Source organism: Mytilus galloprovincialis, chromosome 5 (genome assembly GCF_965363235.1).
Source record: "Mytilus galloprovincialis chromosome 5, xbMytGall1.hap1.1, whole genome shotgun sequence".
Lineage (NCBI taxonomy): Eukaryota > Metazoa > Mollusca > Bivalvia > Mytilida > Mytilidae > Mytilus > Mytilus galloprovincialis.
This window is the reverse complement of record NC_134842.1, coordinates 59,236,596-59,306,253: the sequence shown is the minus strand read 5'-3', so window position 1 is coordinate 59,306,253 and position 69,658 is coordinate 59,236,596. Positions and strand designations below refer to the sequence as shown.

Genomic DNA, 69,658 nt, shown 5'->3' with positions numbered 1-69,658 from the left:
CTTCTGTTTGTCTTCTCGTCGGCTTTTGTTTTTCGCTATGGCTGTGTGGGTTCGTTTTCGGCCTTTGAGTTTAATTGTTCCCTTGGTATCTTTGGTCTCTCTTTTAAAATTTTATAACTCCTCGCAAAAGTACAGGCGTGTACTGTACACGGAGGAATTTGTGTACAGTTAAAAACAAATAGTGACAATATATTTTTGCAGAAGCAAAGTTATGAGAGTTAATCAGAGTTGCACATTTTTTTAGAGAATCGTGGAGTAGTCATGTATACTCGTGTATGGACAAGTAGAGATTGAAGAGTGGTCGAATGTGGTTGCATAGAGATCGGGTATTAATCGAGTTGTTCTGGGATGCAAAAAATATAGAAGTCGCAGTGACCATAAAGAGTTCGGGCATTGGTCGAGTTAATCTGGAGCAGATATCGCACAGGTTGTCGTTGATCGAGAAAAGTTCAGATATTAGTCGAGCAAAGGTCGAGATTATCGCGTACTGATCGGTAAATTATTTGTATTCCGACCATACTCGATCGTTACACGATCGTTTCCCGATCAATTCGACCGGTACTCCTCTCGAGTGACTGGCTTCTCGATCCTTACTCGAATGTTTTTGACATGTCAAAAACTCTCGGGTAGAAAGTCAGATCGATGACGACTAAGGTAGACCACCCCGAATATTCTTGTCGATTGATTCAGACCAGTCTCCCGATCGCTTAATCCGCCTTCATCGGGATTGATCGAGTTGGTCTGATCGGCAGTGTGAACCTAGCTTAACCAAGGATCTGAACAATATTCGACCAGTCTGAACCATACTTAAATAACCTCTACTTTTTTTAACTGTTAAAATAATATTTTTCTTAACTGACATATTTAATAACAGCAAACAAAATCAATGAATTGTTTAACCTTATATTAGAAATATATCTATTATGATAATTTGGGATAAATTTTTATATTGAATATAATTTATACCAAAAAGGGATAAAATTAAAGAAATTAATAAAATTGTTCTTCTGATTAGTGGTGAATATAAAGTTACCTCTGCTTTGTGCAAACTCATTAATAAGATCACACATGGTCAGAGGTATTTAAAAAATTCTAAATAACATTTATTCAAAATTGCAACATCCTAATTAACTTAAATAACAAGGCCTTTCAAATAAACCAGAGTAATACACGAGAATAAGAAAATAGGGCTTTATTTTTACCTCTAAAACACACATGTACTGAGGTAATTAAACCATATTAAAGTGTTTTGTGTATGCCTTGTCTTTAATTTGACAAAAACTGCTAAAATTTAATTGAAATAAATTTTTACTGTTACTTTGAAACACATTTCCAAGGTTATCAAGGATTGCTATTGAAATTCTATTATCATGGTTATATTAAATTCTTGGTTTAACAAAACAAAACAAAGGTCTCATTTTTTAAAATAAAATTTATTAAGTTGCTTTATTTAATATTATATATTAATAAAAATATTTACTGCATTATTAACTAAACTCAACTGACACCATAAATCTATACTAGGCTTAAGTTAATGGGGATAATAGTCCAGCTACCATAAAATACTTCTGAAACATTAAAAAATCTGAGTAACATTGAAATATAAGTCACAATTCACTTTTCAGATTATTTAATCAGCTTGTTTTATTTTCATTTTAAAGTTGATATATATATATATATATATCTATGTAAGGGTTGATGAATATTGTGTTAAAGTTATATTATGATTGACAATCGTGAAATTTGAATTTCAATACTGTATTTAATACATTTTTAATTCCAAGTTGTTCAAATTTCATTTTTTTTTTAAACATTTCCTTAATTGACCAAATTCAGCTGATAGATACAAATAACAGGTCTAGGTTGGTTAAGACTTGGTCGAGTATTGTTCAGACTAGGTCGCGTATGGTTCAGACTAGGTCGAGTATTGTTCAGACTAGGTCAAGCATGATTCAGACTCGTATAAAATGGTTAAGTACTGGTCGAGTACAAGTTCAGACTGTTAAGTATGGTTCAGACTACAGTCGAGTATTATCAAGTAAATTTCAGACCAATTCAGACTGGTCGAGTAAAAATCAGTACAGTCAAGTAAAGATATAGGCCATTTCAACTTTTACTGGTTAGCAGTGAGATCCCCGTTAAAATGCGTAATAGGGCTAAACTGTGTAAGGAAAATGACAGATATTTAAAGATTATTTTGTTATTTATTTGTACTGTATTCCCGTCATGTAATGTTATCATTTCAGCGGTATAATCAACATTGCTAAAAAGCGCGAGTTTCGGCTAGCCACAAAAACAGGTTTAACCTACCATTTTTCTTAAAATGTCCTATACCAAGTCAGGAATATGGCCGTTGTTGTCTAATAGTTCGTTTCTGTGTATGTTGCATTGTCGTTTGTTTTTTAGTTTGAACATATTTAATTATAGTGGATTGGGAAACAAGTTTTGCAACTTATATTAATCCCTTTTCACTTTGCGGGTGCGAGTACTGCCATGTAGCGGCATTAGCCTGCTCTTTTTCGAAATCTACAAGGGTGTCTTTAACGTGCAAGAGATATGACTCTCTCTTAAACGGGTCAGCCATTTATCGTCCCCTTCCGACGGACTATCATCGTTTCCTCAAGACCATACTCGCAAATTGTGTCAAGGGAGCGCCGAAAATTCAGTCCCTGAAACTTTCATCCCAAACGGGAATCGAACCAGGAACCTTTGTGTTAGTAGTCCGATGCACTAACCACTACACCACGGCGGCTCTGTTTGTTTTTTGTTGCACTTCAGTGTTCTGTTGTTTTGTTGTTTTACTCTTATAATTAGTGTGTTTCCGTCGGTTTTTGTTTGTAACCCGATTTTCTTTTCTCTCAATCGATTGATGACTTTCGAACATCAATATACTGCTGTTGCCTTATTTTGCATATTCCTGAATATATTCAATAAACAATGTCATTGCTTTCTTGACCAAATTTGGTCAAACCTAGCACTGAGGAGAACTTGATTACATGAACGATTAAGTGGGAATTTTGTTGATTAATTTATTATATGGAATGTCGTTTGTATTGTTATATTTATATTGTCATACTGTTTGTCCACTTATTTTCGATTTTAATATTTTGTTTGGTAATTTCCTAATGTTTTCTAGAGGGAAGGAATTATCACAATGACTGCTTAAGGGTCTGTATGAAAAGGATACATTTGATTATTTAAAGTCATAAGAAACGAGTGACCGGTGAAAAATAATGTTCTTCCAATTCTTGAACCAATGCATACAAACATCATAAACTTAGTCTTCTGTGCACGTATTTATCATTTTTTTTCGTGTAAATTTTGTATAATCGTTAATTTTTTTTTTAATCGGTCAGTGTTGTTGTGAAAATATGGCAGGTAAATAAAGTTCGTGTTTTGAAGCCGAAGTTTAACGATTGTCACCTGTTTGTCAACAATCAAAAAAAAAAAAAAAAACAGCAAAAAAGCATGGAAATTGAGCACGTGTTTAACATGTAAATTCAGATAATAGTTTATTTTAAGGACATCCATGCGTACTGTGATCACCGGATTTTTACGAGATTGGTTACACTGAGGTAACTTTGCATACGGAAAATATGTCGGGAATTGCTTCCTGGGAGGAAGCAATTCAAATAAAGTAAACTTCTTCTAAAAATGAATAAATTAAAGAATTTTCTTCAGAAAAAAGTATATGTACATAAGTTTTACAATGAAAACTATCCATTGAGTTATAACGTATGCATTATTTTTTTTGATTTGATGTTTCTTATGACTTTAAACGTTTGATAAATGTAAGTCGATCTAAAATTTCATTCATTAGTCGATGACTCTTTTTCCAAGCACTTACAATTGGATCAATTGACATAAAATAAAAATCATATTGACAAAAATTAAAAACATGATGAAGTAATAGTAATTAATATATAAGGACAGACATATTATATGTGTGCTATGATTTAACAAATGACATTGAAAAAGTATATGTTATTTCTATATCTTTAACTGTCACCGAAGTGTTCTGTTCAAGAGGAAATAAATCTAACATATCTTCAAGTACTTTGGGGGCAGTATATGCATGTATTTGTCATCTTCATATCGGACTAAATATCCTGAAATAAAAGAAAGAAATGTATGTATTTGAACAAAACCTCTTCATAGAGATATTCAAAAACATCAGTATTTTGTTCGGAATCAGAGCATAGCTCAAATACACTATTTGTTTTTGACTTCCATCAATTCAAAATGACCGATGCCTTGTGTAAAGAGAGTGCCATGATCTTTGCACGTTAAGAACCCTTGCAACAACTCTTTGAGGGGTCCGTATGTGGCCTGTTGAAAGGCAAAATGTCTGTCCCTATCCAATATACCCTTATTTTCCAGTGGCAGTCCAAATATCCCAGACCATCATCCCAAATGGTCTTTATTATGACAAGACCTACCTATTGTATTTATTGTTAACTTGTTCTCGTCCTGAACCTGCATGAAATATTTGCCACTGGACGTTAAGCAACCAACAATCAATCAATGAATTCAAAATGAAAGAATTGGGAAAAACGTTTGTGTAGCATTCCACTATTGGATTCCGGAACATTCCATGCTATAAGTAGAATGTTTGTCTTCGTGAGAAATATAAAACGGTCCTTTTTTTATAAGTCATCCCTACAAAGTTTAGACATAGGGATGAATCTCTTTCTCATTTTAGTTATCATGTGTATCAATTTTATTGCATGACATCCATACAAGCTTTTATTTGCCCAACATATCCTAAAATAGCCAAATTTACTGAGAGAATTGTAAAAAAAAAATACGAAAAGATATTTTTAAAAACATGCTTTGAGAATATGAAAAGAAAAGATAGGGTTACTTTAAGTTTTTGTCGGTTTAAATACAAAATAGCAAACTTCCATGTAGATTCCTTCAGAAAATGCCATATTTCAGAGTTAACTTCCCTTACAATGCCAATTCAAAAACATTAATAATCAAGCAAAACTAATATATACTTGTAATACTGTTAAAATCTTATAATTTTTTTCTTTTACAGAAAAAAATATTAGCTGCATGTATTCCTCGGCGTTTTGCATTTGCGCCGATCTGCATTTCATTTGCGCCGATTTTTTTACAGGTAAATTACAGGTTAATAGACATAAGAATATGTGGTATGAGTGCAAATGAGACAACTCTCCATCCAAGATTTTTTTTCAAGATTTTATTCATAGTCATGTTATTTTTCATTTAACATTAGAACTCTTCCGTTAGCCAGTTGTACAATATATTCACATACTTTAAAATCAAAACGTAAAATCCTTAGATAAAAACACTCTGGTTTATACTAAAATGACGAATTGAAAATCTATTTACAGCATTCAAATCCATTAAAACGGAATACATTAAAACCATAAATCTGTTGTTGCTGGGTATTTATAGGCGACACATCTAATATATTCCTTTCTTGTGACTTCGACTCTTCTATATTTGTCTGGCTTACGTAATTATGTGTATAGCCGTCGATGGTTAAAGAATTGACTCCTCGGCTCGTTGCAATGTGCAATATGTCCATCGTGTTACAGCAAAGTTCAGAACAATATGAATCCAAAATTAACTAAAACCTATTTTTAAAACCAGAGTTTACCAATATACCTTAACTGTATAGTACATGTACACGTATTAACTTACCTGTAAATCCAATTAGGGGCAAATATAAAATCGGCGCAAATAAAAAAATGAAAGAATGAAAATTCAAAAAATCTGCGCAAATTTCATACGCCCGTATTCCTGTGTCAAATTTTACATATTTCTGATTGAAAATGAGGACCATATGTTCTCTGTTTTTTTACAATCCAATATGGCGAAAGACACCCATACCACACCATCTTCAGGTGAAAGAATAATTTTTATAAATATCATTAGTTGAAATGTTCTTTGGTGCATTTAATTAAGTTCGAAATAGTTGGACATGTGCATCAGTAATTCATAGACCAAATTTATTTTACTGTTTTCTGTATTGTCCAGTTAATTAGTATTGTTGTAAATGTATTAAAGTTTTAATACATCCTAGGATTTCTCGTTTCCGGGTTGATCGTTCCTACTGATGTTAATCCAGAAATGCGCCTTCGGACATATAAAATTTATAGAACGTTATTGTTAATTAACTAAAATTAATGTATTTGTACTTCAATAAAGCTTAATGTTCCTTCATGTTGAGATAACCTGAGATAGTTAATAGACTGTTTATCCGTTTGCTACGTATTCCTTTTGAAAAAAAGATCTTGTGCGCGCGTTAACTTCTATCAAGTGTTATTAATATTGTATTGTTAATGTGTAAAGATTTAAGAATATTTCAGTTTCACTGACAAACACTTTAAATACAGTATGAACTATTGACGAACCAAAAATAACTCATTTAAGAGGTAGCTCAAATAATTGTTTGCCATGCGGCTGACCGTTGTGGGGCTGTCGTACGCATGTGACAGAGACATTTAGACCAATTTGTTTATCCCGTGGAGGTACAATGTAATAATTTTTTGAACTATTAAGCATCCTTGTAATGTTTTTTAAATGCCTGTTTCAAATCAATATTGCAGTTGTTTTTTACTTCTTCCGTTGGGTAAAAGCGTTTGATGTTGTCAGTTTTATGGACTCCCCTGATGCTTTGGAGTTCGATATTTTCGTTGTACTGTTTTCCCATCGTCTCACCAAATGGTTTTTTGCCAATAACCTTTGCTGGATACCATTTCTTGTCATCTCTAAAGTAGGCAAGTATTTTGGTGCCAACTTTGATAATTTCCTTATGAAAAAATAAAACATTAAAATTGTGTTAACGAATATATTTATCAAAATATGAGGAGATAAAGTTAATTGTTTGCAATTTTCTTCAATATTAAAATCGAATTTTAGTCATTACTTTATATTAAGAATATTTTTGCCTGGGCAACACCAAAAAATAATGGGCACAGTAGTATACCGTTGTTCGAAACTCATAAATCGATAGAAAAAAACAAATCCGGGTTACCAACTAAAACTGAGGAACGCATTAAATATAAGAGGACAGATGCAGCATGTGGTATTTATGCCTTCCTTCCCTTTTAAGAACAAGTTATCTTTGTGATTGTAAGTATCCCTTAAGCAATATTTTATGTTTTTTAACCTTTCTATTTGTCCATGTGAAAGGGGAGTTTTGCAGAAAAAATTGTATGAATTTCTAAAAACATTATACCAAGTAAATATTATTTGGTACAGCGTTCTATTTCTTATGATCAGAAGTATATGCATGTCAATATGTTAGAAATACATTAGAAATGAATATTTACAAATACATCAGAATGGAAAATATTCTGATTTTTTGTTAAACGTATAGATTAATATAAAAACTAGCGTACAACAGCGTTCACAAGTTATACTTCCATCTACTTACTTCTTTATGTTCAAGACGTCGGTACGACTTTTCTTTTTCATCCTCAATTTGTACATGGTCCATTATCTTGAATACTTTTGCGGTTACATGTTCGACAATAGGATCTCTAGGAATATAACTTCCTTTATACATTTTTATGTTAATGGCGTCTAATGTAGTAGATGCTCCTCTTTCTGTTTGTGGCGGGTCCCTATGTTAAAAACGCAAAATGATTTGTAACTAGATTTCGCAATAATTTTACATTTAAATATTTTGTAAGCCCTATAATGCTCTGGTATTTTATATGATATAATAGATTATTGTGCTAATTTATTCATAAAATAATATTTCTTTCGTGTGTTTCACATGTGTTTGTTTTTTGTTTTTTTTTTTAAAGCGAATTTTGAAGCTATCAAAAACAGTTGAAAGAGTGGTGTATAACAAAACAGTTATAAACTTGATAAAGCAGGTGTTCACTTATAATGGAAATCTAGTGACAAAATATTATCTTCTCTATAGATACAGAAATGTTTGTCTCATGTTAGCAAAGACGTTATTTATCATAAATTCACAAAAACGTTCTGGTAAAAAGTAACAAGAACATAAATTAAAATAAATACAAATTTCCGATATAATGTTATCATTTTCCTTTTTAGAAGAGTACAGCTTTGTGCAATATTGGTTTAAATGTTGGTTTAAAATAGACTTGATAAAGTTAACAATTTTTGTGATGATTGGCAACTAACCTTAAATATCAAAAAGACAAACAACTATTGTTATCCAACAACACACTAAGATAATTCCCCCTTTTATAAAACTAAAAGATAACATAATACAGAATGATACCGAATATAAATTTTTAGGTTGTTATTAAAGTGTAATGGTAACCTCAAACATAGTCTCAAAGAGCTGACAAAGAAGGCCAGTAAAGCTTTATTTTTAACTTACAGAAAAGACAGTCTCTCTGGGATCTTTACCTATTTCGGTGTCAAAAAATCTTTTTGATAAGTTGGTCAAGTTCATTTTGACTTACAACTCTGAAATATTCTTTATAAATTATTTCCTTGTGTACCATAGGGCAAAACATAGAGTCGTCCAAAGAAATTGTGACATTGACCATCTCAACTTTATTGATAAAACACCTTTTGAAAAAATCCATCTATCATTTTGTAAATACCTTCTTGGAACCAAGAAAACTTCATGAAGTATAGGAGCTAGATTGGAACTAGGTAGACTTCCAGTTGAAAATTGTATTACAACTCAATCTATTTTATGCCTTGCTAGACTAAATATTGATAATTTAAACCCAATATTGAAAGAGGCCTTTGCACTTATAAAATCCCTTGATTTAAATGATGTATATTCTTGGTACACATATGTTTAAAATTTCTAACCAGTTAATAACCTCCAAGACAAAGTGGAAATAATTTTAAGAATATTACAGATGTAAGTCATTTAAAATAAGAAATTAGAAATAAGATAAATGACTATTATAAAGATTTATATAAAAGTCAAATAGAAAAAAAAATGAAGAAAGTAGCAAACTTTTTCTGTATAAAAACTTAACATCTTCACTTGAAGGAAATTTTTACTTATTGTCTAATAATGATTTTTCTATTAGAAATATTTTTACTTAACTTCGTATAAGTGACCATTGTCTTGAAATAGAAAATAGTCGTTATATTAAAATTCCCCGAGAACAAAGAATGTGTAAAACATGCAAAGTCATCGAAGATGAATTTCATTTTATTCTCCATTGCAAGGTAAACGAAAATATCAGACAATATACAATTAGATGAGGAATATTTTATTCATTTACCTGATAATAAAAAAATATTTTATATATTGAACCCCACTTCCTTTAGTAGACGGGTTAGAATTATTGGCTTCTTTATTCAAATCAAATCAAATATTTTATCGTCGTATAAACTTTACAGTTTGTGACCAACATATATTAACACAATAAACATATATACATATATATCAAACATACACAATAAAAACAGCATCGAAATTTATAACAACAAGCAAGCTGTTAAGTGTCCCCTGCCCTCAGTTCTTATGCTTTTTTCAAGAAGGATCCTAACTTATTTGTTTGTAAAGGCGATGATGGATGTAGTAAATAATGAGTTTTTTCTCCTTCATTTAAATTATTAAAGTTATTATTTTCAGTACATATTTGTTGAAAAAAAGTCATTTCTTAAAGTTTTATTATACTCACAATAGAGTAAAAAATGTTTCTCATCCTCTAGTATTTTACATTTATGGCAAAGTCGTTCCTCTCTTGGGATTTAAAATATCTCCCCTTTTCAATCACGAGGGAGTGATCACTTACTCTAAATTTAGTGATTAATCTCCTTATCTGAAAATTAGATGTATTTAGATAAGATTCTAGTTTGTAATCTTTTATAAGTTTTTTATAAAGATAAAATTTACTTTTATCATCAATGTTTTGAAATTTAGTTTGAATTAAATCTTCATATCTATTTTTCATTTTTAACTTTATATCGTTTTTTTTTATCTTATTTACATCTTCTATGTCCTTACAAGTAGAAAGAATATTAAGGTCAACATTAGTCTCTTCAACAATATTGTTTGCATATGTATACCATGAGTGAGTTCCTGTCAAATCTAGAGACTGTGCTAGAGAAAAAGCTTCCTTTATCAATGGATTACTATTAATATTATATAGTTTGGCTAAATATAAAAGGGTTTGTGTTTTAATAAAACATTCTATAGGCAATCTCCCTAATTCAACTCTTGCTCCTAAATTGGATGCATTTTTTCTTATTCCTAGAGTAGATTTACAAAATTTAAGATGCATATTTTCAATAGGGGTTTTGTCTATAAAATCAAGTTGATTAATTTTCCTGAAGATAAGGCTCTGTTTTTGGCTCGATGAAAAGAAATATATGTATCCAAATATGTTACTTCTGAATGATAGGCCATAATTGGTTTTACTAAAGAATCAAAAAGATTATTTCTACTTTTATAGGTAGATTATTCAATAATTTAGTATAGGATTTTATTGCAAAAAATACTTTTTTTGCCTTTTTTTGTCAGCTCTAAAGTACTTTTTGATAAATTTCAACTACATTTTATCAACATTCCCAAAAATGAATATTCTGTTACACTCTCTATGGCTCTATTCTCATAGTAAATATGTGATGTTTCACTATTATGTTTTGACTGACTAAAAATCAGGGATTTAGTTTTGTTTGTATTCAAAGAGAGTTGCCATTTGTTGCAATATAATTTGACATTATTTAAACTGTTTTGAAGACCCTCTTTTGATTGTGACAGGATTAAAAGATCATCCGCAAAAAGAAGGCCCACCTTACTATTTATAAGATTAAGAGGACTTGAATCATTTCCCTCAAAACAATTTACAATATCATTTATAAAGACATTAAATAAAGTGGGACTTTGTGTGTCTTCTTGTTTAACCCCTCTAGCAATATTAAATTATTCTGATACATAATCTTTATATTTTAAAGATGATTTAGTATTTAAGTATTGTTGTTTTATAACTATGTAAAAAGACCTGCCAACTCCCATTTTACATAATTTATAAAGGAAAGCAGTTCTCCATACTGAATCAAAAGCCTTTTTCATACCTATGAAGCAGGCATAAATCTTTTTTTTTTTTCTCTTTATGTAAATATTTATTAATCAAGGACTTTTATTAAAAGGTCATTAGAACTGAGGACAGAGGTCTTATTGTAACATGGATATTGAATATTGTAATATTATGAATTTATCGCTTATGGTTTTGTGTCTAATGGATTAACTTTCGTATATTATTTTGTTTTTTATTTTGTTGTTTATTGTTTGTTTAAATTTGTATTGCCACAAACATTGTAAAAGTTTAATGACAATTAATAAATCATATTATTAAAGTAAAAGTATAAAACTGCTGTGGAATGATAAACAATTTTGGAAAATTACCAACTTTGAAAAACAATTACCTTATATTATACACAGGTAAATGAAAATAATGTTGTTGTTAAGTATACTTCTGTCTATATATAATCTTCCGTTAAGGAATACCAAGAAAATTCTAGTATGTAAATGAAAGTAATTGAACTTGGTATATGTCGGGGGAATATCAACAATAAAACTATTCAACTTGTGCTCGATAAAACTTCGTTTCTTCATGCACAGGTGCTGGATCGTATTTAAGGAGAAAAGGAAATAATTTTGGTGTTCATAATACGAAGAAGTAACAGTTTATAGTTATTTCAAACAATCAAAGCTGGTACATAGACCAGAAACATGTTGTCATGAAATAACAAAAAAGCATTACAAAGATTATTAACAGATCAAATTTTACAAGAAAGTACGATTTGAGAGTACTCGCAGTTACTGACAGCTAGTTGAAAGCCAAAACTATTAATAATGATAATAGTTATCAAAGGTACCAGGATTATAATTTAATACGCCAGACGCGCCCTTCGTCTACATAAGACTCATCAGTGACGCTCAGATCAAAATAGTTGTAAAGCCAAAAAAGTACAAAGTTGAAGAGTATTGGAGGACCCAAAATTCCAAAAAGTTGTGCCAAATACGGCTAAGGTAATCTATTTCCGGGATAAGAAAATCCTTAGTTTTTCGAACAATTCAAAGTTTTGTAACAGGAAATTTGACCACATAATTGATATTCATGTCAACACCGAAGTGCTGACTACTGGGCTGGTGATATATAGGATAAATATGGTTACAATAAAGTCACGCTTTTTTAAGCTATTTTTATTTTGGCGTTGAATCTTCTGTTGTTGACCTGGGGCGATGTTCTCGAAGCTATCTTAGGATCTTATGAGAAGTCTTTGTCCTAAGTCGTGTTCTCGAAGCTCTCTTAACTTAGGATATATCACATTTTTCGTCCTAACTTTAGGACACCTAATTAGGTGTATTAAGATCATCCTATCTTCATCCTAACTTTGTGCATGATTTTTTCTCATTTTTTTTACGTGAAGATGAAGGTGAAAAGAGACGGACGATCGGTTATTAACTGGTATAAAGAAATTGTGCATGATTTTAAACTTTGAACTTCGTGTTTTTACGATACGATGACACTACGAATTCAATATTCATATTTCAAAACAAATTGTTTTACAGTTTATATAAAAATTCTATTTAGAAATAATTTTTAATTACATTTGAAATCATGAATTTCATTAAATACTTTGACATCAGACTCGGACTTCTCTTGAACTGAATTTTAATGTGCGTATTGTTATTCTTTTACTTTTCTACATTGGCTAGAGGTATAGGGGGAGGGTTGAGATCTCATAAACATGTTTAACCCCGCCGCAATTTTGCGCCTGTCCCAAGTCAGGAGCCTCTGGCCTTTGTTAGTCTTGTATGATTTTAATTTTTAGTTTCTTGTGTATAATTCGGAGTTTAGTATGACGTCCATTATCACTGTACTATTATGCATATTTTAGGGGCCAGCTGAAGGACACCTACGGGTGCGGGAATTCTCGCTACATTGAAGACCCATTGGTTGCCTTCGGCTGTTGTTTGCTCTATGGTCGGGTGGTTGTCGCTTTGACATATTCACCATTTCCTTTCTCAATTTTATTGTTATTACAAAATTTTGTAAACAATTTTATTAATTGGTTTCGTCTCTAATAAATGTTTTATCAAACAATTACTTTAACTATTTAGGATTTCGCACATATGATATGTTTAGGACGTCCTAACATAAGATGTGCCTGAGATAGCTTCGAGACGCAACTGAAGAATATCCTAAGTCGATCGTAAGTCCATCCTAAACTCGGTCTTATCTATGACTTACGACGAATCTTAGGAAACTATCTTTTGTCGATTTTCTTATTATTTTTTTTAATCTGAAGAACAGCTATGGCATTGTCAGTTTATTTTCGATCTATGAGTTTAAATGTCCCTGTGGTATCTTTCGCTCCTCTTTCGTCATATGTCTTATAACAAAAGAGGGCCGATTGTTATATTTTTCTTATCAGGAAAGTCTCGTGGATTGAAAAAATTATTTGATATGAATAGTTTTCTCCCACTAAAAACAAGATTTAAAAGGAACCCCCCTATAACTACATCCAAATATAATTAAAAATAATTATGCGTTTATATTCACATTCAATTTCTAATGCTGCCACTTAACATGTCGTCAACTTTCGACATAAAAAAACACAGTTTGGTGTTTCATGATACTTGTATATTCATGGAAGCACTGTACTGCAAGTTATTTTCTCCCGTGATATTGAAAAACACATGATCGATGTGTTATCTGAACAAAAAAAAAAAAACAAAAAAAACCAATGATCCCTATCTTAGGTCGTTTACTAAGCGTCTTTTGAAAAAAATATCACTCGCCTAGAATTGGCAACATACAATTTACCTGAGTTATTTAATCACATAACAAAACAAATATCTAAACCATAATCTTCAGCATCGAGTAAACTTATACAGTTCTTCGGACACCAAACGGGCTACGTGCATCCGATGCGCTTTTCTGGACTAAACTCTATCATGAACACTCAAACTTAACATGTAAAAGCCAGCTAAGGATGTGTAAATAAATAGAATGTTCGGAACAATATCGACAAAACGTTCATCAAAGTAATAGCCAAATTATCTAAGATCAACAGTTTTGCCTGAGAGTTCTGAATACTTAATAATTAAACAACGAGGAATTAAAAACAATAATGTTATAAACCATGTCGGTTTAAATTAACTGACTTCGCTGATGACACCATGGCGGAGAAGTTTCGACCCAGTGCTAGTAAATGGAAATAATTCTTAGTCAATTTCGTGCGTCCGAAGCCCTTTTATGAGCTTACCTTAACCAGGACACTCAAAGTCAAACATTTGAATGCTAGCGTTGTATACAGACGTAGAAAAGTGCGGAGCTATATAACCGAAAGATCGAATAATGAAGAAATTGAATGATGTATGTCATCTATGTAAAATGGCACCATGTAAAATCGGTTTTCCTATGACAGTGAAATTACGGGATTTCAATGCAAGCAATGTGGAAGCTTATTGTTCATAATTACCTGTGTGATCTGCACGACTCTTAGCTCAGGTGAAAAAATTATAATATGCAATCAAAAAATATGTAAAGCTCTTTGCACTTATGTCAGTGCGCCTTAATGATTTGATTATTTTATGTTTTAGGTCTCAATGATTTGATTATTTTATTTCTAAGTACGTGTACTATAAAAATACTCTTGATTCAAATCCTGAGCCAAGCATTTCACCAAACTGTACCAAGCATTTCACCAAGCATTTCACCAAACTGTACTTCTTTGATAAAAATACATTAGATTATACTATTCTTCAAACCGCAAGAATAAGATAGATATAAGAAGATATGGTATGAGTGCCAATGAGACAACTCTCCATCCCAGTCACAATTTTGTAAAAAATAAACTATTATTGGTCAAAGCACGGCGACTTACACTAATAGTTAAGGTACCAGGATTATAATTTAATACGCTAAGACTTAGCTCACACGGAACAGCAAGCTATAAAGGGACCCCAAAAGTAACTAGAGTAACACAATTTAAACAACGGTCTAATCTAAAAAATAAAAAAAATAATAGAAAAAGGCTTGTTTTTTGTCCCTTTTTTATCCTAATTCCTACATGTTTGGAGCAACTACCTCAAGCTCAATCCCAGCCTTCCCTTTGTGATATGGAACTTTGTTGTACAATGCCATACACTTACACACAAGTTATTGTCCGTAAACTACAAATATGCTTGTTTTCGACCCCTTTTTAATCCCTCGATCCTAAACTGTTTGTACCATAACCCCAAAATCAATCCCAACCACTCTTTTGTGGTATTGAACCTTCTTGTAAAAGATATAGGGCCAATTTCCCCTGAATTTTTTTCACAGAAGGGCCAATTTCAAAAAGTGTTGACAGAATAAAATTTACTATAAAAACAAAAAATAAAAAGGCTTTTTGATCAATATCTCGATTTTCATATATCATGATATGTGTTATTAATAGTCAATTTAACCCTCCAAAAAGGATGAAAGTCCAATATGCGGAATTTAGTGTGTGGGAAAATTGGGGAATCCCCCCAGAAGGACATTTCAAAGCAAAAAAAAAATATGTTTTTTGTTTTTGTTGTAATAAATACTACTTTTCCCCTCAAAAATGAAATTGGTTTAGTGCGTCCTTAATACATAAAAACCAACTTTTTAATGAAAAAAAGTGTAACATCGCTAAATTGTACCTATATAGCTTCTCATTAAGAAAATTATGGTAAAGCATCGCCGTTGCTCCATCAGTAGAGCATAAAATTTTATCAAGAAGAAAAAAAGAGCGTAGAACTACAAAGGAAAGATTGTTTTTAAAATAGGGTTCAAATCTCGCTGAGATTTTTTGCATTTTTTGTGTTAAAATATTAAATTTTAATGTTTCTATCATATTTTTCGGATGTTTGCTCAATTCATAGAGTCATTATGGGTCATTTTGACTATATATCATTTTATTAAAGAAAAAAATAATGTATCGCTTATTGTGTTCATTACGATGACTATCCATACTCTTGACTTACTTTCTATTCATGTGTTTACATTTATTACATATATGCAAGGAACAATTGCCATCAAACTGAAGTAGGTGCCTGCACATAACCAATAACACGAGAATTGAGTATATAGCAATGAAGCCCAAATGTTGCGTGTGTAATATACACATAAATAAATAAGGCCACTGTACAAAAGTTTAAAAACAACACAAACAGTTTTTCGAAACCTTTTTTGAACATGGAATTATATAATTTAACAAATGCAGTCAACAGAAATTTTGTCGCCAATTCACCAACTGTGTAGATACTATAGTACTAAAATGTTTACCACCGTCCCTACACCGGTACCTAAGTCATCCGAAAATAAAACAACACCACAAAACAAATCAATTACACTACAAATCATGATTGTAGGTAAAACTGCAAGAAGCTGTTGCATCTGTATCACAACGAAGGGTCCATTTGTTAAAATGCCAGAAAAAGACCATAGTACATGTGTTTGTAACACAAGGTGTTCTATGACCAAATGATGTAAGATGTCGTCCGGTTAAAATATATATTATCGTATCTTGTCTTATCTTATAGACAATAAAACCTTAAAGACCAGTATAAATACAGATATACATATATTCAGAATGAAAAAAAAAAACAGCATCCCATTTGAAATTGTTCGAAATTATTTGGCTTCTTGACCAGTAACGTGGTATGGTATCTTATGCGCATAAATGGTGTTAACAATTAAACAAAATCAATATAAAAAATCAATAGTCTTGACCTTGTTTTTTGTAGGAATACCAGTTCAAGGTATGAAAATAGATGATGTGACGTATTTTCATGTACTATCATTAGCATCTTTCGGGCTATTTAAAACATGATTCACCTATCTTATCGAATAAAAAGAACTCAGGGGAAAATGACCCTAGCTATTTCATAGACATCCATTCACCTTAACTAAAGTTCTTGTCCGGAAACCAGATGTGTCCTCGGACGACATAGCATTATACGAGCCCATTGCGATCGTATAAAAAAGATACCACCTGCTTTCAGTCATTGTCACAATGAAGTACATTTATTTTCCTTTAATGAAAAGTACAGAATATAAAATTCTTAGGCTTAGATCATCATACCGGTCTGTAGATAATAAGGAATCTTGTGAGGAATAAAGAATGCCTGGATTAGCATATCGTACAGGTACACACAGCCTATCCAAACTATCACGACTATTCTGATTGTCCATACTACGGCCTTCGTCGGACATTCCAGTGGAGTATCAGTTAATTCAACTGGAATTTCCTTGGATTTCAGTGAACCATTGGAATTCCACTGCTAAATCCAATAAAACAAAAAAATCCAGATTGATGATTCCACTGGAATATCATTGGAAAATTTTACCACTGTATTACCCATATTTTGACTATTTTATTTATTATGTCTGTTTAGTTCACACATCATTGTTAATATAACATAATTTGATGAGACTGTCGTACAAAGTGAGAGGTTTAGCGCTATAAACCCAGATTTAATCCACCATTTTCTACATTTGAAAATGCCTGTACCAAGTCAGGAATATGACAGTTGTTATCCATTCCTTTTGTATGTGTTTTGTCATTTGATTTTGCCATGTGATTATGGACTTTCCGATTTGATTTTTCTCTGAGTTCAGTATTTTTGTGATTTTACTTTCCACTAGAATATATTGTTATGATGTGAAATGAAAAAAAATATCCCAGTGGTTAAAATAAAATTCCTATTCTTTTATTAACCATAATATTGACACCAAAACAAACAAGACAAAGTGCTGCACTCCACTCTGAAATAACTGCATTATAACAAAGTCAATGTATGACTTTCTTTGAGACATTACTGTGTCTGGGAAACACAATGAATGCCTCCGCAGATACAAAGTGGTATTTTAAAATAAAATATTTTAACATTTAACTGCTTATACACCAAAATTTTCAACTATTTCCGAAAAGAGCAAATATTTATAAAAATCAAAGCCCTGACCACATGCACACCTTCAATTTATGTTCAAACAGCCAGCCAAGTGAAAACATACTAGCAATCAAACTTTAGGAAGAGTTATCAGAAAACGTTCCTCCTATGCAATTAAATACTAAGTTCAACTATCTCACAAAAGAGCAAATATCAATAAGTATCAAAACCCTGACCACATGCATCCATTCAAGATATGTTCAAACAGACAGCGAAAAATTCCTAGCCTTCAAACTGTAGGAGACGTTATGCGGAATAACTATATACCTTTAATGTGACGGACGGACGGAAGGGCGGACGTAAAGACGGACGATCGGACGGGCGGACAGGGGTTAAACAATATGCCTCCTAAAGTTTAGTTGGGGTGGTATAAAAACGAGAAACGAAAAACACTTATGAACCACATCTACAAACGACAACCACTGTACAACAGGATCCTGACACAGGACAGGTGTAAACAAATGCAGCGGGTTTAAACATTTTAACAGGCACCAACTTTCACCCTTACCTGAAATAGTAGTTTAGCATCACAACATAAAAAAAAAAAAAACTATAAAATATCAATTGCAAGAGCTCAACCCAATCAAAAGACAAGTAACAAAAACAAGTATAAGAGATAACTATAACCCTGGAAAAATGGCATCAAATAAAGAAACGTATTCAGATAAATATAAAAACTATGTTGTAAGGGGTACACACTTGATAAATTTCTTGTTAATAGTACGACATGATAAGTGAAGTTTGTAGGCAAACTAAATACTTATCAAAGGTGGCATATATTAAAAATAGTGAGACGAAATATCTAAAAAAATAATTAAACATTGAAAAAAAAAAAGTTTTACAAATTGTTCCAACAGCTGAAATTAACATGAATATATGATACGCTGCTATTGAAAGCTTGTATAAAGCCAAAAATAATTAATGATAAAAAAAAAATTGTGATGGTTCCGTGGAACCCTATGTCTCGCCTACTTTTGCTATTAGTCACAGGCTCCACAAAAATGAGGGAAAAAATAAAAATGTTCCTCTAGATACTATCTGTTGATTGTAAGAAGTTTCTGTCCAAGTTTGGTAAACATCCAGGATAGTTTATGAATCTAATGAATGTTTTAAAAACTTTTACTGCAGACTATATGTAATGTTAACTGAAAGAAAAAATAAGTCCATTTATCAGTAAAATATAGAAAAACAGGAACGAAATTTTAACGAAATTTTCTTCTAAATACTAGGTTTTGATCATTTACAAGCTGAACTATCAAAGTTTGGTACAAATGCAGGATATTTTAAGAAATCTATTAAAATTTTAGAAACTCTAACCACAGAGTGAATGTAATGTTTCCCGGCAATACAACTAAGTCCATTTATAGGTAAAATACAGAAAAACAGAACTTTTTTTTTTACAAAATTACTTCTGGATACTATCCTATGATCATAAACAAGCTTCTGTTCATGTTTAATAGAAATCCAGGATAGTTTAAGAAAGTTATTAAGATTTAAAAAACCTTAACCTAAGAGTGAATGTAATGTTTCATAGCAGAAAAACTAAGTCCATTTATAAGTGTAATACGAAAAAAATAGGAATTTTCTTTTACAAAATTTACTTCTGGATGTGATCATAAACCAGCGTCTGTCCAATTTTTGTAGAAATCAAGGATAGTTTAAGAAAGTTATTTAAATTATCAAAAACTTTAACCACAGAGTAAATTTTTATGGACACCGCCGCCACCGACAACGACGCCGACGACGGAATGTAGGATCGCTATGTCTCGCTTTTTTGACAAAAGTTGAAGGCTCGACAAAGACACGCATCATGTATAATATTACATAAAGATAGAGCAATCGGTCTATAGATAATGAACGTAGTAGTGTATATATAAATAAAATAAAATACATAAGAACAGAATACAAATAAGTACATATTGTAATTTTGTAAAATTCATGAATTTTTATATCTTTTATAATAAGTAGCTTTAAGTGAAAAATAATAGAAATAACAGAATATTAAATATATGATAAATTTATGGTATATGTACTTACATCAATCTTAAAAGCTTTGCAGGTACTATCTCCATATATTTGTCGACATGATATTGGATCAGATAACCTATAATATTAATATCTCATTACTATGTGATAAACATTCATTGTGTCGGATAAATAATATTCGTAAAGCTGGGTAGAAATGCAGGATTTGCCACGTATCCTTTGGCGTGCTAAACATACCCTTTTTTTAAAAGAGGGACGAAAGATACCAGAGGGACAGTCAAACTCATAGATTGATTATAAATTGATAATGCCATGGCTAAAAATAAATAGACAAACAAACAAATAATAGTACAGAAGACACAATATAGAAACTAAATACTAAGCAAGACGAACCACACTAAAACTGGGGGAGATCTGAGGTACTCCGGGAAGGTAAGCAGATCCTGATCTACATGTGGCACCTAAATGTATATCAGAAACAGCTTTAAGTTTTTCGACTGAGTTTACTTAAACTGCCACACGGACAAGTGTTTGTAGGTTATTTATGTTTTTTTTTTGTTTGAGGTAAGTAACATTAATATTTCATTAGTTTGTGCTTGAAAAGAACGAAATGTCTCGCCTTCCGTACTTTATGTTGAGAGTCTATAATATAAACGCGTACTACACGTAACACTTAACCTAATCCATTATCATCAATAATCCTTGTAAAGAGATCAAGGTCAGATGAACCATGCCAGACAAAGGTGTTCACCTTAAAATCATTCCATGGCTCATGTTTTTCGTAACTAAGATACATACCAAACAACCAAGACTGAACATTGAACAATGAACCACGAATATGAGGCCAAGCTCATATTAACATTGATCGACAAACATTTAAACACAACAACCATTTAATACACCAACTATGATACCCGTATTGTTAATAGTATCTGCAAATTAGAATAACAACAAAAAATAAACATGTTCCAATGAAACAAGAATAAGAGGTCAAGGTCATGTGAATTTTGCCAGACGGACACTCTTTCCAAACACAAAATGTAGTTTGCCTATTGATGAAAGTATCTTAAGAATCTTCTCCCTTTTTAATTGGATACAATAACTTTAAAAAAAATCTTTTTAATATTTTGTAATACCACAAAAACATGAAAAAATAATAAGTTAATGCTGTTGTTTTACTGCTAAAATTACTAACTAAACTTACTAAATTTAAAGATCTGTCAAATGAATGTATATTTATAAATGTAATATTAGGAATATAATTAAGAAACGACCTCATATTAAGAATAAATCACTTAATATGCATAAATTCCTGAGTTTACTTATTGCCTTAAATTATGTTCGGCAAAAGGATGAATAATCATCATAAGATTTCAGGAAATAAGATGAATGCCTGAAAATTTCAGGCAATAAGTTAAAGCCTAAGCGTTAGCTTATTGCCTAGGATTTAAGCTTAATGCTTAATTTCACTTATTGCCGCTAACATATACATCTTTTCCACTACAGAGAAATTTACCGGTCAGTTTTCTGGCTAAAACTTTTGCAGGATACCATGTAAGATCGTTTCTAAAAAAGGCCATGACATCTGAACCTATTTTGAATATATCCTGTAAAATAATAATGATAACTTCATCTGATTCCGATAAGGTTAATTTTATCAATGGAGATGTAATATTGAAATAAAAGGCCGATTACTTGTGTAGATAAACTCATCATAGAAACCAGGAATGAAATTTTGTATTTGCGCCAGATGCGCGTTTTATCTACAACAGACTCATCAGTGACGCTCGAATAAAAAAAAATATAACAAAGCCAAATTACGAAGTTGAAGGCATTGAGGACAAAATTCCTTAATGTTTTGCCAAATGCAGCTAAGGTAATTTATTCCCATGATAGCTTTTACTTTAAGACATCTTTGTCTGGTGTGTTCATAAACACAACTTAATAATTTACAGGTTGTTTGTATATGTTCCGGACCATATGAGTATTTTGACCATACGCGTATGGTCCGACCGTACGCGTATGGTCGGGGTAATAAAGATTCTGTTACAGATTACTTTGACTACTTCTAAACTCCTCATATAGGTATGACCGTTCCTTAAAGGGGCAATAGCTACGAGATATATAAAATATCAAAAGTATGATTTTTTTGTTCCGTGATTATTGAAAGTGAAATAGTGAAATAATAATTTGCTTTTATTAGCTAAATTGGTTCAATTTTGTTAAGCTAATAAACATTGAAAATTAGTTATTCACTTGCAAGTGGATAATTCAACCTCATTAAATCCGTATTCATGTAAACTCCAATTTAACCCCGCAGAAAGAGATAGAATAACGCATGCATTGTCCGTGAACGGGTATTTAAAGGAAAAGAATGTCAACATTGAAAGTGAAACAAAGGTAAATAATTTGTTTAACTGATTTGATCCCCAAACAATTATTCTTTTAAAGGTAAAAACGACGATAAACATAAATTTTTAATCTATAATACAAAATTTAATAGACCTATAAAAATCAAATTACACAAGTTGCTTAATCTATTTATATCCATGTTTATGTTTACATCGCTTATATGGTCATAGAAGGTCAACTCGATAGTTAATTAGATGGCGTCTTGGATAAAATTTAAACGAAACGAAGCTACATCTTATAGAAACCATGTCCTGTAAATTGTTTATTTTATACTTTTGATAGTTTGGAAAAATGTTTTACATTGTTATAAATAAAATATGAGAATTTGAGTCAAATCGGTGAACATGAATTTGGCAGCTAGTTTAAAAAATACGTTTTTATATAGGTCATTGTATTATATTCATCTTATAATAAAGAGATTAACTAAATAAAAATAAGTTCCACATAGTTAATTTTACTACCTAGTCAAGACTGTAATAAACATATTTTATACCGATGTCCATTACAGATTTGTTTTACGAGTGAATAGCAATATGTCGACTTGAAAAGATAACTTCCAAAAAATTTCTAAATTAAATGTTACACAAAAAGTCACTGACAAGGAACATATTTTATATAAGTTGCTTTATGAATATGGTGTACTGTAGTCATATTATATACGATATTTGAAATCTAGAGCTTCATTAACACCTTAGACACATCGGAATAACGACAAAACCTGCAAACTTGCAAACAAAAGGTGTAACTGAAAAGGATCGTGCACAACCATGACGTGCATATGCGAAAAAATTATGTTGCTGTGTGGAAGTAAATGTCACCATAAGCCTACATGCAAGAATGTAATAAGCGATGAAAATTAACTTTGGCTTGAATATTTAATTTTAACGTAGCCTTTAAATTAATACATTGTCATGTAACCATCATGTTTTTTTAGATAAAGTTTATAGTATTATTGAAACGTTTGTAATGCATATTTGAAAAAAAAACCTATATGGTCAAAATACTCATATGGTCCGGCCCGTTAATAACCATACGAGTATAATACTCATACGCGTATGGTCGGACCATATGAGTGTATGGTCCAAATACTCATATGGTCCGGAATATATATATTAAGTAAATTACACACAACTTGGTAAGAAATAAATATTTACTATTGGCAACAATAGCAGTAAATACCTATATACTTAAAAAAAAAACATTCCAAATGTGAAATATCATAATAATATCATAATATCATATGTCATAAACAGACATTCGCAGCCCAGGAATAACCAAAATAGTTTGGAAACCTGCATCACGGAGCAATGCAAAAACCGTTTCTTGGTATTGATGCCGGACTAAAGCCCCAGTCCCACTAGAACACGATTGCACCACGCTCACCGCGATCTTAAATAAATTCAGATCGTGGTGAGGTTGCGGTATGAGCGACATGAAAATGATAATTTTTGTTGCTTTCATGATGATACTACGTCGTCATTGCGCTTCTACAGCGATCGCGCCACGATTATTCCACGTTCTCACTACACCTTTTCTACGATTATCATGATCTTACTACGCTCATCACGTTCTATCTAAGACCTTTCCACGAGTTTTCCGATTGCAACACGCTTCTACTGCGATTATAGCACATTCTTATCACGATTACACTGCGTTCATACCGTGATCTTACTACATTCTCAGCAATAACGTCAACATCGTATTTCATATCTATACTGTATCATTCCTTCTACTTCTTATATACGTAGATTTCTCCGAACGAAACAACACAGTCATGTCACCACAATATATCATAACACATGGGCGAGGAGGTAGGGGTAAATGTAGAGGCAGAGTGAGCTCTGATAATAACGAATCCTGATCCAACAGAGATGTCGGACCGACCAATCAAACCTTAATCACAACCTATTGATGGTCCATCAAGCTCAAATGACGATGTTTAAGTGAACGATAGCAGGGATGACACAGACGTGTCAAGCATGATTGAGCCGTTGGGGAAAAAGGACAAGAGGTCCTAATAACATACAGACAAACAAAACCTGAAGAGCTGTTAAAATTTAATGTGAAAATGAAAATGAGCATGATAGTCGTAGTATGAATGTATTCAGGTCGTTAAAAGAGCGTTTTTCGACCTTTTGCATTTTTATATATAAAACCTCCCAAATTTATCATAAATCCATTACATGATAACATAATAATCACATTTTTTTTTACACAACAAGCTTAGAAACATGTAAACATCCGGTTTATAAGAACTTCCGGTTTCTATGCACTTAAAAAATCCCGAACTTTACAACAGTTCTTACTAATATGGCTATCTGTCGACCTAACCTGTAGCCCCGAGGAGCCCAGGGAACGAAGACTTAACACATCTTTGAGCTAACAGGTACTGTGTAAATTGTCCTTGTTCTTGATTTCTAGACACATGCACCCTTTATCTTTTTGCGAATTATAACTTAAAAGGAACTATATCTGACATTCAAAAGTAGTAGTCATGGCTTATGTATTAACACTCCACATAAATTGTACAACCAACCTGTACAAATGAACACACCAGCTGACTTAATAAATTATCTTGGCATAGCATATCATCAGTGTATTTTACAAACCAGAGACCTATTACAGATAAATCACATCAAAGGTACACCAAACAATCAAACACATATCTATGTTTACTAGTACTTGCACTATCAGGAGACACTGAAATAAACCCAGGCCCCAGAACACCTAGATGGCCCTGTGGAACATGTGGAGAAGGAAGCTGTCACATTGCAACAAAATCACTATGTTGCGATTCATGCAATGCTTGGTATCATGCAAACTGTCAAGGCATGTCATGTAATATATATCAATGTATGGGTTCATCAAATATATCTTGGGCGTGCATACAATGGGGTATGCCAAACTTCTCCTAATCCATTTTTGATCTTACCATACCTGAAACATCAAACTCATTCTCACCATTATCAGAACATTCAGTTTGAAGTCCTGGCTTACCTAAAGCAACATCGTCACCTATAAAACAAACTTATGTCAAGAAAGCTCAAAAGAAAGAAACACCATTGAAAATATTAACAATAATCTTTCAGTCTTGTACAACCAGAAATAATTTTGGGCACTTAAAACTGGCTCAGTAGCGATATTTTATCATCTAAATTCTTTCCAGCTAACGACTACACAGTGTATAGGAAAGACCGCCCTCCATCAAATAATAACCAAAGCTACGGTGGTGTCCTCATCGCCATATTAACACAATTACTATCAAATGAAATCAGAGAATTACAAACAGACTCTGAAAGCATATGGGCAGAAATAAACATGACAAATGCAAGAAAACTTATACTAGGCTGTTACTATAGACCATCTTCATACAATGGCATATCACTTGAAAATCTAAACATCTCACTCAATCGCATCAACAATAATACAAAAACACTGTGATGCTAGGTGGCGACTTCAATCTCGGCCACATTGACTGGGAAGTACCATGCATTATTCTAGGCAATTAAATTGCACACACAACTCTTAGACATCATAAATGACCACTCTTTAGAGCAAATTGTAAATAGACCTACTAGAGGTTACCGAATACTTGACCTCCTACTCACGAATACACCAAGCAGAGTTAAAAAGAACGAAACCATGCCCCCTATTGGGAATGCGGACCACGACATTGTCTATTCTAAATTTAATGTATCTTTAAAAAGAAACAAAAACAACCAAATAAAGTACTACAATACATCAAAGCTGACTGGAGTAAAATAAGAATAGATTTGGGAACACTCTTATGCAAATTAAAGAGCAATTTAAAGAATCAACCTCAAATACTCTATGGAATACATTCACAGAAGCTTTAACACAATCAGTAGAAGCAAATATCCCACACAAAATAGTTACCAACAAGAAAAAACTACCATGGCGTAATAACAAAGCTAAACGACTTCATAAAAAGAGCAGAAGAAATGAACAACTGAAGAAAAAGTACAAGCGTCTCAATAAATCAATTCAAACAGATATGAGAAGATCTTACTGGAATTACATCGAGAACATGATATTAGATCTCCCAGTAAACGAACCAGATAATAACATAATTAAAAGACAACATAAAAACTTATACAGTTACATCAAAAACATGAAAAATGACAGTTCAGGCATTGCAGCACTAAGAAAAAATGGCATACTTACTGATAACACCAAAGAAAAGGCCAATTTGCTAAACAACCAATTTCAGAAGGCATTATCAACAGAATCATCCAGTGAAAGAATACCTGACATGGGAATTTCTAACCATCCAAAATGAACACCATACAAATTTCAGAGAAAAGCATACTAAAACTATTAGAAAACATTAACCCACACAAGGCCACAGGGCGGATGGCATATATGGGAGTGTGCTGAAAAAATTAAGTACTGGTATTGCATCCATAATAATATAAATCTTTGAAAAATCTCTGAACACGGGAAAAATACCTAATGACTGGAAGCATGCCAACGTTTCCCCAGTATTTAAAAAGGGAGATAAACATAACCTTATCAACTACAGGCCTATTACCTAACATGCATCCTATGTAAGATCATGGACCACATATTAGCAAGCAACATCATGGCACATCTAGAAAATAACAACATTCTATACGATCTGCAAAATGGGTTTCGCTCCTCAAGATCTTGCGAAACCCAGTTAGTATCATTCATACAAGAACTGGTAAAATATAATAATGATAACATTCAAACAGACGTAATTATTATGGACTTTGCCAAAGCATTTGACAAAGTCCCTCACAAAAGACTACTTCATAAACTTAAATACTATGGTGTCGACGACAAAACATTAAACTGGATTAAAGACTTTCTCACACTTCGCACACACACGGTATTACTGGAAGGCACCAAATCTGAACAAATACATGTCACATCAGGAGTACCTCTGTGAACGGTACAAGGTCCTGTCCTAAGCCGTTCTTGGTGTACATAAACGATCTGAATTATTATATAAAACATGGCACTCTTAGACTTTTCGCAGATGACAGCATCATTTACAAAACCATAAGAATAAACATGACTCAGAAAAATTACAAGAAGACCTAACAGCAGAAGTAAAGTGTGAAGAGGACTGACTCATCCGGACAAGTGTTCAGTCCTCCAAGTAACAACAAATAAAACCCCTCTCTCATTAAATTACATCTTACATTGGCACACTTTGCAACACGAAACATCTACTAAATTTATTGGCTTAACAATACAAACTGATTTAAAATTTAACAAACACATAAATAACATCACAGCAAATGCAACTAAACAACTGAATTTTATCAAAAGAAACCTTAAATTCAGCTCACAGTTAGTTAAAGAAAAGGCCTATATCTCACTTGTGAGACCAAAGCTAGAGTATGGTAGCTGCGTCTGGGACAAACATACAAAATCTCAAAAATTACAAATAGAAAAGACGTGCAGGTATACATGTAATCGATACCATAACACCAACTCTGTGACAAACATGCTTAACCATCTTAACTGGCCAACACTTTAACTTAGAAGAATAAGAACAAGACTAATATTTTTATTTAAAATTATTCACCACCAACTAGCAATATACCCTACGAACTTGTTAATACCATCAGACAGTCGAACAAGACAATACACCCACATTCACTCATTCAGGCACATGTAGGCAAAAAAGACTCATATAAATTTTCATTCTATCCAAGGACAATCATTCAATGGAACCTTTTACCAATTACTGATGTCCGATACACCACAGTTGAAGCCTTTAAAGAACAGATTCCAACATCTGTTCTCAACCAATACTACACCATGTAATTGTAACACCTTGTAAATAGTTTTATCTTATATGTTCAGTGAAAATCAAAAACAAGTTATTATTTCTTTATTTAATTTTTGATGTAAAATTATACATGTAATTGTTAATTTTATCCACGCATGCACGGCACATAGTCATCAATAATATGATGGAGTGCGGAAACTGAAAGAAAAACGGCATAGGCGTGCTAGTATCGTACTATGGTCTTGAACAGCATTGTGTTTCACAGATCGTAGTGCGATTGTGGCCTAGTGGGACTGCGGTATTAATGATTATGACAATACAAAAATTTATACAAAAAAAGGAATGTAACTGTTCGATATCTACGGATACAATGATTACATAGAAATTTTTTTCTCGTATTCGCAATAAAAGTTAAGACACCTGACATTTCATAGTTTACATCATTGAATCATGCATAACATGATCGAAAATTCCAGACTATACTGCGAAATAGTCAACATGAAAAGTGCAAACCGGAGTACTCGAAAACTAAGATGTTATATTGCTCTGGATTTTCTCGATTAGTTTATAAGGAGAAATCAATACAATAGCCTTTTCTATAACTATTAAAGGTGTAATCAAGATATTGGTGGTTGTTTGGTTTAGTGTTAAACGTTCAGTCACAAATATTAAATACATTTCGGGTAGAATATGTTATTGTGATGTGACTATGGGTATAAAAAAGAAGATCTGGTATCATAGCCAATGGGGAAATTTTCAATCAGAGACTGAACAACGTAGAAGTTAGCAATTATGGTCACGGCCGACCTTGTTTTGTACTATCTATACTTGCTGAGCTGGATTATATAACATGTTAGTTCAGAAGTTAACAGTCCGTAGGAATACCTATTCCACCATTGTCAAACCAATTATGTTTACACCGAGTCGACCAGTGTTGTTAATACTTCCATATAACATGTGCTTAGCGGATCAAATTTCAAGTCATTTGCTACTGGGCTTTTCATCGAATCCATGACCTCCTCAACCCGAGGCGAGCACGTGACTGTGATACCACCGAGGTGTTTCTGTTTTTATTAAGACACATTACACCAAATAATTAAACATCTGATACAATATCGTAGCTTGAAATTTAACTTTTATCCCGTAGCAGATGTTGCCAAGAGGATAAGATATATTGAAAAAATGAAACTTACAACAAATAATGGTATAACTAGTTAATAGTAGGTGTAACGTAACTTGACTTGCCTACCTCAATTTCAGTTGATTCTCTTTGCTTTCTTAATATACTTGGAAATCGATGATTTCCCATTGGCCATAATGTACATGGAACATGCACACTATGATTTAAATATTGACACAGGTGTCTAGTAAAATGTATAATGTATCATTAAAATACATTTTCGAAGTCATTATATATTCCTCGTACTGTTCGTCATTTCCTTTTTTATTTTTCATATATATATATATATATATATATATATAAGTGTTATTGCTAAACTGTTTTGTTATTTAACTGAAAATAACATGTCAAGGCAGACCTGTACTTGTTCACATTTATATTGGTTTTTGTTTTGATTGACGTGCACTATAACCGTATCATATTTTGTTTTACCATGATACAATATGTAGCTTAAATATTTGCGATTAAAAATGTCACAAGAGTAAACTAGTTTCAAAAACTTTAACTACCAAAAAGTCTTAAAGGGGCACTAGCTGTCAAATTCATGGTCACCGATTTCATTCAAATTCTCATATTTTATTTATAACATTGTAAAAGTCTAAAATAAACAATTAACAAGACATCAGCTCGATAATATGTAACTTCGTTTCGTGTGTATTTTAGTCTATACAATATCTAATTAACTAGCGAGTTGAACACCCAAATGACCATATAAGCGATGTTTACATAAATATAGATATAAATAGATTAAGCAACTCGTGCAATTGGATTTTTATAGGTCTGTTTAATTTGATATTATAGATTTGAAATATATATTTCTCATCGTTTTTACCTGTATAAGAATGATTTGTTGTGGATCGAATCAGCCAATCAAATGATTTACCTTTGTTTCACTTTCAATGTTGACATGTTTTGTCCTTTTAATAACCAGTACACGGACAATGCATGCGTTATCCATCTTTAGCTCAGGGGTTAAATTGAAGTTCATGTGAATACGGATTTAATGAGGTCGAATTATTCACTTGCAAGTGAATAATTCATTATCAATGTTTCTTAGCTTAATTTGACAAAATTGAACAATTTTGACTGCTAAAAGCGAATTATTATTTCACTATTTCACTTTCATTAATGGCTGAACAAAAAAAAAACATACTTAGATTTTTTCTATTCCTCGTAGCTAGTGCCCCTTTAAGTATGAGGTAAATTATATGCTCTAAATGCGATTAAAAACTATCATAATATATCAAAGTTTTACATAAACCTTTTCAGGAACTTGTTTTCGGACTGAAAATCTACGCGGTTGTTGCTCCACCCAGTCTGATGAATGAATAGATGATACATCTGATGAACACCTTTGTCTTTTGGTTAGAGTGTTATATATAGTTCTACTAGCACTACGAGTTATACTGTCTTCTTCATCTCTTCTTCTTGGTTCAAATACAAAGACAAAAAGAAATATACTTCTGTTCGTTTTCAATTTTTTAGTGTAATGCTGAGAATTTTTAACCTACGTATGTACATTGATGTGTGATTCGAAGAGTCATACATAGATTTACAAGAGTCAGTTTCACTATTTAGTTTACATGTTTTTGTAATAGGAGAAGTCCACAGTTTTCTTTTCGCCCCTCCCTTAAGATGTCCAATTTTAGTAGGATATGAGAAGAAATATTTATTTCTTGTTTATTTCTTACTTGAATGCTATACCGTAACCCTGTCTGAAAAGGGAAATACCTCTAGTATCTGCAATAGTCTTCATAATTTCATGTTTAAACTGTTTGTCGTGAGTAATTTACATTTGAATTGAAAGCGACTTTGATAAATAAGTGAAGCCTGTTTATGGGATATACATTTCACAACTTATTCAAGAGCAAGCAGCAACTACTCAGACTTTGTAAAACGTCACAAGTGTATGAACAGAAAGGTGATGAACCAGGGGCATGCCAAAGAACGTCTTTTTCTAAAAAAAAGTTCATCGGAAGTTACCAAATATTGACAAATCTTCCGTATCAACTTCACAACTATAATAAACGATGTCATGAAGTATAGATTCTGAGTACTGACGTTGTTTCATAGTGTTATTAACTGACTGTTATCTGTATTAATACTGTTATAGATTCGAGGTTAGCTGTATTGGATCCGAGACTCGTATATTTTATCTAGCAAATATAAAGTAGCTTGGAAGAATATTTAAGACAGTTTATATCTTACATATATTACAAACAATTCTATTCGGTAAAACGTTATCACGTGACATGGGATAATTCAGTTAATTTTCATTTCATTGCAAGGAAGGACGAATAACCCTAACAATGTACACCAGCGATGAATTACCCTATTATTCACCGTCGAATAACCTTTCGAGTTTCTTGTCTTGTACTCGAGTTACCTCCCATTAACATGACGTCACAGGCTTGAATAAACATAATGTAAACGTTTACGGTACAGGAAGTCGTCGAGAGAAGAGGAAATAAAGCTTTAGACCATCTTCGGTAGCCAAGGGTTACGATCCACTCCCGTTCTCTTCTCTTCGCTAGCCAAGGGTTACGATCCACTCCCGTTCTCTTCTGAAGAGAACGGGAGGGGATTGTAACCCTTGGCTAGCGAAGATGGCTTTAGACATGCATCTGCCGACAATTATATGCAACTACTGACAATGATATATCTCTTATAAACGGTCCTTTTCAGGGCCAGTAATATATTGCAAAAAGATTCTAACTTTGTTGTACAAACAAAAATTTCTAAGACACAAATATATATTCGAACGTCAACTTGAACTTGAAATTGTGTTTGAGAAAGTAAGGTAGGTCTAAACATTTTTCAATGCTTCAAAAGGCCCTTCTACTGTTAGTTCGGTATAATAAAACAATTATGGCCCCTTAAAAGCGATGTAGATTCACAATTGTCATCCCTTAAATGTTGTTTCACAGTAAAATAGCCTTATCGTGATGACAATTTGGGATATTCGCATTTTTCGGGCCATAATTGTATATTGCTCTAGAATCGTTTTGATGATTGATTAACGGAAATGTAACAGTGAAAATAACCGGATGTCGTACTCGAAAAGGCTAGGAAATATGTCAGTTTTAAGACGATACAAAACACTGAACATATTTTAAGAGACCAATTGTGCCATGGTTAATGTTTGTTAACATATTTGTTTCTTTTTATCGTGATTAAGATAAAACACAATGACTGCTGTTCCCCTATTTTTGTCTTTTTTACATAATATGTTTTGTTCACACATCGTTGTCAATATAATGATTGTATGTGACTGGCATACAAGTGAGATATTTAGCTAGCTAAAAACCAGATTTTATCCACCAATTTTCTAAATAAGAAAATTCTATACCAAGTCAGGAATATCATTATTGTTGTCCTTTCGTTTGATGAGTTTGATTAGGGGCTTTCAATTTTCAATTTTCCTCGAAATTCAGTATTTTTATGATTTCAATTTTTACTCACATACGATATTATCCCTACCATCTCTTTAAGCACATGGACAAATTTTGCAGAACAAGGTTATGTGAAATTACAAACTGACACTTCCTTGGTTACTGGAACCCTTACAATGCAGGGAATTTAAATAATTCTAATGATACTGATAGTAATATGTTAGCATCAGCTTTACTTTTATAACCATGCTAAATAAAATATGAAAGTATTACCTTGATTTTAAATATTTTTTTGGTACAATCTGGATAAACTGGTCATCATCGAATTGAACGAGGTAACCTAAAAATAATGAATAGGATACTAGTATATGTGTTGTTACAGTAAGTTAAACGTTGTTACTGCTATTCTCATGACTGTTTCTGTATTATTTTCTGTACGATTTTATAATGCCAAATGTATATACTGTATTGAATACAGTTACTGCATTAAAAAGGAAATATTTTCCATTATCATGATCAGACGTTATCGTGTAACCAATTTTCAAATCTATTCATAGCTAATTAAAAAAATCTCAACAGTTAGTAAAATTGAGATATGGAAATGGGGAAGAGACAAAACTTGACCAAAGGGCAGAAAACAGCCAAAGGCCACCAACGAGATAAGCCTGTACCTTTGATAACTATTTACATCACATAATATAGATGGCACTGCTATTGGACGTTTTGTCCTCGATTGTATCACCAATAGTCATCACTTCGGTTTTGACATGAATATCAATTATATAGTCATTTTTATAAATTTCCTGTTTTACAAAATTAGGATTTTTTCGAACCATAAGGATTTTCTTATCCCAAGAATAGATTACCTTAGCCGTATTGGGCATCACTTTTTGGAATTTTGGGTCTTAAATGCTCTTCAACTTTGTGGCATTATAACTATTGTGATATGAACGTCACTGATGAGTCTTATGTAGACGAAACGCGCGTCAGGCGTATTAAATTATAACCCTAGTATCTTTGACATCACTATTTGTTGTAAAGTATTAGTTTTATTTATAGTTATATCAACAGGATAAATCTAGTGTACATAAAGAAGTCGTCATTATTGAGAGCCAAAATATCATCCAGATATCGAAATTATTATTACTTTTTTGTATCAGATGTTGTTTCGGTGGGTCTTTGCTGATTTAAATCACAACATGTAACTAATAACAATACAGGTCAGCAATAAGTTATGCACAGTCATAAAATCATAGTCGTTCCGATAACCTGTTGATAAACGGAATCTCCATTCCTATAGGAACGAACTGTACGTCTCTCCTTGCCGATCTCTTCTTATTTCTATATGAATCGTAGTTCCTTCAGACACTTGTCAAAATCAAGAACATCAAAGAAGTCAGATTATTTAATTTCAGTTTCAGATATATTGATGATGTTCTTTCCATTAACAATCCGAACTTTTCTGATTGGGTTCCATTAATAAATCCCCCAGACAACAGACACGGCTTCCTCCGCCTCATTTTTAGACTTACATCTCAAATTTGACATCCACAGTAATCTCAGTACCAGAATCTGTGACAAATGAGACGCTTTTTATTTTGAAATTATAAATTTTCCCCACCTAAGTAGCAATATACCAACTTCACCTGCATATGGGTTTTACATTTCCCAACTTATTCGATATTCAAGAGCTTGCAGCTCCTACACATACTTTGTCAAACGTCACTAGTGTCTGAGCAGAAATTGGATGAACCAGGGGTATGTAAAGTTCATCGGAAGGTACCAAGACCTTGTTGATAAATATTTCGTATCAACTTCACAAATAATACATGATGGTCTTGATGTATAGATTCTACGTACTGACGATGTTTATCACCTTAACTACGTGTTATATTGTTCTTTCATTTTTGGTGGTGTGTTTTGTATTTGCGACTTTTTGTGTTTCTTTGGTTCTTATAACGTGACTCTGTACTATTAAAGATCCCGTCATTGTGTTATTGTTCTATTATATGTCATTATGTTATTGTTTTATTATAGATTTGATAATACTTTGAACGTCAAACGTCAAAATTATTTTACTCGCGTAGTGGTATTAACCATATATGGATTCGTAAAAACAAAAGAACTTCTGGATAAGTTTAAATATCGGTCTGTTTCTGAAATTCATTCTAGCATAACTTTTGTTTTTTTAACAATGTACATCACCATTCCTCATGTGAAATTATAACTGTTTTGAATATAGTTACATTGAACGACAAAATTTCTTCCTATGTGACGTTTATATTTTCTGACGCCAAACACGCGAAACAATGAGTGTGTATTTTTAATTCTATAGACGCTTTTTGTGCTTTTTTGTAAATGTTTGTTTGTTTTGAGATTGTAACACAGTGATGACTGCTGTAACTATATTTTGATTATTTTACCGATTATGTCTCTTTTGTTCACGCATGGTTGTAAAAATAACAGAATTTGATGCGACTGTCATACAAGTGAGAGGTTTATCGCTATTAATCCAGGTTCCGTCCACCATTTTCTACATTTGAAAATGCCTGTTCCAAGTCAGGAATATGACAGTTGTCTATTCGTTTGATGTGTTTTGTCGTTTGATTTTGCCATTTGATTGCCGTTTTGAATTTTCCTCTGAGTTCAGTATTTTTGTGATTATACCTTTTTCCATAACGAACAAAAATGTTATCTAGTAAAAATTCAAGGGTAATTATAGTATCAAATCATGCCAATTGACATAGTTCTTTTGTTTGTTGTTACTAAAAAATGACCTAGAAGTGTTTGAACATGTATATTCGCACTCTCACTTTTTTAATGTCCATTTAATCAGGTGTGTGATTTTTTTCTTAATAATAATATGAGGCAAAGTGGTATAAAAGGGTAGGGTAGAAAAATCAAAGCTTTAAACAGATTCAAAATCATCAATACAAGAAAGCAATTTATCAAGTACTTCCAACGATATCTAATATTTTCAAAGACCTTATTTGAACAATTTATTATCAGGTTGTTCATTGTACAAAGTGCTCTGGTAAGTAGAACAGACAGTTTGGTTGTGGAACATTGGCTTAAAACCGAAATAAATCTATATTTGTAAGGTGTTTTAGTGAATACTTTCATTGTATTTGTTTCTGCTTGTAAAGAAGTAGCTTAAAGTTTATGTTTGTTACTAATGTCATTTTTTACACTCTGTTATTCAAAATACACTGTGTAAAAGTATAAAAAATGTGTATACTGTTGCTTCGTAGCCCACTTGAAAGCTTTTAATAGATTCACAATGGGTAAGGTTGTCATGCCAGAAAACGTTCTGTTCTGGTGATTTGTTCCTGACTGGTGCTGGTGATCATTGAAAATATGTAAATATGGACGAGCTCGAATAAAGAATGGACGGAAACAGTTGAGATGTTTATGTTTCTTATGGGTTATAAGCAAACAATTAAAAATGTGACCCTCTAAACTGTTTCAGGAAGCGTAATAAAAAAGTGCCCGTTTAAAAAAAAATCTAGGAATGAAAAAATAAAACAGAAAAAACACCTGGAGTCTGCTTTTTATACCAAAATCCACACAACAAAATTACTTGTGAATTGCATTAAATCGGATTTGTGATTCTTATTTTTCTCTTCTGTGTATCCATTTGGCTATTTAATAAAGGTTTTCAAATAACCAATATTACATAAAAGGTCAAATATTCCGTCCAATATCAGATGAAAATATATCTAGATAGAATAATTTTATTGAGGCCCTTAAATTGGTGAATCTCGACATAATATGTAACCTGAAACAGTTTGAAAAGGTGCAAAAAGTAAAGCAACACTTATAACGACAATAAACGTTTGACTTGTTTATTTCAGTAAAATAATCGAGGTTTGATGATCTTACTACTAGTGCCTCTAGTTTCTTCCTTACTATATACATTGTCTCAAATACATTTCGACTGGATAAAAAATTGACTTAGACTTGTTTTCCATACATGACTAATAAAAACTTACTGGAATGTAACTAGATGTGAACAACTGCAAGTTAAAGTATGACCTTCAACATTGAGCAAAAACCGTAACAAATACTAACTATAAAAATGAAAACGCCTAAAAATGAAGACATTCAGCCTGATTTAAAATACAAATTTCAACAAAAACAAATATGTCAAATAGCCACCAAGGACAATCACTGGTGTCAAGCACTCGTGACAGGGCTTAACATGTTTGTTTGAGCTCTTACTTCCCCTTCTACATTCCGCAAAATTTGAGTTCCAATTTAAATTTTTGGTTAAGCAGAATTATAAAACTGTGCAGTGAATCTTGTGCTCACAACAGTTATTGTCATAAATATATGTATACATCATACATTATAAAGTCATGTGGAAGAAACTAAAAAGAATGTTACATTTCTATAGGTAGGGAGATTACATGGATTTTAACATAGGATAAGAAGAAATTTATAGTATTTTTTGGCGAAATTCTGTAAACTGTTTTGAATTAAATTCTAAATGTTTTCTAGTTGCAGTAAGTGATAAAATCCTCAACAAAATCTCAATAACTATGTTAGAATAAATAAAGGTTTAAAATAAAATTTTCATAGACTTTGGTCAACTTATTAGCGTCCAATCTGACTAGCCATGTAAACTGTTGGTATCCTGTTGCAACTATCGCCCTTGTTCATACTCAACTTGTAGTATGATGCTACGAGACAACTGTAAAATGTTAAATAAAAGATACGTTTAACAAAACAGCCGATTTTGGTAGGTGCAAATACTTCTGGATCTTTAAAATTCATAACCATAAATTCAACAGAAAAAAAATACACGGAAAGATAATATATTGATCTTTGAAAGCATGAATTTGCATCTCTGACTCCTGAAAACGTACGTATAACATAAACAAGAATGTGTCCAAAGTACACGGATGCCCCACTCGCACTATCTTTTCCATGTTCAATGGACCGTAAAATTGGGTAAAAAATCTAATTTGGCATTAAAATTAGAAATATCATATAGGGAACATTTGTACTAAGTTTCAAGTTGATTATATTTCAACTTCATCAAAAACTACCTTGACCAAAATCTGTAACCTGAAAACTCGCACTTTTATTTTCTATGTTCAGGGGACTGTGAAATTGGGGTCGAATGTCTAATTTGGCTTTAAACTTAGAAAGATTATATCATAAGGAACATGTGTACTAAGTTTCAAGTTGATTGGACTTCAGCTTCATCAAAAACTACCTTGACCAAAAACTTTAACCTGAAGCGGGACAGACGGACAAACGAACAGACAAACGAACTGACGAACGAACGAACGGACGCACAGACCAGAAAACTAGTGCCCCTCTAATATCGTAGGTGGAGCATAAAAATGTATGAAATATCTGGCTTTATATTTGATTTTTTTACATAACATATCAAGGTTACATGTTAATATTATAATATTGAGAACTCGCAGTTAAAAAAATGAAATAAATGGGTGAAGTTAATACCTTTGTAATGAGTAATTGACTCATTACTACAGAGAAGGTGTGTTTGAAACACAAGAAGCTTCGTGCTATAACAGATATTTAACTAAAGGTGTATTTCTTACTGTTTTATTTTTATTTTCGTTCACTCATTTTCAAATGAAAAAGGAGAGTAGGACACTTAATCTACCTTGAAGGTTCACTAGCTACAAGATACATAAAAAAATCTAATAATGATTTTTTTTTGTTCAATCATAAAAAAACATGATTAATGAAATTGAAATAATAATTCGCTTTTAGCAGCCAGTATGGTTCAATTTTGTCAAACTAAGCTAAGCAACATCGATGATGAATTATTTTCTTGCAAGTTAATAATTCGACCTCATTGAATTCGTATACGTGTGAACTTCCACTTAATCCCTTAGCTAGAGATGGATTATGTATGATAAGTGCATGTTACACTATTAAATGAAAGATATGTCAACATTGAAAGTGAAACACAGGTAAATCATTTAATTGACTGATAATTATTTGTTTAACCTTGTAATTGAAATCAAACAGACATAGAAAAATTAATTTGCACGCGGTCAATATATCTATCTATATTAATGCTTATGTTTATATCGTATTATGTTACCGTCGGTTGTATGGCGTCTAGAATAAAATACACACGAAACGAAGTTCATGCCCTGTAAATAGTTTATTTTAGACTTTTTTATAATTTCGATAAATGTTATACATTGTTATAAATCTTATATGAGATAAATCGGTGAACATGAATTTGACAGCTAGTGTCCCTTCAATTCTTTATCCGAAATCTTTGAAAACAGACTGTATTTATGAATCTTAAAAAATGCATAACTTAAACTTTTTGTGTGTGTTATCTAGGTTATAATCTAGCCTTCATTCTCTGACAAAATTTCTAGTCTTACCTTGCATGAAATATTTAAATATTTTCTTTGAGTGTTTTATTGAACTTTCGATTACTCACTCTTACAATGATTTCATTTTGACACAAGGTGGAAAGGTATAGCAAATGATGCTTAATAGCTAATAGATACAATTTACTTTTATAGAGTACAAGTTTAATATCTTACGGGATCCCGCCTTCTCCCCTTGAAAAATGTTTTCAAGGTTAAAATTATTATCTGCTGTAATAAAATCGTTCTTGATCATCTGCATCGAATTATTTTTTTTTATCAATAATTTTTAGAATATCAAAACAATTCCAACCTTAGCAACTTTCATCGTGACCTCCCTCTCCCTTTCCCTCCCCCCCCAAAAAAAAAACAAAGCCACACTATTATTGTCATTCTTTTAATAAACACTTCATTGGCACAAAGGATCTAACTTTAACTGCTCTTGACACATGATTTCTAACGTGCAGAAACAAATTAAGGCTGAGATTCAGTTGGCTAAATAAAAAAGAAAAGTATTTACATTATCGTACAAATTTATCACAGAAAAAATATCCAGAATGCTTAGGTTACACTGAATTTGTTTTCTAAACTCAACTTAGAAGTATTCAGACTCACCTGATTGTTTGTGGTGATTAGAACGTTGTAAAAAAAGTCCTTTATTCTATATTTATGCTCTCCATTTTTATGCAAAACCTTTGACATTTTGATATATCGGGCCATCGTTGAAAGTCGTACGGTGACGTATAGTTGATAACACCTACTTCATTTGGTTTCCGATAGAAATTTGTTTTTTGGCAAGCATTCCACATAATCTTTTTTATATCGGTATTTGATATTTTACACCGTATGTTGATGGTTATGCAAAAGGATCGTAATCCCTCAAATCATTTTTATGTTTTCTTATCTCAAAAGGGGAATAAGAGAGGTTCCATTAACAGGGCAATAATCTGAAGTTTTATTTAGCTCAAAACAGATACCAGTAACTTTAAAATATTAATAACCGATAACAGCAATTCTAATATTGATCTTAAATGAGAAAAAAAGAAAATAGTGAATTCAAAAATAAAAAATCGAAAAAAAAAGTTAAAAGGGTTAATTTTTTCATAATAACAGTTCACAACAATGTCAATTTTTAGAAAAAAAAGGTACCAGCTAATTATTCAATGAAAGTTAACGTCACTTATATCTTCAAAATAACAGTTTCAAAACACAAGTTTAAAAGTGCCTAAAATATCTTCACAGAAAAGATCTTCCCCTATCAAAAATCATATTTAAACAAAATAAACTCAAATTTGCTCATATGGAATATCCACCAAATATATGCTAGGTATATTTTCTATCAATTACACTATTTTGTGCATCAATAATCTAGAATATTCGCCACTTTTAAGTTTTGACATGAATATCAATAAATAAATGTGGTCATTTTTATAAATTTCCTGTTTACAAAACTGAACTTTTCAAAAACTAAGGATTTTCTTATCACAGGCATAGATTACCTTAGCCGTATTTGGCACAACTTTTGGAATTTTGAATCCTCAATGCTCTTCAACTTTGTACTTGTTTGGCTTTATAAATATTTTGATATGAGCGTCACTGATGAGTCTTATGTAGACGAAGCGCGCGTCTAGCGTACTAAATTATAATCCTGGTACTTTTGATAGCTATTAAGTAAAGTATAAAGGCATTGAAGCAGGACATAAGTGCACAGAACTAGGACCGTTTTTCTAATCACCAATCACGTGGCGTCAGAACAATTTGGTTTAGCAAATTTGCACGACTTACTTAATATAATAGAATAGTTATCAAAATAACTAACTTAAATGCAATGGTCTTCTTTGAATTAGGTAGGAGTCTATTCCAATATGAGCGTAATTTTATAATATTTAACTTTTTGTTAAAAAATTTAGTTAGAGGTAATGCTCGTGATTAGTTGTTTAAAATGCCTGTATAAACAGGCAGCATATGTTGAATATATTCTTAAGAATATCATATTTCATCATATTCCTGGCTATCTATTAGGCAGATGACATCGAAGACACTGGTAAAATAATGACCAATATATTCTAAGCTTGTGCTACACAAATTGAAATATATATCAATGAGATGTTGAGCGTTCACTTGTTTAAAAGGAAAACTTTGATCTCTTTAATGATTTTATTTTTTATATGAAAAAAGGCGTTTAGATAAAATATTCCATTTTTTCGTGGTTATAAAAAGTCATCTGTTTCTTAAAGATTGCACCTTAATCTTTTCATATTATAACCAAATTAAAGTACCCGAAAATGTATACTATGATGGCAGACAAAAGAAAAAAAATGGCTATTCGTCCAGCTAGCCGGACGAATAGAATAATGTCTATTCGTCCAGTCATCCGAAAAAATAGCTTTTTGATATTATGTTTTTATTCTGGCCATACTGTATAACATGACCATGAATAATGAATATGCGTTGGGTAATTGATTATTGTAGCATCCAATGGAGAATGCAGTGGCAAATAATTTCCTTCAATGTAAACATTTATGAAAATATAACTCATAAACATTGGAACTATAATTCATTTGTTGCAAATTCATCGCGCCCACGTTACTGATCATAAACTCAAATAAACATTAAGGAAAATAGTTATAATGAACAAACGAAGAAAAAAAACCAGAATCATTATGGGAATAAATATACCAGGATTAAAATTTTATATTTACGACAGACGCGCGTTTCGTCTACAAAAGACCCATCAGTGACACTCGAATAAAAAAAATTAAAAGGTCAAATAAAGTACGAAGTTGAACAACATTAAGGGCCAAAAATTCCTAAACATTTTTCTAAATACAGCTAAGATTACTCATCAAGTATCAACTTTAAATTTTGATTTTCTACTGACTGTTCTATGTAACACGCCGATTCCCCGTTAGTATAATAAGCTTGTCAAATGAGACCAAAAGAAGAATATCAACATCGATTGATATGCAACAAATACACTTATTAATCAAAGTCATTTTGCTATTTGCAATTAATTGGAAAAAAAAGTTTCCATTCAATTAAAAAAATAAAAATGCAAATACACTTTCATCAAAGTGATTTAATTGTCATTTAAAGGGAGAAAGGGACAACAATGACTCAACTCTTTTAATATTCTACCTTTTTTGGTGCAGAGTTAGGAGTCCACTGAATTATGGTTTCAATGGCCATCGGGTATGTATAATTCCTAAAGAAGATTCTGAATTCATCATTTCCTTGACGTTTGGTTCCACTGAATGAAGTCGTCAAATGATTTTGCAAGATTTTTTATTCAACATGTTTGATGTTTTTTAACACGTAGAAATAAGAGAAAGGGGTAGGCACATGTTAAATTGTCCCCAAAGAAAGGCTGGTTTGATGATAGTAAAAAAAAAATATTGAGAAAAAAAATAAATCATAATGAGGTAAAAAGGGGGTTTAAACCCCAAACCTGGTATACTATACCGAGTTCAGGCATATCGTATCATGTTCATATATCTCTGTTGTAGTGGAACTTAGAAATAATGCATACAAGTATATTCGTTTTAGTCGTTTTTCTGTGAATTGATTTTATTCGTATTACCTTCATTGTTACAAGTACATGCTGATAGGGGTAAATCATCAATTTCGGAAAATGAGTTTGATTCCACGATTCGTTCCTCTCGTTTTACGTGCACACGCTATTTTTCTTGGGTCTGCCCTTAAGAAGTTTGTTTTTTAATCAATCACATTCTCTGTAACTTTCTTTAGGACATCATAATATTATGTTCCGATCATCAACTATCAAAATTTCCATTGCACTCTCGTTAGCAATCTGACACCTCACCCGGGTCTATTTCTATATCACACGACACTTCTGTTGATACCGGTATTGAATGTTTGCGCATGCTCAAATAGGTATGTTTAAATATTCTTCCGGCTAGCCGGACAAATAGACATTCCGAAGAAACAATGTTCAATATAAAGATAGATATATGTATATAACTTGCCTAGTGGTTTTTTTGCCAGAATTCTTGCCGGATACCATGCCTTATCATCTTTAAAGTAAGCCATTATTTCAGCACCGATTTTTATTATGTCCTACAACAGAAAATGAATGAGATTATTCAAACGATCTGTAAGTTTACGCGTATAGTATCTAAATTTTCGGGTCTGTAAAAATTAGGATGTGTTACCGCATTTGTAAAATTAGTTTTCTACATGAACAGCAAAACTTCCAATCCAATCTTTGTATCTATGAAGGAACTCAGTAAAGGTTTTAAGTAATTTGATGTAACGAGATCCTTTTTTCAATAAAGTACCAGTAATACATATTTAAAATATAATACTTAATACTTTTATTGCAAACCAAAACGTCACAACAGACTAAAAATAAAATGATCATTTGAATGAAATCAGTGAACATGAATTTGACACCTAATGACACTTTAATGCCTTTCGATTGAACATTTAAAGAAGAGTTTTTGGATTTTATTGCTGTGCATGTACTGATTTTCTGTCATCGGTGGATACACCATACCCTTTGTGTACCTATTTAATGATTTTTGCTAACAATAAAAGTAATTGTACCCTTTTTGTACATCTTTGTAAGAATTTGTTTATAACAAACAGGACGAATTTTCCTTTCCTCAATCGTAATATTCAGTTTACTAACACTTACCCGATCATCAGTAGAAGTTTTCTTTTCATCAAAGAATCTTGAAAAATCCTGTTTATGTTAAAAAAAAAAAAAAAAAAAAAAAAAAAAAAAACACATATATAAATTTATTCAATTAAAATGGATAGTGATAAAACAAGTATGTTTAATATTCTAAGTAAGTCTTTCTTTCAGAAGGATAATATATTGAAAATTAATTTGGTTCAAATAATATGATCAAGGAGGTGTCTTAACTTAGAAAACAACACTGCCAGCGTCACGTGTATTTTCATTTTCGATTTCTAAATATTCTTGCAGTTAAAAGTAAACAAATTAAATAAATTCAACAGGAACTTCTGTATAAGCGTTACTTTGCCCATCGCTGATTGGAGGGAAGCAAGTCAATGCAAAATTAAATGTATGAGTATTGAAATTAGAAAACGGACAATAGAGACAAATGAATCGGACAATGGAAACAGTAAGTCGGAAAAAATAACACCATGAACAAAAAGACGAAAAGACAAAAACAAGTCAATAACCAATCACCTAGAAAACTAAAGATAGAGCAACACGAACACCGCAAAAAAGTAGATTTTTTTTGTTGAAAAGAGCCCAAGCCGTTCCTCTTTAACTAGTAAATACCGTCTTTAAACTCCTGTTAAAAGTCGTTGGTGAAATAAATTCAATTATGAAGACACCAATAAATAAACTCATCATAGATACCAGGATTAAATTTTGAAATTACGCCAGACGTGCTTTTCGTCTACAAAAGACTCATCATTGACGCTCGAATCGAAAAAAAATTAAAAGGTCAAATAAAGTACGAAGTTGAAGAGCATAGTGGACCAAAGTTCCTACAAGTTGTGCCAAATACAGATAAGGTAATATATTCCTAAGGTAGAAAAGCCTTAATATTTCAAAAAGTCAAAAGTTTTGTTAACAGTTAATTTATAAATATGACTATATCAATGATAATTCATGTGAAAAAGAAGTGCTGACTACTCGGCTGGTGATTAAATTGTGTAATTACGCCAGACGCGCGTTTCGTCTACATAAGACTCATCAGTGACGCTCCGATCAAAATAGTTTTAAAGTCAAACATATACACCGTTGAAGAGCATTGAAGGCCCAGCCGTGTGCCAAATTCGGCTAAGGTAATATATTCCTGAGATAAGAAAATCCTTAGTTTTTGAAAATTCAAGATTTTTTTTAGAAAATCAAATGGTACTTCGGGAGTATCAGAGAAAAATTAAGCGACAGAACGGTTGTTTTTATTGCTGTTCTGATACAATTGAAACAAAAACAACAGCACCAGTCAGGACCAAATCACCAGCACAGAAAGTTCTCTTGCAGGACAACCTTACCAACCCTAAGATTGCTCGTTTATAGTATAAACTTGTTTAAACCGGTAAAAGGTAAATCTTATTACTCTTTTAGAGTATTCTTCTAAACTGCGGTAACTTCTTTGGTTTAATGCAAGGAAACGGACTGATCATCTGTTATTTTCTTCTCATGCAAATGATTTTGAAAATAAATGTATTGCTTAAATTTGGAAGGATTTTATTCAAAATGTTTTAATACACTTAAAGGGGCACTAGCTACGAGATACATAAAAAAAATATATTTAATTTTATGTAACTCGTAGCTAGTGCCCCTTTAAGTGTATACAAACATTTTGAATAAAATAATTTTTTTTTGTTCAATCATCAATGAATGTGTAAAAGTAAAATAATAATTCGCTTTTAGCAGCCAATATGGTCCAATTTTGTCAAAATAAGCTAAGAACATCGATGATGAATTATTAACTTGTAGATGACTAATTCGACCTCATTAAATCCGAATTCATGTGAACTTCAATTTTTATAATAAAAAAAACCTCAGCTGGAGTTGGATACCGCATGCATTGTGTGCACAGGTAAAAACGACGATAAACATACATTTTTAATCTATAATATGAAACTAAACAGACCTAGAAAAATTCAAATGAACGAGTCTGGTATCTATTTATATCTATATTTATGTTTATATCGCTTAAATGGCATTCGGAGGATTTCGAAGGTCAATACAACAGTTAATTAGATGACGTCTAGAGTAAAATAAACATGAAACGAATGTTTGTTTATTTTAGACTTTTTATAATTTGGATACATGTTTTACATTGTTTTAAATCAACTATGAGAATTTGAGTCAATTCGGTGAACATGAGTCTAACACTGTTGTTTAGCGACAATTATTTTTATAGTTAAATCTTTAAATTTCAAGGTTTAGAAGTTTCCATTATAATTTGAGTGATACTAAGTAAAATATTATTAAACCAAAAACCAAAAAAGTATATTTGCAACATGTCCAGAAAAAATGCTTAGAAAAGGCCGCCCCGCCCGATCAACTGTAAGCGGTGTATTATTTTATACTATTTATTTCATCAATTTCTTACTATACAGAAGCATCGTGCATAATACAGTTTATAAGATAAGTTCAATATGAGAAGACCTGTTGCATCAATTTGTTAATAATTATCTAATACGCCAGACGCGCGTTTCGTCTGCATAAGACTCATCAGTGACGCTCGAATCCCAAAAAGTTCAAATAAAGTACGAAGTTGAAGAGCATTGCTAATGTTATCTATTCCTGAGGTAGAACAGCCTTAGTATTTCAAAAATTCAAAAGTTTTGTTAACAGTTAATTTATAAATTTGACTATATCAATGATAATTCATGTCAGCACAGAAGTGCTGACTACTTGGCTGGTGAAATCCTCGGGGAATTAAAACTCCACCAGCAGACAGAATATGAATGTCTCTAAAAATCAAATGTATGCAGGATTTGTTTGATCTCTTTCGAAACCAAAAAGCGAAAGCTGTTGTGCAACTGAATTTCCGTTCACATTAAATGAACAAGAGTAATGTAATGTCTCGCCTTCTTTACTAACCATTTCTGATTTCATGTTGATCATCTATAACAAGGTCAGATAGATAGACATGTAGATCTTACAAACACTTCATACACAAGTTATTGGTGACCTTTTGATTATAGTATACTAGAAACAGGACAAACCTTTAACACTTAATATTGACAAAGGAACCATGAAAATGAGGTCAAGATTAGACGAAAAAAAAAGCTTGATATTAACCGATGAGCCATGAACATGAGGTCAAGGTAAGATTATCCCTGCCAGATAGATATTTACAACTTCAAATCACTCTATATCCCTAATATAGTTCAACTATCGCTTATGGTATCTTTGAAGAAGATATAACAACTGCAAAAAAACTAAACATTGACAAAAAAAGCTATGACAGGTCGAGGACATATGATACCTGCTAAACAGACAAAAGCACCTGATAATCAAACATAGTTTGCCTATTGCTTAATGTACAATGAAACACTTGATACTCAAACATAGTTTGCCTATTGCTTAACGTACAATGAAAACAGACAAAACCGCAAAAACCAATGAGCCATGAAAAAATTAATACAAAGTCAAATAGAACTTCCAAACCAATGTGTACATATCAACAACCATTCCATACACTAAACATTGTTGATTTATTGCTTTATATTATTAGTAACAAACCAAAAACATAAAAAATGGCATATTTGATTGTTGAAGAGAAAAAAAGCAGTTATAAAAGTATATACGTATCAACCTGAGAAAATTTCTCTATTTACATGCCTTAGCTTTTCTTCATATTTAAATTTGAAGGACAACGTATGAATCAAAGAGCTGATGGCTCTGCGTGGAAGAAGATACAGGAAAGGGTAACATGAATTATAATAAAAACAAACCCAAACAACCCAAATTTCTGTCGAAGATAGTTATTTACTTTATGTATTCCTGCTTCTTTTGTCAATGATGATTGTGAAGTGTGTTAAAAGTGGGGTTGAACACTAACATCAATAATGAGTTGGTATCGTTGTTCACAGTTACTTCATTTTTTATCGTTTTAAACATTTTGAAAAACTGCAGATATATCCAATGCAGATTTTGAAAGCTGACAGGTCCCATTCGAAAGTAAAATTTTATCAACAATAAGACCAAACTTAATCGTGAACTGTTATAATTGTTATATTTTAAACGATTCAAAATCCTTCATAAACTTATTTTTTTATTTTTATTCTTATGTTGTGCTGTTAAACAGTTGTTAATGTTTTGAGCACTTTATAATATTTTAAACCCAATCATTTTCTGCCTTTTCTTGTTCCAAGTCGGGAACCTGTGATAATTATATTACAAATATCATCTAATTGTGTCATACATGTACAGATGGTAGGTGTTTTTTTGTCATGGTGCACGCTTTTAGCGTTGTTTGTTCTAGTCTAGCTATAGAACTATGAGTTCGACGATTATAATGTGAATTTTCATTCGTAATGAAATTCGTTTTGAACAACGTCTGATGGCACTTTACTATTATATAATGATCGTTGGTTATTGGAATACGTTTTGAAGGAGGTGGTATTAAAAGGGGTTCTTGAAAATGCACACAGGAAACTGATGTTCAGAAGTTGTCATTTGTTGATGTGGTTCATAAGTGTTTCTCGTTTTTTATTTAGATTAGACCTTTGGTTTTCCCGTTTGAATGGTTTTATTTAGCTGTATTTAGCAAAACTTTTAGGAATTTTGGTTCTCAATGCTATTCAACTTCGTATTTTATTTGGCCTTTTTAACATTTTTTGGATTCGAGCGTCACTGATAAGTCTTCCGTAGAAGAAACGCGCGTCTGGCGTATATACAAATTTTAATCCTGGTATATATGATGAGTTTATTTACACTTGTTATTTTGGGGCCTTTCATAGCTTATTTTTTTGGCTCCGTGTTGAAGACCGCACTTTGATTTATAATGGTTTTTCTTTTGCAAATGTGACTTGGATGGAGAGTTGTCTCATTGACACTCATACCATATCTTCTAATATATATACAACCAAAGTAAACCTTTTCAAGCCTCTCACTATTGCTTTTATTTAATTGATACATGAACTAGTTGATTTAATCTTGAAACTTTAGTGCAGAGAGGTACTTAAGATGTCAATAGAAGTCATAAACGTTATCGGAAATTACGAATTTGACATAAAATAGCCTTTTCACGCATTGTTTGCTGTCAAAATATATATTTTTTAGCAAGAGATTAACCCAAAAATGTATTGTTCATTTCGCTTCTACGTTTGGTTTCTAAAACAACAAATTTTTAGAGATAATGAAGTAAGGAAAAATCTATGTTGTCAGTTTTCAGAAGACCAATTATTGCCAAATTAATTTCTTTAATATATATATATAAAGTACGTCTGAGTCAGTGACAACTCTACAACAGATTTATCCATCGGATCACCAGCAATGATGGTGATACATGGCTGTGTACATTATGTACATACAACTCGTTTAAACATAAACCCAACAATGTTAGATCTGTACATTTGCTTTCGCTCGCCGGTATTCGAACCCATGCTTCTGAGATATCGTGACACCTAATCGCCTGCACTGTAGCCGTCCCGCTAGACCACACGACCACCTGGGCTTCACAAAAATAAAGCTTTCGGTGGTCGTGTGTTACCTTTCCTCGTTAGTTTTAATCTAGCGTCGTACTGCAGTACATGATATATAAGGCATGGAGATGTTTAGGCGAGTTGTATATATATATAATATATATATATACACGAGTCTAAATTGAAAACTACGTTCAAACCTATGATTGCGTTGGATAAAAACCGCAATTTTTATACGTGTGCGTGTAAAACAAATTTCGTTGTAGAAGGGTCTAAAAACAGCACAAAAAACATTTTCTAAAAGACCAAAAAAGTGAAAAAGTACATTTAAACAAAACGCATTTGACTAACAGGTCGAACAACTGATGTTCTTTAACCCTGCTGACTACATTATGTATATACAACTCGTTTAAACATAAACCCAACAATGTTAGATCTGTACATTTGCTTTCGCTCGCCGGTATTCAAACCCATGCTACTGAGATATCGTGACACCTAATCGCCTGCACTGTAGCCGTCCCGCTAGACCACACAACCACCTGGGCTTCACAAAAATAAAGCTTTCGGTGGTCGTGTGTTACCTTTCCTCGTTAGTTTTAATCTAGCGTCGTACTGCAGTACATGATATATAAGGCATGGAGATGTTTAGGCGAGTTGTATATATATATAATATATATATACACGAGTCTAAATTGAAAACTACGTTCAAACCTATGATTGCGTTGGATAAAAACCGCAATTTTTATACGTGTGCATGTAAAACAAATTTCGTTGTAGAAGGGTCTAAAAACAGCACAAAAAAACATTTTCTAAAAGACCAAAAAAGTGAAAAAGTACATTTAAACAAAACGCATTTGACTAACAGGTCGAACAACTGATGTTCTTTAACCCTGCTGACTGCCATTGGCGATTGCCAAATAAAATTGATCACAAGATGTAACAAAATGGATCTTAATTTAAATTTAATACTAAACAGAAAACAATTAACATGTGGCCACGATGTTATGCCACAAACTTAAGGTGTCAATACTTTTTTTGTACACTAGATCCGGATTTCGACAATAAATGTCTCTTCAGTGATGTTAGGGATCGAAACGGTATTTGGAAGGCCATATAAAAAGTACCCTCATTTTTAGAAAAAGTATCCTCATTTTTAGATAAACTCTTGAATTTTAAGAGTCAATATAGGATGAACGGATCATATAAACCGGAGGGAAAATATGATACAAGCCCAAACAAAAAATATAAACGAGTCTAAATTGAAAACTACGTTCAAACCTATGATTGCGTTGGATAAAAACCGCAATTTTTATACGTGTGTATGTAAAACGAATTTCGTTGTAGAAGGGTCTAAAAACAGCACAAACAACATTTTCCAAAAGACCAAAAAGTGAAAAAGTACATTTAAACAAAACGTATTTGACTAACAGGTCGAACAACTGATGTTCTTTAACCCTGCTGACTGCCATTGGCGATTGCCAAATAAAATTGATCACAAGATGTAACAAAATGGATCTTAATATAAATTTAATACTAAATAGAAAACAATTAACATGTGGCCACTATGTTATGCCACAAAATTAAGGTGTCGATACATATTTTGTACACCAGCTCCGGATTTCGACAATAAATGTCTCGTCAGTGATGTTAGGGATCGAAACGGAATTTGGAAGGCCATATAAAAAGTACCCTCATTTTTAGATAAACTCTTGAATTTTAAGAGTCAATATAGGATGAACGGATCATATAAACCGGAGGGAAAATATGATACAAGCCCAAACAAAAAAATATAAACGAGTCTAAATTGAAAACTACGTTCAAACCTATGATTGCGTTGGATAAAAACCGCAATTTTTATACGTGTGCATGTAAAACAAATTTCGTTGTAGAAGGGTCTAAAAACAGCACAAAAAACTTTTTCCAAAAGACCAAAAAAGTGAAAAAGTACATTTAAACAAAACGCATTTGACTAACAGGTCGAACAACTGATGTTCTTTAACCCTGCTGACTGCCATTGGCGATTGCCAAATAAAATTGATCACAAGATGTAACAAAATGGATCTTAATTTAAATTTAATACTAAACAGAAAACAATTAACATGTGGCCACGATGTTATGCCACAAACTTAAGGTGTCAAAACTTTTTTTGTACACCAGATCCGGATTTCGACAATAAATGTCTCTTCAGTGATGTTAGGGATCGAAACGGAATTTGGAAGGCCATATAAAAAGTACCCTCATTTTTAGATAAACTCTTGAATTTTAAGAGTCAATATAGGATGAACGGATCATATAAACCGGAGGGAAAATATGATACAAGCCCAAACAAAAAAATATAAACGAGTCTAAATTGAAAACTACGTTCAAACCTATGATTGCGTTGGATAAAAACCGCAATTTTTATACGTGTGCATGTAAAACAAATTTCGTTGTAGAAGGGTCTAAAAACAGCACAAAAAACTTTTTCCAAAAGACCAAAAAAGTGAAAAAGTACATTTAAACAAAACGCATTTGACTAACAGGTCGAACAACTGATGTTCTTTAACCCTGCTGACTGCCATTGGCGATTGCCAAATAAAATTGATCACAAGATGTAACAAAATGGATCTTAATTTAAATTTAATACTAAACAGAAAACAATTAACATGTGGCCACGATGTTATGCCACAAACTTAAGGTGTCAATACTTTTTTTGTACACCAGATCCGGATTTCGACAATAAATGTCTCTTCAGTGATGTTAGGGATCGAAACGGTATTTGGAAGGCCATATTAAAAGTACCCTCATTTTTAGATAAACTCTGGAATTTTAAGAGTCAATATAGGATGAACGGATCATATAAACCAGGGGGAAAATATGATACAAGCCCAAACAAAAAAATATAAACGAGTCTAAATTGAAAACTACGTTGAAACCTATGATTGCGTTGGATAAATTATATATATAATGACTGAATAAATAGTCAACGATCAATCTTACAGGGCGATGGATCATGTAATATGATTCTGTACACTACAAAATATAATATATAACAAGTCAAAAAGGGTACATCACCATTAAATAACTATAAAATGAACAAATATTAGATATTTCGGATAACAGATATCCTTCTTCAATAATAGCACGATGACAAATGAATCATGTAAATATATTCAAACTGAGAAACCTTTTCTAAATCTTGAAATTTATACAATTTAAGCGAACACCACAGACGCTGATACAATTTTAAAATTTCCAAACACGGCGCAAAGATAACAAAGATATGCCAAATGAAAAAAGTTATTTTCGATGTGAACTGGCACAACTCTAAATTTCCAAAGGTTGTGGCAGTTTAGATGTTATAATTGAATTGAGGGCAGTCCTCAAACAAAAAAATCAAAAATGTCCTAACCGATCCAAGTTGGTATAATATTTCAAATTTGACAACGGTAGGGAAATTGCAACAGAAACTATATACACTACAAACCATTAAAGTCTGAAATGGCCTATATCTGTACTAGACTGTACTGATTTTTACTCGACCAGTCTGAATTGGTCTGACTTTTTCTTGACATTACTCGACCCCAGTCTGAACCATACTCGACTGTACTGAATCGTACTTGACCCTTTTCTTTGCTATATAAAATAGTCTGAACTACTACTCGACCAGTCTGAAACAGTCTTGACCCATTCTCGACCTGAACTCGACCTATTTTTCAAGTCTAAACCATACTTAACCAACGGTCTGAACAGTACTCGACCAGTCTGAACCATACTAGACCAAATAACCTCTACTTTTTAACTGACATATATAACAACAGCGAAAACAAATTATAAATTGTTTAACCTTATATAAGAAATAAATTTATTATTATATTTAGGATAAAAAATATCATATTATATATAACTTATATCAAAAAGGGATAAAATTAAATAAATAAATAAAATAATTTTTCTGATAAGTGGTGAAACAACTGATGTAAAACAAATTTCGTTGTAGAAGGGTCTAAAAACAGCACAAAAAACTTTTTCCAATACTGAGCGGAACCACGCAACAGCGTCCAATACTGTGCGGACAAAACCACGCATCAGTATCCAATACTGAGCGGAACCACGCAACAGCGTCCAATACTGTGCGGACAAACATAAAGTATTACCTCTGCTTGGGGCAAACTCATAAACAAGATGACACCTGGTCAGAGGTATTAAATTCTAAATAACATTTATTCAAAATTGCAACATCCTGTTTAACTTAAATAACAAGGCCTTTCAAATATACTAAATAAGTAATATACGAATTTAAGAAAATAGGACTTTCTTTTTACCTGTAAAACACACATGTACTAAGGTAATTAGACCATATTAAAGTGCTTTATTTATGCCATGTCTCTAATTTGACAAAAATTTAATTCCTTAAATTAATTGATTTAAATTTTAACTGTTACTTTGGAACACATTTCCTTTTTTAAAAAGGTTATCAAGGATAGCTATGGAAATTATATTATCATGATTATATTAAATTCTTGGTTTGATATAACAAAACAACTAAGGTCTCATTTTTAAAAATCTTTTAAATTGTTTGATATACTATTTTATATATATATATATTAATAAAAAAAAAAATATTCACTGCATTATTAACTGAACTCAACTGACACCAGAAATCGATACTAGGGTTAAGTCAATAGTGCAACTAGTCTAGTTACCATAAAAAATACTTCCGAAATATTCATAAAATTTTAAATAATATTAAAAATATTAGTCACATTTCATTTGTTAGATTATCATGATTATTTGATCAGCGTGTTTTATTTATATTTTAAAGTTGATGTATATTATCATGTAAATGTTGATTAATATTGTGTTGAAGTTAAATTATGATTGATTATTGTGAAATTTTAATTCCAATACTATATTGAATACATTTTAACTTCATTTTTATTAAAGATATTTCCTTAATTGATAAAATTCAGTTGATAGATACAAAGAATAGGTCTAGGTTGGTTAAGACTTGGTCGAGTATGGTTCAGACTAGGTCGAGTACGGTTCAGACTAGGTCGAGCATGGTTCAGACTCGTATAAAATGGTTACTACTGGTCAAGTACAAATTCAGACTGTTAAGTATGGTTCAGACTACAGTCGAGTATTACCAAGTAAATTTCAGACCATTTCAGACTGGTCGAGTAAAAATCAGTACAGTCGAGTACAGATATAGGCCATTTCAGACTTTTACTGGTTTGTAGTGATATTTAAGCCTCCCAAACGAATAGCAGTCTAATAATGATTAGAAAAATAAGTTTTATCTAATGAGGTAAAATAATTGAACGTGGCTACGTACTTATACATCCACCCTGAATGAATGGAGCCCTGTAATTTAAACTGGTATTTAGAAAAAAATTCGAACTGTAAAGACAGTACTAAAGCCGGAGTTACTGGAAACAAGTGGTGATAGGAAAATGAGGGACTCATTCTATGTTTTTTCATTTATGCCCTCTGGCGAAACTGTCCGTAACTTTCTTATCCAAAATCTTTCCCGAGCGACTCTGGCGACCTTCGACCAACCCTCGTTGTGGTCTATGATTGTGATGGTAATGTTTTTGAGATCAGCTTGTGTGTGTCCAGGTGATCTCAAATGACGACTTACGGGTAGGTCGGGCTTGCAAGTGTAGTCACTTCGATGACCATTCATGCGTTTGTTGAATGGCTGCTCTGTCTCGCCAACATACTGCATGCCACATCGACACTGAAGGAGGTATACAACATTCTGGGTTTTGCAAGTTACATTGCAAAATATAGTGTACACAGACCCAGTCGAGTGGCAAGTAAATGTTTGAGTATTTAGTATTTGTAGACAAGTCATACAACGTCTGTTACCACATGACTTGCACCATCCTGCAATTGAACAGCTTTTATTTGAGTTCTAAAATGGTGCGCGAGTCCCATATTTCCCTACAAGATTGTATGAGGACGGCATACAATCTTGTAGGGAAATATGGGACTCGCGCAACATTTTAGAACCACCTACTGAATGTTTAGTCCTCATACAATCTTGTAGGGAAATATGGGACTCGCGCAACATTTTAGAACCACCTACTGAATGTTTAGTCCAGCTGCTTACTCTGGTCCTGAAATGCAACAATTTCACCTTTAATGGTGATCATTATCTTCAAATAAACGGGACAGCGATGGGGACGAAAATGGCACCGTCTTACGCCAATATTTTCATTGGCAAATTAGAAAAACAAATTATTGCAGCATCTTTATCCAAACCTTTGTCTTGGTTCCGTTTCATTGATGATGTTGACATGAAATGGATTCAATCCCAACAAAAACTGGATGATTTCTTCAGAAATGCAAACAATGCCCACCATTCAATTAAATTTACGTATGAAATTTCCGACTCTAAGATATCTTTCTTAGACACAACCACATCTATAAAGAACGGTGTCATATCAACAGACCTCTACTGTAAACCCACAGATAAACATCAGTACCTTTCTCCCCAAAGCTGTCACCCCAAACACTGTACAAAAAGTATCCCGTACAGTCAAGCTCTCAGAGTCAAGCGGATTTGCTCCTCTGAGGAGGCTGTCACGAAACGGTTACAGGAACTTCGCGGATTTTTGACAAAACGAGGTTATAAGAAATTGGACATAAATAAGGGGTTTGCGAGCGCTAACAATAACAGCCGCAATGACCTCTTACAGTACAAACGGAAGAGGCGCAGCAAATAGTCCCGTTTGTTCTAACATACAATCCAGCCTCTACTAACCTTTCACGTTTGATCCGTGCCAATTGGCAAACTATTGCCATACACCCTAAATTATCCAAGATCTTTCCCAATCCTCCTGTCTTAGCTTTTCAGAGACCAGCAAGTCTCAAAGACTTATTTGTTAGAGCTGACGTCTCCTCAAATAAAAGCTGTTCAATTGCAGGATGGTGCAAGTCATGTGGTAACAGACGTTGTCTGACTTGTCAACAAATACTAAATACTCAAACATTTACTTGCCGCTCGACTGGGTCTGTGTACACTATATTTTGCAATGTAACTTGCAAAACCCAGAATGTTGTATACCTCCTTCAGTGTCGATGTGGCATGCAGTATGTTGGCGAGACAGAGTAGCCATTCAACAAACGCATGAATGGTCATCGAAGTGACTACACTTGCAAGCCCGACCTACCCGTAAGTCGTCATTTGAGTTCACCTGGGCTCATTTGTTCATTTTATAGTTTTTTAATGGTGATGTTGTACCCTTTATGACTTGTTGTATATATATATTTCCCGAATTTGATTAAAAAATAACAATACCTGCAATTTTCTGGTGCGTAGTGGACTGATACTGGAAAGTATGGTCGCTGATTTTGATAATTTATCACTTGTTCTACATTTGAAAGAAATACAGAGAACATATAATTAAGTCTAGTATTGGTAAAATCCATTTTATACATCCCGACATTGTGTTATTGTGCTATGGTAAATTTTTGTATTCTTGTCTTTCATTATTGCTAATGTGCTTGGTCTATATGTATTTTTGTGGGTATTTTTGCTGACATGTTTGTTTGTTTTACAGTGATTCAAATTATAGCACATTGTTGACTGCTGTGTCCGTATTTTTTACATTTCAACCTGTTATGTCTGGTTGGTTTTTTCACACATCGTTGTCAATAAAATGGAAACATATCGTATAATCGTCATGTTTTTTTTCTCTCTGTCTGTTATGATTGTGAAAATATGGCAGCTCATATAGTACCGTGTTTTGAAGACGTAGTTTACCGATTGCCACCTTATAGTAAACAATCAACATAGAAGCATGGTTATTGGGCACGTGTATAACATATACAATTAGATAAAAGATTATTTCAGTGACAGATCCATGCGTATTACGATCACCGGAATTTTACGAGAAGGGTTACGGTAAGGTCCCTTGCATACGTAAAATATGTCGGCGAGCTGCTTCCTGAAAACAAGCAATTAATAAAAAGTAAACTTCTTCTAAATGTGGACAAATTAAAGAATTTTCTTCAGAAAAAAGTATATGTACATAAGTTTAATAATAAAAACCATTTTGTTATAAAAAAAACATGCATATTTTTTTTAATTTAAAGTTTCATATGACTTTAATGGTGACATTATACATAACATACATGTATATAAAGGTCGAGACTGAGCACAGAACGGTTACATTTTAGACAAAAACATCTGAAAGCGACGTTTCATTGCATATTTGATAGATATTTCATATTCAAGCTTGAATTTGAGCGTCTTAAATGACCAAATAAGTTCAAACCTTTAATAAAACATGAGTTTTAAAAATGTCAAAACTCTTTCAAATTGAGGGCCACAATTATACTTTACTGGACACGCAAACGTGGATTGTTTTCTTATGCAAAATTCGCGCAAACGTAACGTGCTGTTTATCTATAACTGTCGAATTAAATTGACAGGTGAAATATTATGTACAAGCACGAGATTTATTGTTCAAATTCAACTGTAAACTTGAAACAGCCCAACAAAGTTAAAGTAATTATCAATATAATATGTGATTTCAGGCGTGCATCACCTTCACTAGTGATCAAATGATTATTTTTGTGACTGTATCTTACGATCCTTTTAGACAGATCTGCAATCAATTCCATCTTCATGCCAAATATAACATTAACTGTGTTACAATTCTAGATTCTACTGACGAGGAAAGGTAACAATAGGCCATAGAAAACTGAATTATTAGCCTTCATCAGTTTCAATAATTATAAAAATTCGAATTGCATGTGAAATTAGCTCAAAAGTTAAGGAAAGTTTTGGTCTATTGATTTTTTCCAAAATCTTGAATATCATAATATAAAACAAAAATCAATACTCAATGGACGTGACTGAATATGTTAGCGGCAATAAGTGAAATTAGGCATTAAGCTTAACTCCTCGGCAACTCTGCGATTTAAACTGGTATAATTCTTGAATTTTAGAGTTGAAAAATGTACAGCAAGATGTCTGTAGCAACAGAGACTGTGTAGTAAAATGAAATACAACCCAATAGAAAAGCACGGCGCCGTAAATCGAACTTTTCATTGATCCCATTTGCTGACAACATTTTTAATTTTCTTAACCAGGGTCTTTCTCGAGAGAGTCTATCCTCTTCCCTAGACCAAACAGTGTTGTGGTCTATGATTGTAATGGTCAGTCGTTTAATATTAGCTTTAGTGGGGCCAGTGATCTCAAATGCCGGGATTCGAACTCATGCTACTGAGATGTCGTGGCACCAAATCGCCTTGCACTACGCCCGTCGCGCTAAACTTCTCGACCACCTAGGCTCGAAAAAAATCAGCTTTCGGAGGCTAATTGTATATATTAGGGAAGTCGACGAGTACTCTAATATTCGAGTATCGCCCTGTAGTATCGATTATCGAATACCAAAACAATACTCGATTCATCGGTTTCATGTTAGAATATTGATGCCTTCTTTATGTAAAACTGATCATCTTGATAACTTCTTTCGGAAATTTAAATACACATGTGTCTGACGCTTGTGCTAAATGGTCATTTTTAAAAATTGCCTCCAAAAACACTTGGGCTATACCTATGCTCACAAATGTCTTAGCTATCCCGTCACATCGTCACTGTCAGAGCAAATACTTAGTATGTAAGACAGTCACTTACAAAATTGCAAAACCGTCAGTCCCCAATGATAGTTGAGAAGAAAATGTTTCCAAATAAAATAATTTCGAAGCAACCTATGATCCCCACGGAGAATAGTGAAAACTTCTAATTCTGAAGGCTTTGTAAGCATTAAATGATTTTTCCTGATTCATGACCAAATACTATTGTTTCATTTTTAGCTCACCTGGTTAAATTTTGAGATCTGTCTGCCCATAAACTTCAGACGGATTAGACAAACCGTTGTTGGGTTGCTACCCCTGCCTTGGAAATTTTAAGACATTTTTTTAGATTTTTTTTATTATCCTGAAAAGAAATCTCTCTTTCCAAAATACTAAAAATAGTTGATTCCCAGGTCCTTCATATTTCCAAAGTTTCGACAAAGTTGGGAGAATATTTTGAAATTGCATAAACAGGATACTTCCTAAATCCTTTCTAAAATAGGACTAAATATTTTTTTATGAATAAGCAGCATTGGAATAAGGATACTTTATGCAAATTGTTAACAGGATAGCACAAAAACTAGTATGAGCAACCCAGTTAACTGATATAGACTACTTTGAGTACAAGTCCGTGGGAACGGTGCTTACTATTTAAAACTATAAGTCCAACAGTCCTTTTATCCAAAAAAATATATAAAGTTTTTTTATTAAAAAACATAAAACATTTTATTATTTTTTATGCAATTTTCTTATATTATGTATCTGTTACAGGCATTTTCTAAATTTAGGCATTTTGTAAAATTACTGAGTTTTCAGGCAGTTTACAAAATGCCTAATCTTGACAGGCATTATACAAAATGACTAAAATTACCTAGTCATTTTGTAAAATGACTGGAATTTTTAAACAAAATTCAACAAATTGCCTGTCCAGTTTTAGGCAATTTGTAGAAAAAAGATATCATTGAGATGCAAGAAAATAAAGGACAAAAACACAACATCTCGGAAATAGAATAACCATGATAACTAATGATTCAAGAATTAATTCATTTTGCAAAAAACAGATTGGAAGGTTTGTATGTCATATGATATGTCCTTTTATTGAAACTAAGTTAAGTATGTCCTCACTCTGTATTAAGTAACTGAGCGTCACTGATGAGTCTTCTGTAGACGAAACGCGCGTCTGGCGTACTAAATTATAATTCTGGTACTTTTGATAACTATTTACTAGTAGTAAATTTATCATTATGTTGTCAAAACGACAGAAGGACAAATTGTTCTTTCAATAGAATAACATTTACAATGATTTTTTAGAACATCTAGATTTAAAATAGTGAATTGAAACATATGAAGCAGAGAAAACGTTTGTTTATATTTGACTGATTGGTGTTTGTTTGTTTCAGTGGCAAATATTTCATGCATTTTTAAAAACGAGAACCGTTTGTTTATAATTCATCTTGGTTATTTCTGCAGTGGCATACCTGTCAACCTGTGACGAGGAAAATGCAGGTCATGACCTGCATTGAAGAATCAAATCTCAGGTCATAACGCGTACGAACTTTTTCGAGCTGAATTTCAGTATTTATGGTACATTTTCTTATAATGTATATCAAAAATACCAAAACATCAATGCATGTTCACTTTGTTAAGTCATTTTAAATCTTATTCAATATTATTTCATTGCACTTATATAAATTTGTGTAACTCAGTCTTATGTGCTTTACTTTTTGAGAAAAAATACTACAATCATCAAACACTAGAATTTAATGTAATTCTTAAATGTTTGAGACTATTGACTATGTAGCCTTTAACCATAATATTCATTTGACAATATATATATATATATATATATATATATATATATATATATATATATATATATATATATATATATATATATATATATATATATATATATATATGGAAGTGTTTAACGACCTTGACTGGCTATACAGCCCTCGCACGGTCGGCTTGGTGCCCGAAGGCGATTGGTGAGCTTTATCATATTTTGATGCCGTGGGTCAGGAACAGGTAGTAGAGGACACCATATGTAGGCCGCCATCTTGGTTTTGGTAAGTTGTTTTTCTTTTGTTGACTATTTTGATGTTGGTTTACTTCACAACGGCTGCTTTCATGGCCAGTTTGGTCAGCTTTGCAGCCCGCTAACCTCGATGATGGAGTACTGGTAGATGAATCGAGGACGTAGTCCTAAAGATGACAGGAAGCGTTATCAGGACCAAAGCCGTGAGGCAGTGAAATGAAGGTCGTATCACCCAATACCTAGGATACAGCCCTCGGACGTTAATCGGCATAACACTCCCCATGATACAATGGTTTTGGAGTGCATGTTAACGCGGGTACGCCAACTACTACGTCTATCTGTACGGCTTGGATTGGTTTCTGTCATCTTAAGTAGTAAGTCGTTGATCATCTAACTGTAAACCCTCATCGAAGATAGCGGGTAAAGAACGTCCGTTCAGCTGTAATGACTGAGACATGTGAATGACCTCATTTGACAAGCAACAAATGGAAGTGTTTAACTACCTTGACTGGCTATACAGCCCTCGCACGGTCGGTATTTGACAATATATATATATATGTGGTGGTGTTTAACGACCTTGACTGGCCTTTCAGCCCTCGCACGGTCGGCTCGGTGCCCGAAGGCGTTTGGTGAGCTTTAAATATTCTGGAGCCATGGGTCAGGAACAAGTAGTGGAGGTCGCAATATGGAGGCCGCCATCTTTGTTTTTGGTTTTTGACTATTTTGTTGTTTATTCTTCACTAACGGCTGCTTTCAGGGCCAGTTTGGTCAGCTTGGCAGCCCGCTAGCCTCGATGATGGAGTACTGGTAGATGATCTCGGACGTAGTTCGAAAGATGACAGGAAGCATTATCAGGACCAAAGCCGTGAGGCAGTGAAATGAAGGTCGTATCACCCAACAGCCTAGGATACAGGCCTCGGACGTTAATCGGCATAACACTCCCCATAATACAATGGTTTTGGAGTGCATGTTAACGCGGGTACGCCAACCGCTACGTCTATCTGTACGGCATGGATCGGTTTCTGTCATCTTAAGTAGTAAGTCGTTGATATCTAACTGTAAACCCTCATCGAAGATAGCGGGTAAAGGAGAGCTGGCCCAGCACGTCCGTTCAGCTGTAATGACTGAGACGTGACTGTAATGGATTTTGTAATGAATTGGTATTTGACAAGGAAATTAGACTATGAGAAAATATAGTAAAACTAAAACAGTTAAAGGAAGTATAAATGTAAAAAATAATTTTCAACTTTTTAAAAAAAAATTGTATAAAGGTACAAAAATAATGAAAAGTTATTTTCAATATGTATTTAAATTGTACATTATTATGATTTAATCTTTTTCACCCATAAAACGTTGATATAAGGAATAATTTTGAATGGTGACAAATAAGGGGAAGTAACTCTAGTTTAGTTTGTAAACCAATTGTGCAATTTATTTACGACCTAAAGCTAAGGTAATTGGTGTTAATTAACAGTGTGTTTGACACCAAAGCTGTCAAGTGAAGCCATGCACTTAATGGGTCACTTAATTTGACAGTTTACATAGCTAGATGAACTTCCTGTTCATGGAAGAATTACGAATTTGCCGGTATTTCAAAGGAATATTACTTATGAAATCAATCTCAAGGCTAAGAAATACGGGTGAAATCGGGTCATTTTCGGAATTCCCGGGTTATTTCAATGACCCCGCGGGTGTTCCGGGTGATCCCTCAGAATTGTGAAAATCTCGGGTCACACCCGCAGAATACGGGTCAGTTGACAGGTATACAGTGGATTGACACGGGTAAAGAACATGAAATCTAACTGCCACTTGCTTTTGAAATAACGGTGTTTTGGATAGGGACAAAAAAATCCAATTGGTCATAGGGTTCTCAATGTGCAGAGCGTGCTGCAATTTACTGACATGCGGCAATATATTTAATGTTCCCATTTAGAAAGAATGAGAATGGGTTTTGCCATTCAAGGTCCTTTTTTTTTTGTTGTGATTCAAATATAAGTATCTGAGTTTCAATAAAAAGAACATATTATTTGTCAGGCTTACTGCCGCAAGGAAATTCGTGGGTCTTTTTAATCTGATAAATTAACAAAACAGTAGTTAACTGTGGTAAAAATCTTAAAATTCGCAAAAAAAAAACCCAGATTTTACGGAAAACAATGTATTTGCAAAAAATCAGGACAAATATTGTGTAACAGTTCAGTTCTGTCATCCAAATATTTTTGAAATAACAAATAATTGTCCAGCTCTGTGCTTGTGTGAATTTGGAATAATTCAGTAAAAAAAAAATTTATGTAAACTCTTAACATTCAGTAATTATCAACCATAAAACTGCTTTGTTGACCAAATTTTCAATCGTTTTTTTTTTAACATTTCATTTTATTAAACAAATTTCAGGCATTTTGTTCAATGCCTTTCAATTTTTCTGGGCATTTTGTAAAATGCCTAGAAAAATTAGGCATTATGTAAAATGACTGAATCTTGCAGTCATTTTAGAAAATGCCTAAAATGTTCAAGCATTTTACAAAATGCCTAAATTTAGAAAATGCCTGTAACATATCCATTTCATTGGACACTCGGCAGTTGTCAACGTTACATTTCATAAGCCCTGCCCACTCATAGCAACCTGTGATAATATTAGCAACATGTATGCCTAAAATTAACACACGCTGAGCCCGAAGTTTACCGATTCGGAACAATTAACCCCCACTCCGTCCGAAGTTTACATATTCTTATTTCTATATCATTTTCGTCGTTTTATTGTTGTTATTAGTAAACTTTCATTTATATATGTATACCGCCATCTCGGATTGTAAAATAGCAGTATACAAATCTGCAACTTTTTAGACAGATCGATTAACAATTAATGTGCAAGACTGTTCGTTTAAATAAAGATAGACAAGTGATTAATTGCATTTTTATACTGTTTTAACGAATACTAAATACTATTGTTTGTTCTACTCAATATTTCAACTTAGCCATATAAAGGGAGATAACTGTTATAAGTAATTTTTTATACTGGTATGTTAGAGAATATATGTAGTTAAAAAAAACCCACACAAAACACAAAAAAACATAAAAAAAGCAAGGCAAATTCTCCAGCATAAAAATTGCTGGTATATTAATTAAATCAATATTTCTAAATAAGTAGATGTTTAGCATGATTTCCAAAAGAATCATTATTCCATTCAAAACTTTAAAGGAGGCTATGTATAATCTTGACTGTCTTGCAGAGTTATAAAAGCTTAATTTAACTTACTTTGTTTTCATGTACTTTTTTGGTACCGTCTGTATAAATTGATCATCTTTATACTGTACTAGATATCCTGAAGTGACAAATAAGTCAGCCGGTCATTAACTTAATATACTGTATACTTTACATTACATAATTGGAATTCGATAGTAAGTAGACCATGTTTGAGTCTTCCTTATATAAATAAACAATTTTATCTTTTATGAATATAATATGAAAAAACTTTATTAATTGTTGCCATTTCAGGCTATAATTCATATATATTTCGTCTGGGGGCTCTTGCAAGAGATGCGGAAACAAACGATGTTTGACATGCAAACAAATAGTGAATACCTAGAATTTTTTAAAAGCCACTCCACTGGTACGGAATATGATAGATTTTGCAATATCAATTGCAAGACTACAAATGATGTGTATCTTCTACAGTGTAAATAAAGGCAACAGTAGTATACCGATGTTCAAACTTCATAAATCGATAGAAAAAAACAAATTCGGGTCACAAACCAAAACCGAAATGTGGTAAACAGTATGTTGGCGAGTCAAAACAGCCATTTCACAAAGAAATAAACGAATATAAATGCAACCCAGAGCTTCCTCTCAGTCGACATTTGATATTCACTGGTCATACCAAGGCATATCTCAATCGACTGATCAATACAATAATAAACCCCCACACTGCTTGGTCTAGGAAGGATAGACTCACTTGGAAAACTTTTTGGGTAAAAAAATTCAAAAAACTTTGGCACAAGCTAGGATCAATAAATAGGTGTAGTTTTAATTCGCACCGCGCTTTACATTTGGTTTATATTGCATAACTACAGTCTCTGTTGCTGTTACTTTACCTTTGCCAACTTAAAAATTCTTAAATCATACCAGTTTAAATCTCTGGGTTCTATTCATTTGGGATATTAAAGTACGCAGCCATGTTCCATTAGTCAAAATAATTTGTTTTTATTATCAAACTGCTATCTACTTAGGATTTAACATCATAATCATATAGATGAAGGATATCATTCATCCGAAATATTTATAGATAATTGCATTTAATGTTTCATTTTTCATCAAATGTTCTGTATAAAATCAGACAGATTCAGCAAAACAGTTGTGTTGCGACATGTGTATCCTTTCAGAAGGCTTCAACGGTAATGTAATGCAAATTTTGCGACCTGTTTATGTCATGAATAGCGTAACTTTTACCATTCCTAGTACTGATAGAGGAAGTGGGGATCAAGGAAATCTTGTTTGTGTAGTTTTGGAATATGAACAGACAAATGTAAGATCTGCTCAAAAGATGGAATTATAAATGGATCTGTGTCTATGAATTTATTCACGTTCTCATCAATCGTTGGCTTTGCAAGATACATATACCATTGTCGAGTAAAGTGTTAGAGAAGAAGCGTATCTTAACTCAGTTAGAGATGACCAAAAATGTATAAAGTGTACATGCACAACAGGTTGTGTACGAAAGACATGAAAATGTGTCAAGTTTAACGGTTTGTGTCACCCCATTTTGTCATGCCATGATAATTCAATTGTAATCATTGTGTAAATAAAGGCAACAATAGTATATTACTGTTCAATATTCATATGTCGATGAAGCAAAAACAAATCCTTGTAACAAACTAAAACCGAGAGAAACACGTCAACTACCAGTTAAAGAGGAAAACAATGGAACAACAAAAACATTGAACTGCAACAAAGACAAACGCCAAAATACATAGAAACGGACTATAGATAACAATAGGCAGTCATTCTATGTTAATTGAGGACAGAATGCATGTCTAGTTAAGATAATTTGAGAATTAAACACTGTCGTTGCATGGAGTTACCCTCTATAAATAAAGAATTTACTTAGTATTATTATCTTTTAATAAGGGTATGTTTGGCCCATTTCAAGTGTGTTATATGACTTTTTATAGTACATGTAATACTGAAAATCACGCAGTTTAAAGTTTGCAAAAAGGAATCATGGGGTAAAGAGTACATATTTCAAATATTGAAGTACTGCACGAAGAGATGGGCTCTAATACTAGTAAACTTGTGCAGGTTTTATTAGAATCCACTTCAGATTTACACTTGTCTCAGAGAATATAGGTTCACAGAAAATATGATCGCACAGGAAGCCTTAGGTAAAAACTTGTCGATTCTGACTACCTACACAGATTACATGGATAAGGATCAGCTGAATCAAAACAATATAATAAAAATTCGAAATAAACAAGGAACGACTGCTCTTATAAAATATCAAAAAGATTAAGAAAATGGGATCACCTTACCTGTTAATTTGACACATAATAAAGGAAATAAAATGCAATACCATTCGATTTAGAAAACAAAATGCTCATGCAGAGTTATTTCCTATTACGAATCAATCTTTTTGGTTTTAATAATAATTTGTCTTTTTTGTTAACAAAAAAATGTGATTAGCACAATGAAATTGAAACCTAGATTAACAAAAATCTATGCATAACATGAGATGAAATAGATGGCATATAGTATATAAATAATGAAAAATAATAAAACATAAAATTACTAAAATTAACTTATTTGTCATATTTATAACTACCAAAATATTGATTAAAGGAGCAGAAAGATTCGTAACAATACCTATAGGTTTCTTTGCCAAAATTTTAGCTGGATACCATGCTTTGTCCTCTCTATAGTACGCAAGTACATCTGAACCGATATCAAAAGGCTCCTAAAAGACCATGAACATTGATGCAGAGCTAATAGTAAAATTTACAATCATCATCGTCATCATTATGGTAGTGATATTTAGATGAGATTATCTTACGTATACAATCATTATGTAATTTCAAGCCTAAATTTTCATGGACAATCTGAATACAGGTTACGTTGATGGTAATTCTCAATTCTAATAGTTGTGTGATTGTTTGTTCAGAACCTAATTTCATACTTGTTTAGTTTTTTATAACTATTTTGATCTTGGCGTCACTGACGAGTCTTATGTAGACAAAACTCGCGTCTTGCGTATCAAATTATAAGCCTGGTATCTTTGATAGCTCATATACTTTGTTTTTTTGTGCATTAATTTTCTCACTGTTGTTTGTTAACCAAAATTGTATAGCATTTAAATCATTTTGTTCTGTTATTTTTTCATTCAATTTTCTTATCATGAAAATGTAATGTTTAATAATCAGTATGAAAAACAATGTCGGATTGCTTACTGTGAAGTAGTAAATCATTGCTATCAATTAAAAAAAAACAGGTCACCAACACGAACTTTGAGGCACTTCATAGTTTACAAACGTTTATTATATTTATTGTTTGCGTATTGGAATTCTTGTTGTCTTTCAGACAACTGAAGCAATCAAACTTATCATATGTTCTCCGGTATGATACTTTTTTAGCTTTTCTAAAGGTATGACATGATAAGTAGAGATTTACAATAACTACAAGACTCCGAGACTGAGTACGAGTACGACTACGAATCGTACAGGTAAGCTATAGGGGTGATCACAAAATAATTTGTACACTAATCAATTTTACTGTGTTAAATCTTTAAGTTACAATGTGATAAGACAAAACCATTCATCAAATTTTATTCTGTACTGAAGGGTTGAAGAAAGTGCTTTTTCGTGCTCTTTGAGACAGATTTTTTTTTCAAATTATAATACCTTCACAACAATCTTTTGCTTGAGTTATCTGATCACTTCTGTTTATATACACAATTAGATGTGGTGTGATAACCAACAAGAAAACTCTTCACAAGAGACTACATGATACAGAAATTAAAAACTATAGGTCACTCTATGGCCTTCACACAAATGAGCAATGTCCATACCGCATAGTCAGCTATAAATGGCCCCGAAATACACAAATGTTATTCAATTCAAAGGAGAAAACAAAGGCCTAATTTATGAGGGGAAAAATGACGAAAACCAAAAATCTAACACAGTTACATAGGACAACCATTGGATTAAAGGCTCATGACTTGGGACAGGCACATACAAACAGAATGTGGAAGGGTAAAACATGTTGGCGGGATCGCAACCCTTCCCTAGTGTTCTCTATTCTGTTGAGAAAAAAATCATTTTCAAGTTAAATGGTCCTTTAAATTCCTTTCTGATGAATATTTCACAAGGATTGAACAATAACGTTGTTAAATTTTATTTTGTATTTCTTTTTTTATTTTAAAGCAACTTTTCCCCGCATTGTATAAAGTCTTTGGGTGATAAGATAAATATTTTTTATTGAACGATTGAAAATTGTTTTAACGCGTTTTTTATCAGGAAACTTCTGAGAAGTAAATTCAAATAAAATATATCCCAATTTGTTATGCCATTGATTCAAACAGATTTGAAACGCTTTAGATAATATTCCAAATGAAAATTTGGAATGACTATATGAAGAAATTCATAACATATATATCTGTAAACTGTAATTGGAAAACACCTGAATAGCTATTTCTTGTTTCACTGACAATTCTATTGTGTAATGGTTACAAAATTAAAGATTAATTTCTTATGTAAAAGAAATTTTAATTTTCATACATTTGGGTCAAAATAAGATAAATGATCTATATTCGGGATTTAAAACAATGAAAACCAATTCTATTTTCTTCCCTATAAAATCATAATCATAAAAATATTATAAAATAATAGGTGAAGAAAAACTAATAATAATAATATTTTCAATACGAAATCATTTAGGTGTTTTATTATAAAAGGAAATTAAATTATATCAAATACCTGTGCGAATCCCTGTGATAAAATTGGCCAGCTGTGTCGGGTCTGTGATACAACTGATCGCTTATACGTGGTTGTATCATCTGGTGTACAGGAACCACTCCTTCGGATGCTTTGACTTTCATTTTGTGGAGTATCGATATCCGATTTGTCTTCTGTTCTCTCTTTCCTACGTATCATATCTGACCCGCATGATAATGGTGTTTCTTTCATTTTCCTATCTTCATTTTCGAAATAGGCACTCCTTGCTTGCTTTTTACTTACGTTAATTGGCAATGTACTGCAAATTGATCAGGCTTGTAGTCAATATAATTAGACAAAGTGAATCAGGTTCTAAAAGTTAAAACTTCCCTTTTTAACAATTATAAAGTTCAGCAAGTTATTTAACTATCTAACCTACTACTGATATGACAAGTTTTAGTCAAGATGTTCTATCAACCGACAAGGATACCCGTATTCAAAATGACACATTCAGATTTTAATGACTTGCATAATTCGAAATACAATGGGATTCTATACATTTTTGTTGATAAATATTTTCTTACAATGTAGAAGAGTATTTTTTCACTAGATTTAAAAATGACACGAAAGACAATTAGACAACATTAGATGGAGTATACATTAAAATTGTATTTACCTCATCTCATAATGACTTTGTTTGCAGCCCATTTTTCTAGAATTTACACAGTGTTTTTTTTTAACATTAGAATATACGTCTAGCACATTTATAAATGTGTTGACATTTTTGAAACAAATACAAATTAGCGATTTTAACCTTAATGCAATATTATCCAAACGATATTAATTTCTAAATTGCTATTTTACAAAAAAATATTATTAAACCGCGCTTGGCATTTGTTAAATATCATAACTATTACGTGGTTTTTTAATGAGTTGTTGATGGTATTATTGTATTTTCCGCTTGTTCTATTAGTCCTTTTTTTAATTTTTTT

General features: G+C 32.4%; 2 protein-coding genes across 3 annotated transcripts; both read right to left on the bottom strand.

The window, feature by feature from the left end:
• Nucleotides 1–3,901: 3,901 nt before the first annotated feature.
• On the bottom strand, nucleotides 3,902–30,689 carry LOC143074624 (uncharacterized). Of its 2 annotated transcripts, XM_076249991.1 has the most exons (6): nucleotides 30,530–30,689; nucleotides 21,408–21,498; nucleotides 19,943–20,009; nucleotides 7,412–7,601; nucleotides 6,694–6,784; nucleotides 3,902–4,109 (listed from the first exon to the last, which is right to left on the bottom strand). In XM_076249991.1, the coding sequence occupies exons 2-6, from the start codon at nucleotides 21,469–21,471 to the stop codon at nucleotides 4,039–4,041; spliced, it is 483 nt and encodes a 160-aa protein (XP_076106106.1). In that variant the 5' UTR covers nucleotides 21,472–21,498; nucleotides 30,530–30,689; the 3' UTR covers nucleotides 3,902–4,038. The 2 variants fall into 2 exon arrangements, with proteins under 2 accessions (XP_076106106.1, XP_076106107.1); XM_076249992.1 differs by lacking the exons at nucleotides 21,408–21,498; nucleotides 30,530–30,689 and adding an exon at nucleotides 29,338–29,445.
• Nucleotides 30,690–39,515: 8,826 nt separating this feature from the next.
• On the bottom strand, nucleotides 39,516–68,980 carry LOC143074096 (uncharacterized). Its single transcript, XM_076249643.1, has 7 exons — nucleotides 68,709–68,980; nucleotides 66,604–66,694; nucleotides 64,003–64,069; nucleotides 56,427–56,499; nucleotides 43,686–43,733; nucleotides 43,015–43,105; nucleotides 39,516–39,523 (listed from the first exon to the last, which is right to left on the bottom strand). The coding sequence occupies exons 1-7, from the start codon at nucleotides 68,916–68,918 to the stop codon at nucleotides 39,516–39,518; spliced, it is 588 nt and encodes a 195-aa protein (XP_076105758.1). The 5' UTR covers nucleotides 68,919–68,980.
• Nucleotides 68,981–69,658: the final 678 nt, after the last annotated feature.

Bases quoted from the DNA above. Each gene is read 5' to 3' on its own strand.
- LOC143074096 (XM_076249643.1), bottom strand. From the start codon at position 68,918: ATGAAAGAAACACCATTATCATGCGGGTCAGATATGATACGTAGGAAA. The intron at 43,734-56,426 runs GTATTGTTATTT...TAACATAAACAG, and splicing joins TACGCACCAGAAAATTGCAG to GATTTTTCAAGATTCTTTGA. The intron at 43,106-43,685 runs GTAAGTGTTAGT...TTTCTGTTGTAG, and splicing joins AAACTTCTACTGATGATCGG to GACATAATAAAAATCGGTGC.
- LOC143074624 (XM_076249991.1), bottom strand. From the start codon at position 21,471: ATGGCCTTTTTTAGAAACGATCTTACATGGTATCCTGCAAAAGTTTTA. The intron at 20,010-21,407 runs GTAAATTTCTCT...TTAATATTATAG, and splicing joins TTTAGCCAGAAAACTGACCG to GTTATCTGATCCAATATCAT. The intron at 6,785-7,411 runs GTAAGTAGATGG...TTTTTTCATAAG, and splicing joins GACGTCTTGAACATAAAGAA to GAAATTATCAAAGTTGGCAC.